At 47.5% G+C, this 52054-nt stretch overlaps 1 protein-coding gene across 4 annotated transcripts; it reads right to left on the bottom strand.

Annotated features, from left to right (window-relative positions):
* Positions 1–23705: 23705 nt before the first annotated feature.
* LOC132387624 (killer cell lectin-like receptor subfamily B member 1B allele C) lies at positions 23706–46818 on the bottom strand. Of its 4 annotated transcripts, XM_059959995.1 has the most exons (9): positions 46693–46818; positions 46452–46523; positions 45081–45200; positions 41174–41290; positions 31322–31531; positions 28735–28779; positions 26845–26987; positions 25665–25729; positions 23706–24602 (listed from the first exon to the last, which is right to left on the bottom strand). In XM_059959995.1, the coding sequence occupies exons 1-9, from the start codon at positions 46757–46759 to the stop codon at positions 24422–24424; spliced, it is 1020 nt and encodes a 339-aa protein (XP_059815978.1). In that variant the 5' UTR covers positions 46760–46818; the 3' UTR covers positions 23706–24421. The 4 variants fall into 4 exon arrangements, with proteins under 4 accessions (XP_059815978.1, XP_059815980.1, XP_059815981.1 ...); XM_059959997.1 differs by lacking the exon at positions 28735–28779; XM_059959998.1 differs by lacking the exon at positions 31322–31531.
* Between the last annotated feature and the right edge of the window lie 5236 nt (positions 46819–52054).

The raw sequence follows: 52054 nt of genomic DNA, 5'->3' as shown, positions 1-52054 counted from the left end.
GCGGGATCCCAGCTCACTCCTCTTGTGTCTTCACTTTCAATATCTCGTCCGAAAGGCAGCTAAGTTTCTCAATGAATGGCGCACATTGCAAAGCCCCTGTTATTTGTTAGTAATAACACAGACACTGCTGCAACAGAGAAATCAGTACATAATCATTGACACCTCACAGACCGTTACATATCTGTGTGTGTGTGTGTGTTTGTGTGTGTGTGTGTGTGTGTGTGTGTGTGTGTGTGTGTGTGTGTGTGTGTGTGTGTGTGTGTGAAGACATATTGTGTGAATGTTTCGATTGATGTTCTACAATGCTTGCATCCTTTATATCTTTTGCATATATGTGTGCTTTGTGCCGTATATGATACTTGGTAATGTCTTTTTCAGCTTGGTCCTGGCTGCATGCATGAGTATTCATGTGTGATGGAATTACAATTAAGCCTGATTTGAATTGAATTGAATTGAAATGAAACCGTCTCGTCTGTATAGGTGGTACCTTCCTTGGAAGAGATTTCCATGATCCACTCATAGTAAAGCTCCATCCACACCGTCATATCACACATTCCCGGGTCATAAAAGTACTGAGCCTCCCTCCACACCGTTCCATCACTCACCCCAGAGCTAGGCACAGAGTGCAGCTTCCTCTGGATCATCCCATCACACACTCTCGATGTCAGGCAAGCACTGATGCTCTCGCGAAACCATCCCATCACACACTACTGAAGTTAGACACTTTCTTTACCATCCCCTCACACACTCCCAGGTTCAGACACAAACTGAAGCTCCCTCCCCCCGATCCCTTCACACACTCCCAGTTTCAGACGCTCCTTCTCTCTCACCAATCCCTGGCACTTTGTCGTTCTAGCGGTCCGGAATTGTGAGTCAGTGTCGCAGATCGTGCGTGTGTTGGCGTCCAGATGGTTTCAAGGGAAGAAAAGGGAAGTGGCGGAGAAGGAGAGCCAGTACGTGGCGTGGAGAGGTCACTCAGTGGGAGGAAGTGGTGCCGACCCACTAAACCGGCCTGTCCACACAGTATAGTGAAAGACTCAGAACCGAGAAATCGATATCCGGTGGAGGGTGCGGGGGGTTGTAACACTAGTCGTCACCTCTCCCCCTTCCTCCCCAGAATTCAATGTGAACCGAGAGAGGGAGGGATATAGAGGAGTGAGAGTGTTGATGGAACCATGGAGGGCTGTAGGGAAGGGAGACGGAGTAAGGAGTCGTGAAAGGAGGAGGTAACTCAAACGACGAGGGGTGTAAGGGACGGAGCGCTGATGTAGACGCGTTGTATAGAAGAGGAAGTTGGTGACTGAAAGGAGGTGCAGGGTGTAGGGCTGTCCTGTCTGACGGTGACGAGGTTGGTCGCCGACGAAGGATGGCTGACGAGATTGAAAGGTGTTGTAGGGGAGGAAGGGGCTGATGGAGACAGGGAAGGGTGCAGAGACTGCTGGTGGTGACAGAGACTGGCGGTGTTTAGAAGAGCGAGGGGGTCGTGCAGCCGACCCAGGGTGAAGTGAAGGGATAGATTGACTAGACCGGGTGGTGGTGCAGAAGAGGGAGGGATTTATGGAGAGGGAGGGGATTTTCTTGGAGGGATGTGCAGACGTAAAACAGTTTGTGTGTAAGGGAGGGAATACATGACGGAGACTTGCAGGGGTGCAGGTGAGTAAGTACCCGAGTTAGGAAGTCACGTTGCATTTTACCAAAACTTTGGAGACGGGCATATTGTTCGGCTCTGCTCGCCCCCTTCTCTTCCGTGACCTTTGTCTCGACGGCCGATGTAAGAATCATCCTTCAGGCGGGAGAACTCTCGCAAGGTATCGGGTTCCGAATGTGTACCTGGTAGGGCACGGAAAACCTTTGCCATCAACAGGCTGGATTGTTCAAGGACTCGGTGGTGAGGAAAGCAAATAACAGGTTCGCATTCATTTCCCGGACAAGGATTTAATTTTAAGGGTCTGGTGTGGCCTCATTTGAGTGTGCGGAGCTGTCACTTTCACTTTCAGACTCGGACTGCCAATTTCTGCCTGTCCCAATCCTTCCAGGAAAGTTTGTAAGTAAAGGGTTTGCGCTGAGCTCTCAGTGTTCAACCGGAGGTGATCCATTCTAGCACTGTGGGTTGTGACTGTCACCTTGGATATCGTTACTGCCGTCTTGTTCATTTTGACTCTGAGTCGGAAGTAATTCCAGACCTTACTCTGCACTTGGGTTGAACATCATCCATAACTCCCTGGCCACAGAAGGTATTGTGACGTCAGGAGTTTGTGAAGATTTGGTGTCTCATTGAACACGAGCAAATTTCTATGGATGTCCGCTGGAGGGCGCTCTGTCCAGTCGCATCACCGGCTGGTGTGGAGTCGTCAACGCCCAGGGTGGCCAGAGACTGCAGAGAGAAGCAGACTCAGACAACCCCGTCACGGGCATCACCACTCCCTCTCTTCCCCCCCTCCTTTTCTGGAGCAGACCCTCGGCATTTTGAGGTATTTATAATCTTTTTGTAATTAACATTAATTTTACATTCCTCGCCGGACTGATGTTGAAATGAACAAATCTCAGGTGATTTAAGTCACAAATAAGAACGCTGGCCTTCATCAGTCAGGACACTGAGTACAGGCGCCCGGAACTGACGTTGCAGTTGTACAAGACGTCCGTAAACCCGCATTTGAGTAGTGTGTTCGGTTCTGCGTGCTCTGCTGCAGCGAAGTTGCCGTTCAGCTGGCAAGAGTGCAGTTACTGAGAGAGGTTGGGGATGCCAGGACTTTATTCCTTGGAATGAACGGGGAGAGGGTAAATACGCCTAGTCTTTTCTCCCTATGCTCGGGGAATCGAGAATCAGAGAGCACAGGATTCAGATGAGAGTGGGGAAGATAGTGGAGGAAGAGCGAGATGGGTTAAATAAAATGGGAGAGGGACGACAGAGGGACGGAGAAATAGAGGGCGCGAGTGGGAGAAAAGGTGTATTAGACGTGGAGGGAAGTGAAGGAGGGACGAAGAGCAGATAAGACAGGGGAGTGAGAGACCGCGGTGAAAGAGGGGTTGTCAGTTGATTCAAGTCGCCCACGCTGGTGGTTGACAGAGATCCGGGATCTCTTCAGGACTATTCGGGTACAAAGATTCGGACGTCTCGCAGATGAAACGGTGTTTATCGAGATTGCAGGAGGAACACTTCCTGGATTATTTGCATTCGGTGCATTCGAACTTGCCAGCGTTCATCTTGTACACGACATGAGAGGCCATTTTACCATCAAAAAGAGATAGACAATTTCAACAGAAGCAAGATAGATCCAGTCGGCAGCCCAGAGAGTGTTCTGAAATATTCCCACTACTCCACTCTCTCCACGGCCCGTGTCAGTCTCTAAACTAATCTCACTACACCGGGATCTCCTCGCAGCCCCACGTCAGTCTCAAAACTATTCCCACTGCACCGCTCTGTCTCCACGACCTCGCGTCATTCTCCAGACTAATTTGACTGCACCTTTTAGTGATCCAGTGGGGCACCGGGACGGGTTGTGCGGTGGGCTGACAGGTGATAACGGAGAAAATAATGTGTGCAGAGAGGGAATGTGTCAGGAAGACGGGGCAGCTTGTAAGGGAGGGACAGTGACGGGGACGGGAGCGGTGTAAAGTAGGGAGTGTGTGACGGAGACAGGGAGTAGTGCAGGAGAACGAATGTAGACGGAGATGGAGAGGAGTCTTGGAGTGGGAGGGGATTTTGCATAGGGGGTGATTGTGTCCCTGCTATGGTGATGGTCATGTCGGTGTGTCGGTATCGTTGGGCGGTGTGTTCGTGTTATGCTCCAAGGCGTGTCGGTGCGCCGGTGTCACGATGAGGGGCTTGGTCATGTCCCGTTGTGAGCTGTGTCGGTGTCATGCTGCCGGTTGTGGCTGTGTAGTAGTGAGGGCTGTGTGGCTCTTACACTGACTATGTCGGGAGGTCGTTCCCTGAGTTTCTCAATGCAGCGTCATTTTCTTTCACTTACACCGTCCCCTGAGTTTCCCATCCAATGAGTTCAAAACATTCCCTGACCCTCCTGTCGAGCTGGTGAAACGCCTCCATCAATCTGTACTCCCCAATCTCTGTGGTAGCACAGTACAATCACCCACCAGTCTCTGTGTGAATGAAAAACTTACCAACCTCATCCCCTTTGGACTTATCCCTCTCACCTTAATGTATGCTCTGTGGTATGAGACATTTTCATCCTGTGGTAAGAACACCCGCTGTCTGCTCTATCGTGTCTCGTCGCGATATAAACATCTACCATTTGTCCCCTAAGCATTCGCCGCTACAGACAAAAGAAACCAAAAATTCTGGCTACTGCCTGTAGATAGTGCTTTGCATTCCGGGCAGCATCCTAATGAATCCCTTCTTGATCCTCTCCAAAGACCCCCACACATTTCCTTCATCGGAACGTCAGAAATTAATCAGGGAGCTCAGAAACGTCAAACCCAGTCCCAACTCCTATCTGTTCCGCCCCTGGGTTTCCCGGCACTCTTCCCCATTCAGTGTGTGAACCCCAAACCTCCACATTGAAGCTGTGGTCTCCTGCAACACCTCCCATTATTAAGCTACGGGCCCTTCCCTTCCACACTGAGAATAAACAGCGACTGGGCTCCAATTTAGCAGGTAAATCTTTGCCAGAAAACAACCTGGCTGAATCCACACTTGCCAGATCATTCCGGATCCAATAAAGTCGGCCTTCATTCAATTTAGAAACGGAACACGGTCAAAAATATCCTTTTCCATAATTACCTTATATCTAATGGCATTATCATCAATAAATGCAAAGTGGACGCCTGCAAAAACTTCTGTCCCCTGCCTCGTCCCATCCTATCGCACTCTCCCGTTGGGAAATTTTACCTACTGATTAGGGAATTATTTGGCAAACCATCCCACTGGCCCTTTCACGGTATGGGGCTCACAGTTAATACCGAGAAAGTAAAATCACCGAATGTGACAGCCTCGTGTTTCTCTACAGATCTGTTGCTCTGAATCCCCAGGACTGTTCGGTGATTTATAATATAATATATAATATAATATAATTTATTTATAATTTATAATATTTATAATATCGCTCCATTATTCCTCAGTTCCTCCCAAAAAACCTCACTGGGACGGGTTCCCCAGTTTGTCTTGACTGACCACCGCCGTGATATTTTCCCTGACTGCAAAGTTGCCTCTCACGTTTGCATCATTTGCGCATTAGCACGACAAGAACAGCCGAATCCCGGAGTATTAAGCTAACGGCCCTGCCTCTCCTGCAACAAGGTCTCACTATTGGCTGCAATATCATACTTCCAGACATTGGCCCCTGTCCTGAGCTCATCCGCCTTTCGTACAATATTTCCTGCATTGAGAGGCACGCAGCTCAGAACATGGGTCCCAGCTGGTTCAATCTTTATCTTCCTGACTTTGTCTGATGTCTTAACTACATCTATCCAACAATCTTTTTTTTATCTATGATGGCATTACGGATTTCATCCCCCTGTATCTCTTGTTTAATGTCCTCCCCATCCCACCTTTATGCAAAAATACCCGCTGAGATATTAATTCAAAGAAGTTGATGTGTAAACTGTGAGAGCCTTTATCTGGCAGAGGAAGTGATGCGCACGGCAGGCCAGCTTGGCGGGGCCTCCAGGCAGGAGTCTGTGCTGCCCCCCAGTGTTCGCTCGACAGAAGACAGGCTATGTTGTTGTCAACTGCAGATATCAGAGATATTCAGTAAACCCAGTGCCTCAAGATGCGTTGGTATTTTTCTATTTTATCCATAATATGTGTGCTTTGTTCCGTGTTTGAATGCTGATATCGTGTTTTGCACCTTGTTTCTGGAGTAACGCTGTCACCTTTGGATTCATGGATGTTCATGTGTCGTCCTGACCTGTGAGACATACCTCGACTTCATCATTTTAACCTGTCTCTCCCGCCCAGAGCAAACAAACTGGTGAACCTGTTATTGAGCTGCTTGGCCACAGGGGGACGCTGTACTGTGCCTGGAAGTTTAACCCTTTTGAATCTCCGGACCGTCACCCAGTTTCCTGCGAACTGAACATTCGGTCTATTTTCCTCCCAATATGACCTGACAGAGAGTCATCGTATAACGACAAGATGATGAGAGGCATTGATCGTGTGGATAGTCAGAGGATTTTTCCCAGAGCGGAAATGGTTGCCACCAGAGTACACAGGTTTACAGTGTTGGGGAATAGGTACAGAGGAGATTGCAGGGGTAAGTTTTTTACTCAGAGAGTGGTGTGTGCGTGGAATGGGCTGTCGGTAACGGTGGTGGAGGCGGATACTATAGGGTCTTTTAAGAGGCTTTTAGATAGGTACATGGAGCTTAGAAAAATAGAGGGCTATACGTGAACCCAGTAATATTTTGTAAGGTAGGGACGTATTCGGTACTACATTGTGGGCCGAAGGGTCTGCATTGTGCTGTCGGTTTTCTATGTTCCTATATTTCTATCTTTATTTTCACTTGCTGATGAAGCCGCCTTGCTGATTGGTTGAAGTGAAGCTCCCACTCACAGTCGTATAACGCATTTCCGGTGTCAACTTTCAATGAAGCTCCCTCCTCAAAGTCCCATCACACATTGTGCCATCCCAGTCGTCTGGAATTCTGTCTCGGACACTGTGAGTGCGGGTGACGGGATGTGGATTATTCAGTGCGCACGTGCTCCCAGTTTCAATCACCGATTCCGAATCCCGGGCTGGTGTCCGTCCCTCTGCAACGGGATGATAGACTCCCTCATCCGGAAACCACAGTCGGTAGCAACGTTACCGAGCGACAGGTTGTGATGAGGAAGCAGGGGGCTGCTGAAGAGCTCCGACAGATTAGGAGAATGACGATAAACGTGGCAGATAGAATAGAGTGCCGGGAATTGTTTGGACAAGCAATTAAAAAAAAATAAAAACGTAGACTATTTACTAAGTGGAGAGAAAATGAAATTTACGGCGCATCAGGATTTGGAAGACCTCGTGTATCTTTCCCAGAAGTTTAACCTGCAGCTTGAGCCGGTGGTGATGAAGCAAATGCGATGACAGCATTCATTTCGAGAGGGCTGGGACGTAAAAGCAAGGACGTCATTCTCAGGCTCAATACGTCACTGTTGAGATCACATTTGGAGTTTTGTGAGCAGGTTTCCATCGCTTATCTCACAGCGGATGTGAGCCATGGGAGACGGTTCACGGGAATGATAACGGGATCGGACGTCGTATTATAGGAGGAGTATTTGACAGCTCCGGGAGTCAGAACACCCACACACAACGATTCAGGAGCAGCTTCTCCCCCTGCGCCATCACATCTTTCAATGCATCAGCAAAAACCCGACATTTCTGCGGTGTTTATTAATATTTGCAATTTACATTAATTGTACATCTTTGTTCGGTACTGATGCTTCAAAAGAACAAAATCCAGGGGTTATAAGCTTCAGATAATAATTGAAATAGCGATTCCGCTGGAAAACATCCGACAGAGTGGACAGGACACTTGGCCCGCTGGTCTTCACCAGTCACACTGAGTGTCGGAGTCAGGGGGTGACACTGCCGTGGCACAATATGTCGGTGGGGCAGCCTTGGTTCAGGAAATATGCCACTGAACTGGATATATTATACAGGGAGTTCTACGGGGATATTGCCGGAACTCGGAGGACTGAGGTATGGTGGGAGGGAGGGAAGGTTGGGACTTTATTCCCTGAAGCGTAGTTATAACCTTACAGGGTTCCATAACCCCGAGAGGGGCACAGACAGAGGGAATGCGCACAGACTTTCACCCAGGGTTGGGTTATCGAGAACCAGACGGCACAGGATTGATGCGTGAGTTAGTGGAAAACAGAAAGATAGAAAGAGAATGAGATCAGGGCGACGGAGGGTTTAGAGAGAACGGGGAGGGGAGGTATAGAGTTCCTGGGAAGGGAAGGGGAAATAGGTGAAAGAGGAGTGCAGAGGGAGCAGAGAAACTGCGGGCGGAGAAGCTTCGAGGGAATAAGGGGAGCTGAGGGGCAGAGAGGAACGTAGAAGGAGCTTGAAAGAGCGGTACGGGGGGAATCGCGAGAATGAAAGGGGTAGAAGGCGAGAGGGGTTTGTCGGTGTCTGGTGGGGAGAATATGATGGCGACAAGAGGAGGAGATGTAGGAGGGAGGGGCAGAGAGCGAATTTGAAAGGATTTCGGAGTGAGAGTGAAGCGGAGAGAAGGAAGTGAAAATGGGGGTGGTCACTGGATTCATGTCGACTCCACTGGCCGTTGGCAGCGGCCCTGGATCTCTTCACGAATATCCGGGAACAAAGGTGCCGACTTCTCGCAGATGAATCTCCGATCACCATCACAAGGGTTCCTCATTACGCACTGTCTGCAGAAGGTCGTTCCAGAGGGCCACTTGTACAGGAGACTCCGGCCCTCAATCCTATCAGGGAGGGTTAAACAATTTCAACAGAGACAAAACAGCTTCAGTAGAGGACCCGAGCGGAGTCCGTCCTCAAGCTAATCCCATGAATTCGCTCTCTCCTAATTGCCCGTGTGAGTCCCCAAACTCATCCCAGTCAATCACTCTCCCCCACGGCCCCGTGTCAGTCCCCAGAAAAATATCACGTTCCCAATGTCTCCCCACAACCCGGTGTCAGTTCCCTAACTAATCGTACTGACCCAATGTCTCCGCACAGCCCCGTATCCTCCAAAATAATCCCAACGAACCGCTTTCTCACCACAGTCCCCTTTCAGCCCCCAAACTCATCCGACTCAACCACTCTCCCCCACGGCAGTGCCAGTATCCAGGCAGACACCACGGTCCCAATGCCTCCCAACAATCCTGTGTCATTTCCCAAACTAATCGTACTGACCCAATTTTACCCCACAGCCCCGTTTCCCGCAAACTAATCCCACCGAACCGCTTTCTCACCACAGTCCCCTTTCAGTCCCCAAACTCATCCCACTCAACCACTCTCTCCTCACAGCCCCGTGCTGGTACCCAGAAAAATACCACGGTCCCAATGTCTCCCCACAATCCTGTGTCAGTCCCCAAATTAATCGTACTGTCCCAATGTCTCCCCACTGCATCTCCCCCAAATTAATCCCACCGAACTGCTTCCCCGCCACAGTCCCCTTTCAGCCCCCATACGAATAGAACAGGCCCACCCTCCCTGTTCTGATCTGTTTCAGTCTCCGAATAAACCCCACTATCCCACCGGCGCCCCACAGAGTTATGTCTGTCCTGAATTGAATCCAACTGTTCCACACCCTTCCCTCAGCCCTGTGTGGTTCCAGGTTAATCTCGTTGTCTCTTCCTCTACCCGGAGCTTCGTTTCTGTCTCCTGACATACCCCAGTTCACCGCGCTCTCTCCATAGCCTCTCGTCCGCCTCCAGAATTATACCACCGTCACCCTTTCTCCCACGTTCTTGCCTCAGTTAGCAAAATAATCCCGCTAACCAATGTCAATAACCAATCTTCACCCCACCGACAGAGATCAGTCCAAATCTCACCCGTCTTCGCATTTTTCAATCCAGTAAGCAAGGCTGTTACCCAGAACATTGAGGGATACAAAGTTCTGTGAAGATAAATTTACTTGATTAATGCCTAAAATCGAAAAGTATGTACAGAGCTTCTCTCAGTTGATTACAACATTAATCTGGGATGGGTCTGTCTGGAGGTAGATTCACTCTGTGTCTGACCTCGGTAGTGTGTGATGGGTCGGTGTGGAGGGAGATTCACTCCGTGTCTGACCCCGTAAGTGTGTGATGGGACGGTTTGGAGGGAGATTCACTCTGTGTCTGAACCCGGGGTGTGTGATAGGACGGTGCGGAGGAAGATTCACTCTGTGTCTGACAACGGGAGTTTGTGACGGGACGGTGTGGAGGGAGATTCACTCCGTGTCTGACCCCGGGAGTGTGTGATACGACGGTGAGGAGGGAGATTCACTCTGTGTCTGACCCCGGGGGTGTGTGATGATTCCTGTGTTACTGTGGGATCTTCTCGTGCTTTGACACATACCGCTTCTTCCCTTGAATTGATTTCCTGCAGCCTTGAATGTCGGTTTTAACATTCTTGCATCGCTTTTTGGAAAGATATTTCAAACCTGGATACGTAATAACTCCGATCTTTATTTGTGGCCCAGTCCTTGGAACAACTTTGATCTGAAAATCAGGGACATGGAACAGTGACACAAAGAGTGAATCTCCCTTCACAATTCCCCATCACACACACCCATGGAGATACACAGAGTGAAATTCCCTCCACGCGGTCCCATCACGCGCACCTGAGTTCAGGCAGAGTGAATATCCCTCCGCAACGTCCCATCGTAAATTAACAAGGATCAGATACAGTGAAGATCCCTCCACACCATCCATCACACACTCCTGGGTGAATATAACATAGAATAATACAGGACAGTACAGGCCGTGTGGTCCACAATGTTGTGCCGACACTTAAACCCTTCCTCCCAAATATCCCCCTACCTTAATTTCCTCCATATACCTGTCCAGTATTCTCTTATACTTCACTGGTGTTTCTGCCTCCACCACTAACTCAGCAGTGCATTCCACGCAGCAACCACCCTCTGAGTAAAAAACCTTCCTCTTATATCTCTCTTAATCTTCCTGCCCCTTACCTTAAAGCCATGTCCTCTTGTACTGATCAGTGGCGCCCTGGAAAAGAGGCGCCAGCTATCCACTCTACACATTCCTCTTAATATCTTGTACACCTCTAACATGTCTCCTCTCATCCTCCTTCTCTCTTTGTAAAGCCCGAGCTCCCTTAATCTCTGATCATAATCCACACTCTCTAAACCAGGCAGCATCCTGGTAAATCTCCTCTGTACCCTTTTCAGTGCGTCCACATCCTTCCTGTAGTGAGCCAACCAGAACAGGACACGGTACTCCAAGTGTGGCCTAAACAAACTTTTCTAGATCTACATCATTACCTCGCGACTGTTAAACATAGAGCATAGAATAGCACAGTACATTACAGGCCCTTCGGCCCACAATGATATGCCGACCCTCAAACCTTACATCCCATATATCCCCTACCGTAAATTCCTCCATATACTTGTCTGGTAGTCTCTTAAGCTTATCTAGTGTATCTACCTCCATCACTGAGTCAAGCAGTGCACTCCCGCACCAAACACTCTCTGAGTGAAATACCTTCCTCTGATATCGCTGGTGAACTTTCTTCCCCTTATCTTAAAGCCATGTCCTTCCGTGTTGAGCAGTGGTGCCCTGGGGAATACGTGCTGGCAGTCCACACTATCTATTCCACTTCATATCTTGTATACCTCTATCACGTCTCCTCTCCAGGCGTGTGTCACCGTTCCCTCTGTCAGACACACACATGACCCCACTCCCAAAATCTCCCACCCACCACCACTTCCTGCCATAGCTTCTCATCACATGCGCACTGTGTCACCAGTCGTGGAGTGAAGCTTCCGCCGACATTGTCCCAACAAACACTCTCGGAGTCAGACACAGGCCCGCATTCCAGCGGGCAGACGTGATTTGAAGTTTCTTGCACACAGTCCGGTCACACTCTTCCGGAGTCAGATTCTGAGTGTTACTCCTTGCACAATGCCCCTCACACACTCCCTGGATCAGAGAATAGAATTTAGATTCCTCCACAAAGTCCAATCACACACAGCTTGATCAGACACATGTTGAATCTCTCTCCCCACGGCCCCATCACACACTCCAGCGGTGAGACACAGAAAGAAACTCCATCAGTTCACACGACGAATATTGGAGTGAGAGTGATTCTTCATCGTCAGCTTCCCAACGCACCACATAGCAAATTTCAGACACAGAGTGAAGCTGCCTCCACACGACCCCATCTCACACTGCCGAGTAAAGCACCGTGTGAATCTCCATTTTTAAGTCCCATCAAGCATCCCCTGGCGGGTCACAGAGTGAGTCTATCTCTGAACCGTTCCATCACACCCACCTGTGTTTTCAGACAAAGCGAAGCTCCGCCCGTACCCTCCCATGGCACACTCACAGGGTCAGACTCCCTCCACAATATCCAATCACACAATCCGCTGTCACACAGAATAAATGTCCCTCTGCACTATCCCATCACACACTCCTGGAATCAAACACAAACGCTCTCTGTCTCTATGATCCCATTACACACTCCGGGAGTGAGACACAGAGTGAAGCTCCCTCTGCTACGTCCCATCACTCACCTCTCGAATCAGACACATAGTGAAGCTGTCTCTCCACGATACCAGCACACACTCCTGGATTCCGACACAGAGTGAATCCCCCGCTACACCGTCCCATCACATACTCCACGTTCAGAGTGAAACGCTCTCTCCACGGTGCCATAACACGCTTCAGGGGTCAGACATGGGTTCAATCTCTCGGGTCACTGTCCCATCACACCATCCCATTGTCAGACACAGATCCATACTGTCCCATCACACCCTCCTGGATTCAGTGATAGAGTGAAATTTCCTCCAACCAGCTCCATCAAACACACCAGGTCAAACACAGAGTGAATCACCCTCCATACCATCTCTTCACACACTCCCGATGTCAAGCACAGAGTGACGCTTCCTCTCTCCATGCCTGCTCAGTGATGAGGAGCGGGTGAAAGAGGGGTTTCATGCCTCACCTCTGCTGCTGGTCAACAATTCACAGATTTGAGTTTCGTTGACAGATCTGTACTTCGTTTCCATCTCAGTGAACTGGTGTCGGAGATCGCTCTGCATTCCTTGAAGAACGGACAGATTAGAGTTGAGCGCAGAAAGCTTGGATTGAAGGGTTGAGTTTAACTCATGGTAGTTTCGGTGACAGGTTTCCTTAGACTGACGAATCTGTGATACTGAGAGAGATGGTGAAGGATGTTTCGCGTTTACAGTGACACGTGAGTCAGCTGACATCCTGACATGCAGTTTATAATCCTTTCAAGAATTCATAAAATGGATGCTTCGACATTAAAATCTGCATGTGCAACTTCAGATCCGCCAACACGCCCAAATCTTTATTTCACCCCAAATCCGTGTTTACATGTACACAATCCCAAATCCATGTATACCTCAAATGTGGGCACCTCATCTACAACTAGGAGCGCACCCTAAAATTCATGCGAATATCATACCCGCGGAGAAACCCACTTGCACATTAGATTATCCCAGAGGAATTATCATTTAAATTAACTTCATTATTCACGTGATCGAAATGAAGCAACTTTGAGATTCGGCACACCTCCAAACCGCAGACACCCCAAATACGTGAGAAATCCGTGCGCATGTCCAAATGCAAATGCATCCCCACAACTTCAAAACTGTGAACACACACCCGCAAATTAGATTATCTCAAAAGAAAAAAAAATAGACATTCAAAAGTTGACAAAATCTGTATACAACGAGCCCCACAAATGACTGTCGGGATTTCTGCGTGTTTGGGCTGCGCATGGATTTGTTGGAGCGCACCAATTTGACGATGCACATGAATTTGGTGATGCGCACCAATTTGACGGTGCACATGGATCTGGTGATGCGCACCAATTTGACGATGCACATGGATTTGGTGATGCGCACCAATTTGACGATGCACATGGATCTGGTGATGAGCACCAATTTGACGATGCACATGGATCTGGTGATGCGCACCAATTTGACGGTGCACATGGATCTGGTGATGCGCACCAATTTGACGATGCACATGGATTTGGTGATGCGCACCAATTTGACGATGCACATGGATCTGGTGATGCGCACCAATTTGACGATGCACATGGATCTGGTGATGCGCACCAATTTGACGATGCACTTGGATCTGGTGATGCGCACCAATTTGACGATGCACATGGTGATGTGCGCTGATTTCGGTTGCCTTTTCGATCATGGGAAACACATAGATTTGGTGAGTTGACGGATCAAAATTTAAGTGCGGATTGTTGATGTCGAGGCTGCCATTTTCTCAAATGTTTCTATTTGTTTGTTGCTCCGGAAAAATCTGATGTTCAAGTGGAGAAGTCCGCGGGTTTAGGGTGCGCACTGAACTTGCGATTGCGCAGTTTTATTTTTTATTTTATTTTATTTTTATTTTTATTTTGTTTTTTGTCGGCGAGTATGGGTTGCTCACTGTCTTGTGGTTCACGTGGATATGGGGTTGTGCCTGGAGTTAGGAGCGTTCTCTAATAAAGGTTTCTAAACTGATTTAGGGGAGTGCTCCGATATCGGGATGCGAACCTTTTAAGGGAGAGCAAATTTAGGGTAGAGTCTCCACGTTTTTGTGAGTGCATATCGATTTGGTGACATATGTAGGGAATTTGGGATGCATGGTGGTTTTTACCAGACAGCCATTTTGTGTTTGCAATGATTATCTAATATGCCTGTGGGGTGCGCTCGTATTTGAGGATGCGCGCAGATGTGGGGGTGCGGACGGATTTTAGTGATCCAGTTCGGGGTGTAGTCTTGAATACGGGGCAGCACACGGATCTGGTTCGACACGCAGATTTGGGTGTGTCGTCGATCTGCAAAATGAATTTGGCGCACATATGGCTTGCTAACCACTTTCTGAATTTTCTGAATTGATTGAAATGTTGCTTGTCTGGGATAATCCATTATGCATCTCGGGTGTCAGAGAGTTTGGGGTGCGCACCGATTTTGTGTTTGCGCAGATTTAGGGCTGCTTCGGCATATATGAGCGGCAACCGGTTTGCGATACGAATGGATTTAGTGAAATTAGCGGATTTGGGGGTACACACAGATTTGGTCTCTTTAGGAGAGTTTCGGCGAGTACATGTGCACAGTGATGTGTGGATTTTAAAGTGATCAAAAATCACTTTCTGATTGGGAGGTGGCACACGATTAGGAACCAATATGGGTGCACAGAAAGTCAGTATGGATTTGGGGTACACACGGTTGCCTGACGATTGGGGACGAGGACAGGTTTAGGTGCGTGTCGGCGCGTATGGGTGTACATGAATTTGTTAGTGTCGGTCGAAGTGGGGTTGTGGTGAATCTCAAAGTTATTTCATTTATAGTATCTTTAATAATAGCTGCACTATGCCCTCTCTTTAAGGTGACTCCTCCTTTGGGAAAATCAGATGTGTACACGTGAGTATCAGCAGGTTTGGTGATGTACACGATCTCAGATGCTCTCAGATTTGTGGTCCTGACAAATCTCACGGTTGTTTCATTGATAGGTACATTATTAATAAATACACTTCCGGTTTTCTACTCTGCTCTTGCTGTGATTTTTAAGTTGGAAGTTGTTACTTTCTGAAGTATGTGAAATTATTTCTCATCTCGGATAATCTGTAAGTGGGAGGTGTTGACAGGTTCGGTGCGCGCACCCATTTGGGTGTGCATACCGGTTTGGGAGTGCACGTGGCTTTTGGTTATCGGAGGAATTGGATATAATGCCAAAATACAAATTGTTAATTTACAGATACTCGGATAAATAATGCACTTTAACGTTGAGCCTTGTTCTTGCTATTTCTTAAAGTGGATTAAGCAATCTTGTGAAATAATTGAAATGTTTCTCCCTGTAGGAAAAACAATTGTACATATAGTGGCTGACTCGGATTTGGGGGTTCTCAGAGATTTTGACAAGTGCGCGGCGAGTTTGGGTACACACGGATTTGGGTGTGTCGGTGGATTGGGTGGGGCGTGACGAATTGCAAGGTTGTTTCACTTATGGATACTTTAATAATAGAACTTGGAAGTTTGTTTTAGATTATTGAACGCGAAGCTATTTTGTGAACTGTTTGACCTGACTCGTGATTTCGGATAATCCAACGTGCATGTGGGATTGTCGTCAGGATTGGGGTGCATGTGGATTCAGGGCGAGCTCTTACTCGGTCATGCCCACAGATTTATGGTTGAATACGGACTTGGGAATGTGCGCAGATTTAGGCGTCTGTTTTCTAATATGGAGGTGCACAGGTTACACCCAGATCTGTGTGTGTTAAACGATCTGGAATTGCAGATGCATTTTGAGAGTCGTGCTGATTTTAATGTCGAAGCAGTCATTTTCTGGTCGATTTGAAATAATTCCCTCTGAGATAATCTATCATGCATGTTGGAGAATCAGCGTGTATGGAGAGAGCACTGTTTTTTGGGATTACGCAGATTTAGGGCGGTGTCGGCAAATATGCCCTCACACACCAGTCTCTGGATGTGAACAGATTTGGTGATGTGTCCGGCAATATAGAGGTGCACACATATTTGTAACGCTCATTGATGAGCGATGAGCGTGCAGGCCAGTATATGAATGTGTACTGGTTTTGGCAAATATGTCCTCACACACTACTCTGAGGATGCGAACCGATTCAGTGATTTGGAGTTGTTAGATATCTGAAGGTTGTTTCATTCAGAGATAATTTCAGAACCAGTGCTCCCTGAACTTTTCACCAGTGTTCTTGTAACTTTATGCTGGAGGCAGCCATTTTGTGAACTGTTCGAAATTATTCTTGCCCTGGGACACTGTATGTGGCGTGTAGGGGTGTCAACGGGTTTGCAATGCCCATTGAATTGAACATTACACAGAGTTAAAGCAAAATAGTCAAACATGTAATGCCTTTGATGGCTGGATCTCAGAAGAATGAGGGGGACGGATGTTGTTTTTGGAAATGATCGAATGTTTAAAGGCATCGATAAAGTAGGTGTGGAGAGAAGGTTCCCCGTGGCGGGACAGTCAATACCAGCGGACCCACATCCGAATGGAGGTCCGTCCTTTCAGAACGGAGATTGGGAGTGTTAGGTACACGTAAATGTGTGTGATAAAACCATTAGCAGCAATAGAACAGACCTGGAGTCTGGTTTTTCTGTTAGCAAACATTATTCAATTAACAACCACTTAAGATAGCATCTTAAACCAGGTAAATCGAAAGTTAAAAGAGTTATGCTGATATAGCCGAATAAAATAAAGTTCGCAAACTCATTCAATTTCGGGTGTCATGAGTTACAGTTTGACGATGGTCTGCAAGAAAGTTCAGTTCAATCCACAGAACTGAGGTGAGAGAGAGGTATTTGTAATCTGAATAAACAGGGGTCGTCGGTCTTGCCGTTCTCCTCTGAATTCTTCAAGTTAGTCAAAGGTGACTCCCCTAAGGGTACCGCCTTCAGTGGAAAATCTACTCACCCAGGCCAGGGTTAAACACACCGGTAGTTTGCACAGCGTCACCCTTGCACTCACTGTGACGGCCTCTGATCAATCTCACTTGATCGATCCACAACCCACCCTCGTGTGCACTCAAAGAGTTCATCCAATGACTCCTTCCTCACCGGCCTCTGTGAGTCTCTTCTGTTTGTCTGCCAGAAAGACAGTCGACCTCACACACGCTGAACATCAGCTGTCCATCATGTAACTCCTCTCTCTCCATAGCAACTCGGGCAGCAGTCGAAGACAGCTGCTTTTCATAACACTGTATTACGTCTCTCTCTCTCTCTCTCTCTCTCTCTCTCTCTCTCTCTCTCTCTCTCTCTCTCTCCCTCTCTCTCTCTCTCTCTCTCTCTCTCTCTTTCTCCCCTTAAAGGCACAGTCCATAGCGAATGAAACATAAGATCCTATCACAGGAGGAATGTATTTCCACACAGTGTGGTAAATCTGTGGAATGGGTTACACGGGCGTCTGTGGAGTCTGACTTTAGGTATATTGAAGTCAGAGATAGACAGATTGTTGATTACTCAGGCCATGAAGGAATACGTTGGAAAGGCAGGAGACTGGGGCCGAGGGGGACCTGGATCAGTCATGATGAAATGCCGCAGCAAGCTCGATGGCCTAATTCTGCTCCTATATCTCATGGTCTGATTTTAGGCTCCTGTGTTGCCGGGTGTCAGCGTTTCAGTGGATCTGTCCTGGTGGGACCAACACATTCATGCAAACACGAAGAGGGTGTCATGTTCCCGACTGAACACCGCCAGGCTTCCAAAAGCCGGCACGCCCATTCCCCGGAGTGTGATGAGCAGTCACTTTCCCTTTAAGGGTCAGACTGACAATTATTACCCGTCAACATTGCTTAATGGTAAGTCTGTCGTTGACGTCACCGAGCTGAGCACTCAGTGCTCAACCGTAGGAAATCCATTTCGAGAACTATCCTTTGTGATATAAACTTTAGATGTCTTTACTATCGTCCTGTTTATTTCAAGTCTACGTTTCAGTGTGCTCCAGACCATACTCTACACTTCCCAGCACCACCATAGATCTCTCGTTCCAGAAGGAATTACAGCGTTTGAAGTTGGAGAGGATTTGCTCTTCCATTGAAGACGAGAAAGTGATCGCTGGGAGCATTCCGACTTGTTGCATCGCCGCCTAGTGTGGAGGCTGCAACGCACAAGGTCACCAGAGGCGTGCGAGTGGTGTAGAATCAAACAGCTCCATCACGGGCACAACCCTCCCCAGCATCGAGGACATCGTCAAGATGCGATGCCTCGACAAGGCCGCATTCATCAGTGAGGCCCCTCACCCCGGGGACAAGCTCCCTGCTCAGTACTACCATCGGGAAAGAGACACAGAAGAGTGAAAGCTCAACGATCCTGGAACACAGTCTTCACCTACGCATCACACTTTTGAATGTAGGAGTGAGATGAGATGTCACTTTCCCTTTAAGGGTCAGACTGACAATTATCGCTCGTCAACATTGCTTCATGGAAAGCACTGGTGAGTCCTCACTTGGAAATACTGTGACCGGTTCTGGGTGCTTTATCTCTACCGGCCAGATGAGCTTGGCATTGAGAAGGGTTGAAAGGAGGTTCGCGGGAATAATTCCGCGATTGAAACATTTATCAGATCAGGAGCGTTTGGTGACTGGACCTCAGAAGAATGAGGGGGCGGCGGGGAGAGGGTTGTTGTTGAAATCGATCGAATGTTCAAAGGCTTCGACAAAGTTGATGTGGAGAGAAGGTTCCGCGTGGCGAGACCGGTGGACCCACATCGGAATGGAGATCCGTCTTTAAGAACGGAGATTGGGAGGAATATATTCAGCCAGAGTATGGTAAATATCTAGAACAGATTACACTGAGGGCTGTGGAATCCGACAGTGGGTGTATTGAAGTCAGAGGTTGACAGATTCTTGGTTACTCAGGGTATGAAGGAATACGGTGAAAAGGCAGGAGACTGGGGCTGAGGGGGACCTGGATCAGACATGATGAAATGGCGCAGCAGACTCGATGGCCTAATTCTGCTCCTATATCTCATGGTCTGATTTTAGGTTCTTGTATTACCGGGTGTCAGCATCTCAGTGGATCTGTCCTGGTGGGGCCAACAGAGACTGGGGGAGAGGGAGAAACTGACAGAGACGGAGGAGAGGAATAGTAGGATAAGTAGGAACAACTGAAATGGGTAGTGGTGCACAGAAGGGGGAGTCACGGACCCGGGGTAGGTTTTAGCGGATGGATGGGGTAACATAAAACTGCTCGGATGTCGGAGAGGGAGGAGATGACGGAGACGAAGGTTGTAGTTGAGTAAGTATTCGAGTTGAGAAGTCACGTTGCTGTTGAAAAAGACGTTCGAGAGGGGCACCAGGTTCGGCTCTGCTCGCCCCCTTCTCTTCTGTGAACTCTGGCCCGAAGGCCGATGTGAGAATCATCACTCAGATGACTGAACACTGGCCGGTCCCCGGGTTCCGAATGTCTACCTGGTGGAAACCTTTGCCACCACCAGGCTGGACTGTTCAAGGACTTGGTGGTGAGGAAGCTCATAAAAGGTTCGCATTCATCTCCCGGGCACGGATTTAATTTTAAGGCTCTGGTGTGGCCTCATTTGGAGTGTGTTTCCCTGTCACTTTCCCTTTAAGACTCGGACTGACAATTTCTCCCTCTCACAATCCTTCCTGGAAAGTTTGTAATCAAACCGCTCGTGCTGAGCACTCAGTGCTCAACCGTAGGAAATCCATTTCCAGCACTGTTGGTTGTGATCCAACACCTCCCAGTATTCTCATGAAACAGCGCCTGGGCTCCAACTTAGCAGCTGCATCTTTGCCAGAAAACAGACTGGCCGAATCCACACTTGTCAGATCACTCCCGCCGCCAAGAAAGTCAGCCTTCATTCAATTTAGATCTAAACCCGAGGTCATAAATACCCCTTTCCATAATCGCCTTGAATCTAATGGCAATATCATCCCTTTAAGTCTCGGACTGCCACGAGATGCAAAATGGTCACCTGCACAAACTTTTGTCACCTGCCTTGTTCCATTCCGCAGGAGGAGATCCAGTATTTCACACTGTGGTTGGAAATATCTACCTACTGATGAAGGAAACTTTCTTGAAACCATTTGAGAAACTGGCCCACTGGAACTTTCACGGAATGGGGCTCACAGTTAATATCTGATAAAATATCACAAACTTATGTTTCTCTACACATTTGTTCCTCTGAATCCCCGGCACTATTAGGTGATTGATAATATGGCCCCATGATCGAGTTCATACCATTCGTATTCCTCAGTTCCGTCCAAAGATCCTCACCTAGACGTGTTCCCCGGTCTGTCCTGACTGAACACCGCCGTGACATTTTCCCTGACGCAAAGCCGCCCCTCATGTTTGCATTGTTTGCTCATTAGCACGACTAAACCAGCCGAATCCCAGAATATTAAGCTAACTTTCCTCCCCCTCCTGCAACTAAGTCTCACTACTGGCTACAATGACATGCTTCCAGACTTTGACTCCCGCCCTGAGCTCATCTGCCTTTCGTACAATACCTTCTGCATAAACGTACGCAGCTCAGAACGTGAGTCCGAACAGGCTCAACATTTTGCTTCCTGTTTTCGTCGGAGGCCTTAACGACAGCTGTTCCAACAAGCTTTCTTCTATCTGTGATGGCATTACGGTTTTCATCCCCCTGTATCTCCAGTTGAATGTCCACTCCACCTATGTTTTATGGCAAAAATTCCCGCTGAGATATTAGTTGAACTCAAGTTGATGTGTAAACTGAGAGAGATTCTCGCTGGCAGAGGAAGTGAAGGAGCTGAGCACGGTGAGGCAGAGAGGCGTGACCTCCGGGCAGGAGTCTGTGCTGCCCCCCAGTGTCCACTTGGCAGAAGACAGGCTCTGTTGTGGTCGACGGCAGATATCAGTGTTATTCAGTTGACCGAAGCCCTCAAACTGCGTTGGTATTTTTCTGCTTTATACATATTTTTGTGCCTTCTGCCGTGTTTAAATGCTGATATCGGGTTTTGCACCATGTTTCTGGAGTAAGGTTGTCACGTTTGGCTGTATTCATGGATGTTCATGTGTCGTCCTGACTTGTGAGGCATACCTCGACTTGGTCATTTTAACCCGTCTATCCCGCCCAGAGGCATACAATCTGATGTGACTGTTATTGCTCCATTTGGCCACAGGAGGACGCTGTACTGGGACTGGATGTTTAACCCCTTTGAATCTCCGGACTGTCACCCAGTTTCCTGCGAACTGAACATTCGGTCTAGTTTCCTCCCAATATGACCCGATAGAGAGTCATCGTATAACGACAAGATAATGAGAGGCATTGAATGTGTGGTTCGTCAGAGGCTTTTATCCCGGGGCTGAAATGGTTGCCAATAGAGGACGCAGGTTTAAAGTGCTGGGGAGTATGTACAGAGTAAATGTCAAGAGTAAGTTTTTCACTCAGAGAGTGGTGAGTGCGTGGAATAGGCTGCCGGCAACTGTTGTGGCGGCGGATAAGATAGGGTCTTTTAAGGGACTTTTGGATAGGTACATGGAGCTCAGAAAAATAGAGGGCTATTGGTAAGCCTAGTAATATTTTTAAAGGTAGGGACGTGTTCGGCACAACATTGTGGGCCGAAGGGCCTGCATTGTGCTGTAGGTTTTCTATGTTCCTATTTTTCTATCTTTATTTTATCTTGCTAATGAACCCGACTTGCTGATTGCTTGCTGTTCAAACAAACGCGAGGCGCTGATTTATAATGCACACATTTCCCGCTCTCGAACTCTGATTGGAGGCTGTCTCAAGGGGAAAATATATATGAGTCTCTGACACCGTCAGTCAGACCCTGAGCGAGACCATCCCATACCATACCATGGTATCCATTCCATCCCATCATACACACCCGGGGTCAGACGCTGAGTCAAGTTCCCTCACCAACAGTACAACACACAAGTTCAGAGTCAGACAAGGAGTGAAGCTCCCTCCGCGCTGTCCCAAATTTTCGGAAAAGGAGTGAAGCTCCCAGTCACAGTCGTATAACGTATTTCCGGAGTCAGAGAGAGACTGAATTTCCTTCAAAACTGTCCCATCACACACTGCTGAGGTCAGACACAGAGTGCGTCTGCCTCCACGCCGAGCTAAAACACACTCTCGGGATCAGACACAGTGTGAAGATCTCTCCACACCGTCCCATTACACACTTTCTGGAGCAGACACAGAGTGCTGCTCCCTCCACACCGCCCCATGGCAGATCCCCGACATCAAACACGTGACGCTCCCTGGACACTGTCCATCGCAGACACAGAGTGAATTCCCTTTTCCCCATCCCTTCACACAAGCACGATTCAGATATTGTTTAGTTCAACTACAACTCTCCAGCTCAAAACCAGCACAATCACTTCACACACTACCCAGGTCAATAGGAGAGCTAAATCCCCTCCGTCCTCCACTCTCCCCTCTCAGCAATCCCCAGCGCACCGCCATCCCAGTCGTCTGGAATTCTGTCTCGGGCACTGTGAGTGCGCGTGACAGGATGTGGAATATTCAGCGCGCACGTGCTCCCAGTTTTAATCAGCGACTCCAAATCCCGGGCTGGTGTCCGTCCCTCTGCAACGGGATGATAGACTCCCTCATCCGGAAACCACAGTCGGTAGGAACGGTACCGAGCGACAGGATGTGTTGAGAAAACAAGGGGCTGGTGAAGGACTCAGACAGAATCGGAGAATGAGAACCGATGGGGCAGATAGAATACAGTGCCGGGAATCGTATGGTCCTGCAATTTGAAAATAAGATAAATAAAAACATCGACTATTTTCTAGATGGAGATGATTTATTTTTTAACGCAGGCAAACTGTTATATTTTCTATTCCTTAACAGAATAGTCCGGGACAATTTCAACGCGGCCCAATAATCCCCTCATAACAGGTGTCTACACAAAATTCTGAACCACAGATCTGCTTAGAATGTATAAATTGCCTGTCTGACATTAATAAATGGAATGATATACCCTTAATTATTGTTTCAGAGATCAAAAATCCATTTCAATAGATATGGATCTAATCTGACCCGGAGCAGCTTCAATGTACAAATATTTGTTGCACCTGTACAAAAGTTAGAAATTTTTAGGTATTTCCATGTTTGAGCATTTTGGGTCACTTTAGGAAAAGTCATCAAATTTCGGCTGAGAATGGCATTTGGGTGTTTTTACTGCTGTCACATGTCAAAACGGGTCAAACATGACCGGTACGGTATGTAAGGGTTAAAAACAATCTGCGGTGCAGAGGGATTTGGGAGACTTCGTGCAGCTTTCCCAGAAGTTTAACCTGCAGCTTGAGCCGGTGGTGATGAAGGCAAATGCGAGGACTGCATTCATTTCGAGAGGACTGGGACGTAAACGCAAGGACGTCAGTCTCAGGCTCAATACGTCATTGGTGAGGCCACATTTCGAGTTTTGTGAGCAGGTCTCGATCTCTTATCTCACAGGGGATGTGAGACATTGGAGACGGTTCCCGGGAATGATAACGGGATTGAACGTGGTGTTGTCGGAGGTGTATTTGACAGCTCCGCGAGACAGAACACCCACACACAGAGATTCAGGAACAGCTTCTTCCCCTGCGCCATCACATCTTTCAATGCATCAGCAAAAACTCGACATATTTGCGGTGTTTATTAATATTTGCAGTTTACATTAATTGTACATCTTTGTGCAGTACTGATCCTTCAAAAGAACAAATTCCAGGCGTTATAAGTTTCAGATAATAAATGAAATAGCGATTCTTGAGGAAAACATCCGATAAGAGTGGACAGGACACTTGGCCCGCTGGTCTTCACCAGTCACACTGAGTACAGGAGTCGGGAGGTCACGTTGCCGTGATACAAGAGGGGCACAGACAGAGGGAATGCGGACAGACTTTCACCCAGGGTTGGGTTATCGAGCACCAGACGGGACAGGATTGAGGTTAGAGTGAATTGAAAGCAGAAAGAGAGAGGGAGAGAGATATCAGGGAGACGGAGGGTTCAGAGAGAACGGGGAGGGTAGACAGAGAGTGTCTGGGGGAGCGAAGGAGAGAGAGATGTAAGAGGTGTGCAGAGGGAGAAGAGAAAGAGTGGGCGGAGAAAGTTTGAGGAAATAAGGGGAGGCGAGGGGGTAGAGAGAAAGGTAGAGGGAGCGCGGAAGAGCGGGACGGGGGAATGGCGAGAGAGAAGGGGATAGACGGCGAGAGGGATTTGTCGGGGTCTGGTGGTGAGAATATGATTGCAACAAGAGGAGATGGAGTAGGAGGGAGGGACAGAGAGTGTGGGGAGGGAATTTGAAAGGATTTAGGAGTGAGAGAGAAGGTGGAGAAAATGGGGGCATTCACTTGATTCATGTCGACTCCACTGGCTGTTGGCAGAGACCCTGGACCTTTTCAGGAACATCCGGGAACAAAGGTGCCGACTTCTCGCAGATGAACCGCCGATCGGGAACATCACAAGTGTCACCACTTCCGCACCGACTGCAGACGGTCGTTCCAGAGGGCTTGTACAGGAGACTCTGGCCCACAGTCCTATACAGGAGGGTTAAACAATTTCAACAGAGACAAAACAGCTTCAGTAGAGGACCCGAGCGGAGTCCGTCCCCAACCCAATCCCATGAATTCGATCTCTAATTGCCTGTATGAGTTCTCAAACGTCCCACACAACCACTCTCCCCCACGTCCCCGTGCCGGTACTCAGAAAAATACCACGGTCCGAATGTCTCCCCACAACCCTGTGTTAGTTCCCTAACTAATCTTACTGACCCAATGATTCCCCACAGCCCCGTATCCCCCAAACTAATCCCACCGAACCGCTTCCTCACCACAGACCACTTTCAGTCCCCATACGAATCGAACAGGCCCACCCTCCCCCCTCTGATCTGTTTCAGTCCCCGAACAAACCCCACTGTCCCACCGTCTCCCCACAGACCTATGTCTGTCCGAAATGAATCCCACTGTTCCACACTCAGCCCTGTGTGGTTCCAGGTTCATCTCGTTGTCTCTTCCTTTACCCAGAGCTTCGTGTCTGTCTCCTGACATATCCCACTACACCGCGCTATCCCCATACCCTCTGGTCCGCCTCCAGACTTATACCACTGGCACCCTCTCTCCCACCTCCTTGCCTCAGTTCGCAAACTAATTCCGTTATCCCATTGTGTACCACCGCCCTGTATCTGTCTCCAAACTAATCCAAACTACTCTCTCCACTCAGATACATGTCATTCACCAAACTCATCCCACTGTTGCTCCCTTTGCTCACAGCCAGGCGAAAATCTCCAAAATAATCCCACTGCACGTCGCTTACCAATCCCACATGCGTCAGCACGAAAATAATCTCTGTCACTGATCTCTCCCCACTGCCCTCTGTCAGTTTCCAAAATATTCCCACTGCAGTGTCCTCCCCGACAGACACTTTCAGCCCGAAAATGTTCCCATTGTACAGCACGCTCCCGACAAACTCGGACTGTCTACAAACAAATCACAATGCCCCTCCCTTTCCCCACGAAACTAATTCAGACCGTAATCCCAATTGCTCCCGTCAGGACTATGTCAATAACCAATCTTCACCCCACAGATTAGTGATAATCTCACCCGTTTTCGCATTTTTCAATCCAGTAAGCAGGTTTGTTGTCCAGAAGATTGTGGGATACAAAGCGCTGGGAAGTTAAATTAACTTGATTAATGCGTAGAATCGAAAAATATGTACTTCTCTCAGCTGATTACAACAGAAATCTGGGATGGGTCTGTCTGGAAGGAGCTTCATTCCGTGTCTGACCCCGGGAGTGTGTGATGGGACGGTGCGGACGGAGATTCACTCTGTGTCTGACCCCGGGAGTGTGTGATGAGACGGTATGTAGGGTGAATCACTCTGTGTCTGATCCCGGGAGAGTGTGATGGGACGGTGAGGAGGGAGCTAAACTCATTGTCTGACCCGGAGATTTTGTGATGAGACGGTGTGGAGGGAGATTCACTCTGTGTCTGACGCCAGGAGTGTGTGATGGGACGGTGTGGAGGGAGATTCACTCTGTGTCTGACCCGGGGAGTGTGTGATGGGACGGTGTGGAGGAAGATTCACTCTGTGTCTGATCCCGGGAGTGTGAGATGGGACAGCGTGGAGGGAGATTCACTTTGTATCTGACCCCGGGAGTGTGTGATGGGACGGTGAGGAGGGAGCTTAACTCATTGTCTGACCCGGAGATTTTGTGATGAGACGGTGTGGAGGGAGATTCACTCTGTGTCTGACGCCAGGAGTGTGTGATGGGACGGTGTGGAGGGAGATTCACTCTGTGTCTGACCCGGGGAGTGTGTGATGGGACGGTGTGGAGGAAGATTCACTCTGTGTCTGATCCCGGGAGTGTAAGATGGGACAGCGAGGAGGGAGATTCACTTTGTATCTGACCCCGGGAGTGTGTGATGGGACGGTGAGGAGGGAGCTTAACTCATTGTCTGTCCCTGGGATTTTGTGATGGGACGGTGTGGAGGGAGATTCACTCTGTGTCTGACGCCAGGAGTGTGTGATGGGACGGTGTGGAGGGAGATTCACTCTGTGTCTGAACCCGGGAGTGTGTGATCGGACGGTTTGGAGAGAGATTCACTCTGTTTCTGACCCCGGGAGTGTGTGATGAGACGGTGTGGATGGAGATTCACTCTGTGTCTGACCCCGGGAAAGTGTGATAAGACGGTGTGGAGGGAGATTCACTCTGTTTCTGACCCCGGAGGTTTGCGATGATTCCTGTGTTACTGTGTGATCTTTTCGAGCTGTGACACATACCGCTTCATCACTTGAATTGATTTCCAGCAGCCTTGAGTCACGGTTTGAACATTCTTGCTCCGCTTTTTGGAAAATGGTATCAAACGTGGATACGTAATAACACCGATCTTTATTTGTGACCCAGTCCTTGGAACACGTTTGCTCTGGAAATCAGGAATAAGAAACAGTGAGACACAGAGTGAATCTCCCTTCAGACTTTCCTGTCACACGCACCCGGGGTGACACACAGAGTGAAATTCTCTCCACGGGGTACAATCACGCACACCTGAGGTCAAGCACAGAGTGAATATCCCATACACAACGTCTCATTGTAAATTAACAAAGATCAGACAGAGTGAATTTCTCTCCACACCATCCATCACACACTCCCGGGATCAAGACACAGGGTGAATAGAACATGGAACATAGAATAATACAGCACAGTACAGGCCATGTGGCCCAAAATGTTGTGCCTATACTTAAACCCTTCCTCCCATATATCCCCCTACATTAATTTCCTCTATATGCCTGTCTAGTAGTCTCTTAAATTTCACCAGTACATCTGTCTCCACCACTGACTCAGGCAGTGCATTCCACAAACCAACCACTCTCTGAGTAAAAAGCCTTCCTCTAATATCCCCCTTGAAATTTCCACCCCTTACATTAAAGCCATGTCTTCTTGTATTCAGCAGTGGCGCCCTGGAGAAGACGCGCTGGCTGTGCACTCTATCTATTCGTCTTAATATTTTGTATACCTTTATCATGTCTCCTCTCATCCTCATTCTTTCCAAAGAGTAAAGCCTTAACTCTTTCAATCTCTCTTCATAATGTATACTCACTAAACCAGGCAGCATCATGGTAAATCTCCTCTGTACCCTTCCCAATGCTTCCACATCCTTCCTCTAGTGAGGGGACCTGAACTGGACACAATACTCCGAGTGTGGCCTAACCGGAGTTTTGTGGAGCTGCATCATTACCTCGTGAATCTTAAACTCTATCCCTTGACGAATGAAAAGTAACAGTCCTTAAGCTTTCGTAACTACCCTCTCTACCTGTGAGGCAACGTTTAAGGATCTGCAGACATACACCCGCAGATCCCTCGGCTCCTCCACACTACCAAGTATCCTGCCATTTACATTGTACTCTGCCTTAGAGTTTGTCTTTCCAAAGAGTAGCACCTCACACTTCTCCGAGAGGAACTGCATCTGCCGCTTCTCAGCCCATTTCTGCATCTTGTCAATGTCTCCCTGCAGTCTTTGACAATCCTCCACACGATCCACAACACCACAAACCTTCGGGTCGTTTGAAAACCTGCCAACCCAGATGTCTACCCCCACATCCAGGTCGTTAATAATATTCACGAAAAGTAGGAGTCCCAGAACCGACATTGTGGGAAACCACTAGACACAGCCCTCCAATCCGAATGTACTCCCTCCACCACGACCCCCAGTTTTCTGCAGGCAAGCCAACTCTTAATCCACCTGGCCAAAATTCCCTGGAGCCCGTGTCTTCTGCCTTTCAGAATAAGCCTACCGTGTGGAACCTTATCAAATGTAGGTTCCGGTGAGTTTTGTTTCGTTAGTTTAGAGTTATAGAACATGTCAGGCAGGATGTTGGAATGTACTCCTTGAAGGGTGAGGGTAGTCAGGGAGACCTTCTCTGTCGCTAACAACGACACCTGCAGGAAGTGCATCCAGCTGCAGCTCCTAACCTCCGGATCAATCCCGAGAATGATGAGTTTATAGATAGTGGTTTCAGGGAGGTAGTTACGGCAAAGAAGCAGCGCACCGGTAATTGGGTTATCGTCACGCGAGGGAAGGGGGGAAGGGCAGACAGAGCAGGGATCCCCCGTGGCCTTTCCCCTCAACAACATGTATACCGATTTGGATGATGTTGGGAGGGATGACTTACCTGCGACAAGCTGCGGCTGCCGGATCTCTGGCACTGAGTCTGGTTCTGCGGTGCAGAAGGGAGGGGTTAGAGGAGGAGAGCGGTAGTGATAGAAGACTCGATAGTTAGAGGTATAGAGTTAAAAAAAAAGCTTCCTTTAATATCCCCCTTGAACATCCCACCCCTTAACTTAAAATCATGTCCTCTTGTACTGATCAGTGGTGCCCTGCAGAAGAAGTGCTGGCTATCCACTCTATACATTCTTCTTAATATCTTATACACCTCCGACATGTCTCCTCACATCCACTTTCTCTCTTTGTAAACCCTCGCTCCCTTAATATCTGATCATCATCCATACTCTCCAAACCAGGTAAATCTCCTCTGTACCCTTTCCAATGCTTCCACATCCTTTCTATAGTGAGACGTCCAGAACTGGACGCAGTACTCCAAGTGTGGCCGAACCAGACTTTTCTATATCTACACCATTACCTCGTGACTCTTAAACATAGAACATCGAATAGTACAGAACGTTACAGGTCCTTCGGCCCACAATTCCTCCATTTACTTATCTCGTAGTTTATTAAACGTCACTGATGTATCTGTTTCCCCCACTGACTCACGCAGTGCATTCCACGCACCAACCACTCTCCTAGTGAAATACCTTTCTCTAATATCCCCGGTGAAATTTCTTCCCCTTATCTTAAAGCCATATCCTCTTGTATTGAGCAGTGGTGCCCTGGGAAAGAGGCGCTGGCTGTCCACTATATCTATTCCACTTAATATCGTGTATACCTCTATCATGCCTCCTCTCCAGGCATGCGTTAACGTTCCGTGTGTCAGACACACGCATGAACGCAAACCCAAAACCTCTCACCCAACCCCCATTCCCGCCATAGCTACTCATCACACGCGCACAGTGTCAAACACAGAGTCCCATCGTACATACACGGGGTGAGACATAGTTTTAAGTTCCCTGCGCCGTCCGATCACACACTAACACGGTCAGACGCAGATTGAATCTCCCTCCCCGCGGACCCATCACATACTCCAGGCGTCAGACGTGGAGTGAAGCTCCGTGTTCACTGCCTTTTATAAACGCCCGGGCTCAGACGTGGAGTGAAGCTTCCATCAATATTGTTCCATCAAACATTCTCGGAGACAGACACAGACACTCATTCCAGCGGTCAGACGTGATGTGAAGTTTATTGCACACCATCCTGTCACACTTTTCCCAAGTCAGATTCTGAGTGTTCCTCCTAGTTCACCGCCCCTCACACACTCCCGGGGTTAGGCACAGAGTCCGGCTCCCTCAACACCGCCCCTCACACACTCCCTGGATCAGAGAACAGAATTTAGATCCTCTACAAAGTCTAATCACACACAACTTGATCAGACACAGTGTAAATCTCTCTCTCCACGGCCCCATCACCCTCTCCAGCGGTTAGAGACAGAAGGAAACTCCCTCAGCGCACACGAAGAATATCGGAGTGAGAGTGATTATCCATCGTCTGCTTCTCAACGCAGCACACCGCAAATTTCAGACACAGAGTGAAGCTGCCTCCACACGTCCCCATCTCACAATCCCGAGTATACAACAGTGTGAATCTCCGTCTTTACGTCCCATCACGCAATTCCTGGAGGGTCACAGAGTGAGGCTCTCTCTGAACCATTCCATCACAACTACCTGTGTTTTCACACAAAGCGAAGCTTCGCCCAGACCCTCCCATGGCACACTCATGGGGTCAGACTCCCTCCAATCACACAATCCGGTGTCACATAGAATAAACATCCATCTGTACTGTCCCATCACCACTCCTGGAATCAAACACAAACGCTCACTCTCGGCGATCCCTTCACACACTCCCGGATTCAGACACAGCTTGAATCTCCCTCCACACAATCCCGTCAAACACTCCCGGAGTCAGACACAGAGTGAATCTCCCTCCACACCGTCCCATCACACACTCCCAGGTCAGACACAGAGTGATTATTCCTCTACACGGTCCCATCAAACACTCCCGGGGTCAGACACAGAGTGAATCTCCCTCCACACCGTCCCATCACACACTCCCAGGTCAGACACAGAGTGATTATTCCTCTACACGGTCCCATCAAACACTCCCGGGGTCAGACACAGAGTGAATCTCCCTCCACACCGTCCAATCACACACTCCCGGGATCAGACACAGAGTGAATCTCCCTCCACACCGTCCCATCACACACTCCCGGGGTCAGAGTGAAAAGCTCTCTCCACGGTGCCATAACACACTTCACGGATCAGACACGGGGTGTATCTCTCTGGGCAGTGTTCCGTCAGACAATCCCGCTGTCACACACAGAATAAATTTGGATCCATTAGACACTCCCAGAGTGAGACATGGAGTGAAGCAGCAATGTTACGTCTCACAATCCCGTGTTCAAAAACAGAGTGAATCCACCTCCACAACCTCCCATCACACTGTCCTAGATTCAGTGACAGAGGGAAACACCCTTCATGTAGTCCCATCATGCTCGCCGGATCAAAGACAGTGTGAATCACCCTCCATCTCAACTCTTCACACACTCCTGATGCTAAGCACAGAGTACCGCTTCCTCTCTCCATGCCTACCGTGTGATGAGGAGCGGGTGAAAGAGGGGGATGATGCATCACCTCTTCTGCTGATCAGCAATTCACAGATTTGAGCTTTGGCTTCTCTGACAGATCTGTATTTCGTTTTCATCTCAGTGAACTGGAGACGGAGATCGTTGTTCATTCGTTTAAGATCGGACAGATTAGATTTTCGGTGACATGTTTCGTAAGACTGACGAATCTGTGACACTGAGAGAGATGGTGAGGGATGTTTAGCGTTTACAGTGATACATGAGTCAGCGTCACGCTACCGAACGGGTCACAGAGAGTGTTTTGTCAGTGTCACGGTGAAGAGTGTCATAGTGAAAGATGTGATGTTGGCACAGTGAGAAGCGTCGGCGCCACATTGTCGGGCGTGTATGTTTCACACTGAGGGGTATATCAATGTCCCGGTGAAGGTGCTGTTATTTCCATGGGCGAGGAAAATGTGTGGTTGAGGGGACTTGTGGTGTCACGGTGGGTGGAGTATCTGTGTCATGGTGTGAGGTTCGCTGGTTCCACAGAGAGGGGTATGTCTGTGTCACGGAGAGAGACATGACATGGCCACGGTGTGAGTGAGAGGGTCACACTGAGATGTGTGTCGGTGTCACGGAGAGCACTATGTCGGTGTTATTGTGAACTTAGGTGTCTGTATCCCGGTGATGGTTTTGCCTGTGTCAGGGTGAGGTGTGGGTTATTGTCTCAGTGATCTGTGCATCGGCGTTATGTTAAGGAGCGATACTGTCACGGTAAGGGGTGTTACATAGACGTCTGAGTCTTTTTCAAGATGCGGTGCGGAGCGGATCACATTGAGGAGCGTGAAGATGCCACGGTGTACGCAACCTCAGCGTCACGGTGAAGAACGTGTCAGTGTCACTGTGAGGTGTGTTTGTTTGGTGCCTTGAGGAGTTTATCAGTAACACCGTCAGGGACATGTCGTTGTTACTGAAGGGTAACATATGGTCAGTGTGACAGACTTGTGCGTGTCACTGCGATGGTCGTGTAGGTTTCGCGGTTAAGTGTGTATCTATGTCTCTTTGAAGGTCGTGACCGTAATACGGTAAGAGCATTGTCAATGTAATGGTGAATGGCGTGTCGGAGTCAGCATGAGTCTTGATTGTGTTACGGTAAAGACCGTGTTCTTATCACGGTCAGGGGAGTGTCCGTGTTTTAGGAGATAGAGCATAGAATTGTACAGCACAGTACACGCATTTCGGCCCACAATGTTATGCCGACCCGTAAACCTTGCCTCGCATATAACTCCCCACATACCTGTCCAGCAGCCTCTTAAATTTCTCTGATGAATCTGCCTCTGCTATTGACTCAGGAAGTGCATTCCACGCACGAACCACACTCTGAATATTTTTTTAAAAAAGAATTTCCTCTAATATCCCCCTTCAACTTCCTAACACTTACCTTAAAGCCACGTCCTGTTGTATTGAGCAGTGGTCCCTTGGGGAAGAGACGCTAGCTGTCCACTGTACATATTCCTCTTAATATCTTGTATACCCCTATCTTGTCTCCGCTCATCCTCCTTCTCGCCAAAGAGTAAAGCCTTAGCTCCCTTAATCTCTGATCGTAATGCACCCTCTCCAAACCAGGCAGCATCCTGGTAAATCTCCTCTGTTCCCTTTCCAATGCTTCCACATCCTTCCTATGGTGTGGCGATCAGAACCGTAGACAGTACTCCAAGTGTGGCCTAACTTGAGTTTTATAGAGCTACACCATTACCTCACTTAATTATGCTGTTGGCGAGGAAAACCGACCAGGTGTGAGCCACAGTGACAGGGCCTCTGGCACTGAGTCTGAGCCTGTGGTGCAGAAGGATGGGACGGGGACGAGGAGAGCTGTTGTCATTGGAGACTGTATAGTCAGGGGAACAGACAGGACATTTTGTGGATGTGAGAAGGAAACCCGCATGGTTTGTTGCCTCCCAGGTTCCAGAGTCCGGGATGTCTCTGACCGAGTGTTGACATCCTGGCACGAGACGGAAAGCAACCAGAAGTCGTGATACATGTTGGTACCAACAACATAGGCTGTAAGAGTGATGAGGGTCAGAAGAGTGAGTTACGGGAACTAGGCAGAAGGCTGAAGAACAGGACCTCAAGGGTTGTGTTCTCAGGATTACTGCCAGGGCTATGTGGTAGTGATGGTAAGAATTGGAGGAGGTGGCAGTTGAATGCGTGGCTGAGGAGTTGGTGCAGGGGGCTGGGTTTTAGATTTTTGGATCATTGGGATCTATTCTGGGGATGTTAGGACGTGTGCAGATTGTACGGGTTGAACCTAAACTCAAGGGGGAGCACTATCCTTGCATGTATGTTTTCTACTATGGTTCTGGAGGGTTTATACTAATTTGCAAGGGTTATGGGACCCGGTGCGATAGGAAAGTGCAAGAAGTGCATGGAGTAAAGCCAGATCTAAAATATAGGGAGGCATTGAGGAAAGAGAAGCCGAATAAAGGGTTTAAAGATAGTAAAGTAGAAGGGCTAAATTGTGTGTACTTCAATGCAAGAAGAATCAGGAACAAAGGTGATGAATTGAGAGCTTGGGGACATACATGGAATTATGATGTAGTGGCCATGACAGAGACATGGTTGGTACCAGGGTAGGAATAGATTCTCAATATTCCTGGTTTTCAGTGCTTTAAAAGGAACAAAGAGGTGGGAGAGGGGCGGAGGGGTGGCATTACTGGTCAGGCATACTATTACATCTACAGAAAGGGTTTGTAATGTTGCAGGATCCTCTTTTGAGTCAGTATGGGTGGACGCCATGAAAAGAAAGGGAGCTGTTACTGTACTGGGGTGATTCTACTGGTAGCAGCAGAGGTACAGCGGAACAGATTGGAAGGCAGTTATGAAAGGTGCAAAAATAACAGGGTTGTTATCATGGGTGACATTAACTTCCCTAATATTGATCGGCACGTGTTTAGTTCCAAGGGCTTAGATGGGGCAGAGTTTGTTTACTGTGTCCAGGACGAATTACTATCACAGTATGCTAACATGCCGACTAGGGGGAATGCCATACTAGATCTAGTATTAGGTAACGAACCCGAGAGGGTCACGGATCTCTCAGTGGGTGAGCATCTGGGGGACTGTGATCACCGCTCCCTGGCATTTAGCATTATAATGGAAAAGGATAGAATCAGAGAGGACAGGAAAATTTTTAATTGGGGAAGGGGAAATTATGAGGCTATAAGGCTAGAACATAGGGGTGTGAATAGGGATGATGTATTTGCAGTGAAATGTACTATGAATATTTTGCAGGACTTTAGGGATATATTTGTCCCGGTGCAGAAGAGAAAGAATTGTAGGGTGAAGGAACCATGGGTTTCAAGTGAAGTGGAAAATCTAGTCAGGTGAAAGAAGGCAGCATATATGAGGATTAGGAAGCAAGGATCAGATGGGTCTATTGAGGAATACAGTGTAGAATGAAAGAAGCTTAAGAAGGGGTTGAGTAGCGCAAGAAGGCGTCATGAGAAAGCCTTGGCGTGTAGGGTAAAGGAAAGCCCCAGGGTTTCTTCAATAATGTGAAGAACAAAAGGATGACAACAGTAATGGTAGGACCAATCAGAGATAGAAGTGGGAAGATGTGCCTAAAGGCTTTGGAGGTGAGCGTGGTCCACAATGAATACTTCTCTTCGGTATTTATTAATGAGCGTGAATTTGATGACGGTAAGGACAATATGAGTGAGGTTGATGTTCTAGAACATATTTATATTAAGGGAGAGGAGGTGTTGGGATTGTTAAAATGCATTGGGACGGAAAGGTCCCCGGGGCCTGACGGAATATTCCCCCAGGCCGCTCCACGAGGCGAAGGAAGAGATTATCGAGCATCTGGCTAGGATCTTTCTGTCCTCGTTGTCCATGGGAATGGTAGCAGAGGACTGGAGGGAGGCGAATGTTGTCCCCTTGTTCAAAAATGTTAGTAGGGATAGGGATAGGGTAGTAGGGATATAAAACTCTGCTTAGGCCAAACTTGGAGAACTCTGTCCAGTTCTGGTCACCTCACTATAGGAAGGATGTGGATTACTGGAAAGGATACAGAGATTTACCAGGACGCTGCTTGGTATATAGAGTATGGATTACGATCAGAGATTAAGGGCGCTAGGGCTTTACTCTTTCGAGAGAAGGAGGATGAGAGGAGACATGATAGAGGTGTACAAGATATTAACAGGAATAGATACTGTGGACAGCTATAATTATATTAATTATAGAAAGTGAGCCTTACGTCTGTGGCGGGAAAGCTTTTGGAAACGATTCTTAGAGATAGGATCTGTGGGAATTTAGAGAATCATGGTCTGATCAGGGACAGTCAGCATGGTTTTGTGAAGGGCAGATCGTGTCTAACAAGCCTGATAGAACATTTGAGGTGGTGACCAGGCATAAAGATGAGTATAGTGCTGTGGATGTGATCTACATGGATTTTAGTAAGGGATTTGATAAGGATCCACACGGTAGGCGTATTCAGATAGTCAGAAGGCTTGGGATCCAGGGAGGTTTGGCCAAGTGGATTCAGAATAGACTTGCTTGCAGAAGTCAGAGGGTCGTGGTGGAGGCAGTACATTCAGAATGGAGAGCTTTAACTAGTGGTGTCCCACAAGTATTTTTTCTGGGACCATTAATTTCCGTGATTTTTATTAACGACCTGGATATGGTGGCAGAAGTGTGGGTTAGCAAGTTTACGGACGACACAATGGTTGGTCGTGTCGTAGATAGTGTAGGGGATTGTCGAAGTTAAGGAGACGGAAGTTCAAGGGGATATTAGAGGAAGGATTTTCACTCAGAAAGTGTTTGGTGCGTGGAATGCACTGCCTGAGTCAGTGGTGGAGGCAGATCTAAGAGAGAAGTTTAAGAGGCTACGAGACAGGTATATGGAGAAATTTAAGTAGGGGGGTATAGCGGATGCAGTATTAGATTTTTGGCACAGCATTGTGGGTTGAAGGGCCTGTAATGTGCTGTACTATTCTATGTTCTATGTTCTCACAAATCATAAACTCTACCTCTCGAAATTTGATTGCTAATACCCCATACGCTGTCTTAAGTACCCTATCTACCTGTGAGGCACACTTTAGGGATCGGTGGACATGTACACCCAGATCCCTCTGCTCCTCCACACTGCCATGTGTCCTGCCATTTACGTTTTACACTGCCTTGGAGGTTGTTCTTACAAGGTGTACCACCTAACACTTCTCGGGGTTGAACACCAACTGCTTCTTCTCAGCCAACTGCTGCATCCAAACAATGCCTCTCTGCAATCTTCGACAATCTTCTACACTATCTAAAACACCACCAAACTTTTTGTCGTCTGCAAACTTGCCAGCCCACCCATCTACCCTCACATCCAGGTCGATAATGAAAATCGCAAAAGGTAGAGGTCCCAGAAAGGATCCTTGATGGACAGCATTGGTCACAACCTTCCAATCCGAATGTACTTCTCCCCTCCCCCCACAACCCTCTGTTTCCTGCAGAAAAAATAAATACCGCATTCACCTGGCCAAATGTCCCGGTATCCCATGCCTTCTGATTTTATGAATTAGCCTACAGTGTGGAACCTTGTCAAACGCCTTACTAACCGCCATCTATACCATATCTACTGCAATACTCTCATCTGTAAGTTTGGTTAACTCCTCAAAGAAATCTATCAGGCTTGTTAGACACGATCTGTCTTTCATAAAGCCATGCTGACGGTCCCTGACCAGACCATTATTCTCTAAATTCCCATAGATCATCTGTCTAAGAATCTTTTCCAACCGGTTTCCCACGCCCGACGAGAGGCTCACTGGTCTATAATTACCCGGACTATCCCTACTACCTTTGTCGAGCAAGAGGACAACTTTCGCCTCCCCCCAATTCGGCGGTACCATTCCGGTGGAGAACGAGGACATAACGATCCTAAACAGAGGCTCAGCAATCATTATCCTCACATCGTGGAGCAGCCTGGGGAACATTCCGTCAGGCCCCTTTACTTACCCGTTCTCATAAATTTGAACAACAACACGTCATCTCCACTACAATCAACATGCTCCAGAACATCAACGTCCATCATATTGTCCTCACCGTCATCAGGTTCTCTCTCATTGGTGAATACCGAAGATAACTATTCATTGAAGACCTCGCTCTCTTCCGCAGTCTCCAGGCCCAACTTTATCCCACCTTTCTCTCTAATTGGTCCTTCCTTCACTCCTGTCTTCCTTTTATTCTTCTGATAACAGAGGAATGCCTCACCCTACTCGCAAAGGCCTTCTCATGTCCGCTTCTGGCTCTTCTGAGACCCTCTTAAGCTCCTTTCTTGCTATCCTTTATTCTTCAATAGACACATCTGTCCTTTGCTTCCTAAACAGCAGGTATGCTGCCTTCTTCCAACTGACGAGATTTTCCACCTCATTAGTTACACATGGTTGCTTCAACCTACCGTTCTTTATCTTAGTCTCAAGACAATTTTATCCCTAACATCCTGCCAGAGATCCCTAAACTTCGACCATATATCCTGCCACAATTTGTGTGGTTGGGACTAGTGGGATCAGTGCTGGGTCCATTTTTATTTGTCATCTATATCAATGATCTGGAATGTAAAGTAATAAATTTGATCAGCAAATGTGCTGATGATACCAAGATTGGAGGCGCAGTGGACAGTGAGGAAGATTTTTAAACTTGCAGAGGTATTTGTACCAGCTGGTAAAATAGGCTGAATAATGGCAGATGGAGTTTAATACAGACAAGAGTGTAGTATTGCAATTTGGAAGGACAAACCAAGGAGAAAATACAAGGTAAATGGTAGGGCACTGAGGAATGCAGTAGAACAGATGGATCTGGGAATACAGATACAAAATTTCCTAAAAGTGCCGTCACGGTTAGATAGGGTAGTAACGAGAGCTCTTGGTACATTGGTCTTTATATACCAAAGTATTGTATATAAGAATTGGAACGTTATGATGAGGTTGTATAAGGCATTGGTGAGGAAGAATTTGGAGAATTGCGTGACGCTTTGGTCAACGAATTACAGGAAAGTTATTAATAAGGTAAGAATGCTGAGAAGGTTTACATGGATGTTGCCGGGATTTAAGAAACTGAGTTACAAAGAAAGGTTGAATAGATTTGACAAGGTTCGACATGGAAGGTTAGTTAGGAAGTTTCAATCGTTAGGTATTAACATTGAAGTAGTAAAATGTATTCAACAGTGGCTGGTTGGGCGATGCCAGAGAGTAGTAATCGATACATCGTTGTCAGGTTGTAGGCCGATGACCAGTGGTGTGCCTCAATTGTATTTATCATATACATAAATAATCTGTATGATGGAGTAGTAAATTTGATTAGTAAGTATGCAGATGATAATAAGATAGGTGACGTTGCGGACAATGAAGTAGGTTTTCAAAGCCTGCAGAGTGATTTCAGAGAGGTTTAGTCTAGTTAGAGGAGTGGGCTGAGCGATGGCAGATGAAGTTTAATGCTGATGTGTGAGGTGTTACATTTTGGTAGGACTAATCAAAATAGGACATACGTGGTAAGTGGTAGGCCATTGAAGAATGAAGTAGAACAGAGTGTTCTAGGAATAATGGAGCCTAGTTCCTTGAAGATGGAAACTGAAGTGGATAGAGTCGTAAAGAAAACTGTTGGTATGCAGTTCTTTATAAATCAACGCATTGAGTATCGGAGTTGGTATGTATGGTTAAGAATGTACAAGGCATAGAAAGGCAATATTTGGAGTATTGTGTACAGTTCTGGTCAACGAATTATAGGAAAAATGTCAACAAAATAGAGAGAGTACAGAGGAAATTTACTAGAATGTTCCCTGGGTTTCAGCACCTAACTTACAGAGAATGGTTGACCAAGTCAGGCCTTTATTATTTGGAGCGTAGAAGGTTGAGGGGGTCTTTGATAGAGGTATTTAAAATTAAGAGGGGGATAGATAGAGTTGACGTGGATAGGCTGTTTCCATTGAGAGTAGGGGAGGTTCAAACAAGAGTACATTAGTTGAGATTTAAGGGGTAAAAGTTTAGGGGAAACACCAGGGGAGACTTCTTTACTCAGAGAGTAGTAGCTGTGTGTAACAAGCTTCCAGTCTTAGTGGTAGAGGCGGGTTTGATATTGTCATTGAAAGTAAAATTACAGAGGTATATGGACAGCAAAGAAATGGAGGGTTATGGGCTGAATGCAGGTCGGTGGGTCCAGGTGAGAGTAAGCGTTCGGCACGGATTAGAATGACCGAGCTGGCCTGTTTCCTTGCTGTAATTGCTTAATGGTTATTGAGTTTAGATTAAGACTTTATTCCCTGGAGCGTAGAAGAATGAGGGGATATTTGATAGAGTTATATTCAATTTTAATGGGTATAGATAGAGTGAATGCAAGTGGGCTTTTTTCCACTGAGGCCAGGGAAGGAAAAAAGAGAGGACATGGGTTAAGGGTGAAGGGGGAAAAGTTCACTTTTAACATTTAAGAAAATGCTGGAAATGTACATGGATGAGAGGTGTATGGCCAGTGTGACTGGCCAGAAAAATGTTTAGGCACACCCAATAAGGGACAAAAGACCAGTTTCTCTGCCGCAATGTTCTGCGGTTCTATGTCCATAGTTTATTTCCCTGCAAATTATCATCGCAATTAACACCCGCAAATTCTAGTCTGATAGCTTCACATTTTCCCTTCCCCAACTAAATTATTTACTGTCCTCTCTGAATCTAGCCTTTTCGATGATAAATCTAAAGGCCAGGTAGCGGTCGTTACTGCCCCCCAGATGCTCCCCCACTGAGAGATCTGTGACCTGACCCAATTCGATTTCTAATACAAGATCTATTTGAGCATTACCCCAGTCGGCCTGTCAACACTCTGTGACAGGAATCCGTTCTGGACACACATATCTGACTCTGCCCCGTCTAAGCTGTTGGAACTAATCAATTCTCAATCAAAATTAGTGAGGTTAAAGTCATCCATGATAACAACCCTCTTAAATATGCACCTTTCCAAAATATGCTCCTTGCTATCTCTACTGCTACCAGAGGGCATATAGAATACTCCCAATAGAGTAGCTTCTCCCTTGTTGTTCCGGAATTCCGCCCATACTGACTCAAAAGAGAACAGTACTACATTACCCACCCTTTCTGCAGCTGACCAGTCATGCCACCCCTCCTCCCCTTCCAGAAATATTGAGAATCCATTCCTGCCCTGGTGGCAGCCAAGTCTCCGTAATAACCTCTGCATTATAATTCCGTGCATGGATCCAAGCTCTCAATTCATCATATTTGTTCTTGATGCTTCTTGCATTAAAGCAGACGCACTTTCGCCCTTCTTTCTTATTACTTTTAGACCCTTTATTCTTCTACTCTTTCCTCAATGCCTCTCTGTATGTTAGATCTGGCTTTACTCCATGCACTTCTTTCACTGCTCTATCGCTCCGGGTTCCATCCCCCTTGCAAATTAGCTTAAATCCTCACGAATCATGCTATCACCCCTACCAGCATGGATATTGCTTCCCCTCGGGTTCAGGTGCCACCCATCAAATCTATACAGTTCCCACCTTCCCCAAAATGGATCCCTATGTTCCAAAAATCTATAAGCTTGCCCCCTGCACCAACCCCACAGCCGCACATTCAACGGCCATCTCCTCCAGTTCTTTCCTTCACTATCACGTAACAGAGGCAGCAATCCAGAGAACACCACCCTTAAGGTACTGTGCTTCAGCCTTCTGCCTATTTCCCCAAACTCACAATTCAGGACCTCATCCCACTTCCCTATGGTGAGCTGTTTTTAATCGGTGTTACGGTAAGGGGGGATGTTGGTTTCACTGTTGTGTTTTGCCATAACAATTTATTCCACTCTCTTTATTAATGGTCTGACTCCACTCGGAGCCCGTTCCACTCACCATGGATTGAGAGACCCACCACCACCACGATGAGGGCGGACGTAACTAGGCAGAGTAGGCAGATCAGACGGTACGGTCTATTTCCGATCTTCACTTTCGACTCCTGTTCCTGCGCCGCTGCGGAGAGACCATACAACCATAAGACGATAATATATACTTTATAAATCCACAGGAGCAACTTAGTGATTACTTCACTTCAGTAACTTAGTGACTGTAGTGATATTTGCTGCAGACTGAAAAGCTTGAGGATGTGGATATTTAGAAAGAGAATATGCTGGAGTTTTAGGAGAACTTCAAGTTGGATAAGTCACGGAACGGACGAAATGTAAAGGAGGCTACTGTGGGAGACGAGGGAGGAGATTGCTGAGCCTCTGGCGATGATCTCTGCATCATCAATAGGGGCGGGAGAGGTTCCGTAGTATTTGAGAGTTGCGAATTATTACACCAAGTGAGTAGAGATAGCGCAGGAAATTATAGACCAGTGAGTCTTACCTCAGTGGTTGGTAAGTTGCTGGAGAAGACCCTGAGAGGCAAGACTTATGAACGTTTGGAGAGGTATATAATATTTAGGAGTAGTCTGCATGGCTTTGCCAAGGGCAGGTCGGGCTATACGTCCGTGATTAAATTTCCGTGAGGATGCGGCTGAACACTTTGATGAAGGAAGAACAGTATATCTAGTATATATAAATTTCAGCAAGGCTTTTGATAAGGTACCCCATGCAAGGCTAATTGAGAAAATAAGGAGGCACGGGATGAAATGGGATATTGCTTAGTGGATCCAGAACAGGCTTGCATGCTGAAGACAAATAGTGGTTGTATACGGATCACATTGTACATGGAGGTCTTCAGTGGAGTACCCCAGGGATCTGCTCTGTGATCCTTATTCTTCGTGATTTTTATAAATGACATGGATGAAGAAGTGGAGGGATGGGTTAGTATGTTTGCTGATGACACATAGTTTCGAGACGTTCTGGGTAGTGTGGAGGGTTGCAAGAAGTTGCAGCGGGATATTGATAGGATACAAAACGTGGCTGAGATGTGGCAGATGAAGTTCAACCCGATAGGTGTGAAGAGGTTCATGTTGGTAGTTCAAATATCATGGCAAAGTATAGCATTAATGATAAGACTGTTGGCAGTGTGGAGGATCAGAGGGATCTTGGGGTACGAGACCATATGAAGCTCAAAGCAGCTCCACAGATTGACTCTATGGGTAAGAAGGCATATGGTGTATTGGCCTTCATCAATCGTGAAATTGAATTTAGGAGCAAAGAGGTAATGTTGCAACTTTATAGGACCTTGGACAGACCCTGCTTGGGTACTGTGCTCAGTTCTGGTCGCTCACTGCAGGAATGACGTGGCAGCCATCTAACTGGTGCAGAGGAGATTTACGAGGATGTCTCCTAGAATGGGGAGCATGCCTTTTAAGAATAGGCTTAGTGAACTCGGCCTTTTCTCCTTGGAACGACGGAGGATGAAAGGTGACTTGATAGAGGTGTATAAGGTGATGAGAGGCATTGATCGTGTGGATATTCAGAGGCGTTTAGCCCAGGGCTGAAATGATTGCCACAAGAGGACACAGGTTGAAGGTGCTGGGGATTAGGTACAGTGGAGACGTCAGGGGTATTTCCTTTTACTCAGAGAGTGGTCAGTTCGTGGAATTGGCGGCCAGCAACTGTGATGAAGCCGGATAAGATAGGGTATTTTAAGAGATTAGTATTGCGCTGTAGGTTTTCTATGTTTCATAAGATATAGTAGCCGAAGTAGTACTTTCGGACCATCGAGACTGTTCCACTATTCAATCGTGGGCTGATCTAATTTTTTCAGTCATCCCCACTCCATTGTTTTTGCCCAGACCCTCTGAAACGCTGGCTAATCAAGAACCTATCTCTCTCTGCCTTAAATGCACTTGATGACTTGGCTCCCACAGCTGCTCGTGGCAAAAAATTCCATACATTTACCTCCCCCTGACTGATGTAATTTCTCCTCAGTTCTAACAGGACGTCCTTCAATCCTGAAGATTTGCTCTCTTGTCCTAGAATTCCTTACCAACGGAAGGAATTTTTCCATATCTAGACTGTTCGTAAATGTTCAGCATTCGGAAAATTTCTGTGAGATCTTCGCGTATTCTGCTGAACGCCAAGGAATACAGACCAAGAGCTGCCGGATGTCCCTAACACAGCAAACCTCTCATTCCTGGAATCATTCTAGTCAATCTTCTCTGAACCCTCTCTGATGTCAGTATATATGATGAACCCAAACTGAACACAATACTCTAAGTTTCTTCTCACCAGTGCCTTTTGGTACCTCAACAAATTCCAAATTCCTTGACTTGGTAATGGCTGACAGGTGTCTGACCGAGTCCAGAGATCTGTCAGATCTCCCCTGTACCTCCTCCGCTCCAGAGAAAGCAGCCCAGGTGTCCGACCTCTCATTGTAAGACATGCCATCTTATCCCGGCAGAGTCCTGTTAAACCTCTCCGGAGACTCCCCAAAGCCCTGACATCCTCCCGATAATGGGGAGACCAGAACTGTATTCAATGCGCCTGATTCAGCATAACTAGTGATTTTTATGAAGTTGCAACATAACTCCCTGACATTTGTACTCAATGCATCGACTAATAAAGGCAAGAAAGCCATCGGACTTCTTAACCATCCCATCAAACTGTGCAGCCACGTTCAGGGAGCTATGAACATGGAGCCCAAGATCCTCTGCCCATCTAAAGTAAGGAAACGTTCGGCACAGCATTGTATCCGAAGGGCCTGTTCTCTATGTTTCTATGTTACAATACTGTTTATGGTTTTGGCTTTGATAGTGTGTCATTTCGTTCATTAGAGTTACCGAGGTGCAACAGTTTAGGCTTGTCACTGTTAAACTCCATGCAACTCCCGGTTTCCAAACCATATCTGTAACTGATCTGCATCCCACTGAGAATACTTTGCCGCTCTTCTCCGCTCTCCACAGCGCCACTTCTCGACGTATCATCAGCAAAGCTACTAACCCACCCATCTGTAATTTCATGCAGATCATTTATATAGATTTAAGAGCCGAGTGGTAATTTTGCAGTTCCTGTTCAGACCCCACTTAGAGTACTATGCTCAGTTCTGCTCGCCTTGGAAACACTTCGAAACCATAGAAAGTGTTCAGAGGACATTTGGAAGAATGTTTCCTGGATTGAACAGAATGCTTGATGAGAATAGGTTGAGTGAATAAAAACACAAAATGCTGGCAGAACTCAGCAGGCCAGACAGCATGTATGGGAGGAGGTAGAGACGACGTTTCGGACCGAAACCCTTCATCAGGAGGGTTGAGTGAACTCAGTCTTTACTCTTTTCAGCGACCTCGGATGAGAGGTGACCTGATAGAGATATATAATGTTATGAGAGGCATTGATTGTGTGGATAGTCAGAGGCTTTTCCACAGAGCTGAAATGGCTCGCAAGGGAGGACATGGTTTTAAGGTGCTTGGAAGTAAATGCAGAGGAGATGTCAGGGGTAGGTTTTTTAGCAGCGAGTGGTGAGTGCGTGGAATGGGCTGACGGAGGCGGTGGTGGAGGTGGAAACGAGAGGATCTTTTAAGGGACTTCTTAATGGCTGCATGGAATTTAGAATAATAGAGGGCTATGGGTAAAGCCCTGGTTGTTCTAAGGTAGGGATGTGTGCGGTCAGTTTTTTGGGCCGAAGGGCCTGTATTGTGACGTATGTGTTCTATGTTTCAATGTTTCTAACACACCCATCTAAAATTTATATACATCACAGACAGAAATTTAACTGTGGAGTCGAGTGACAAAGTTTTATTACCCAGATGTTGCAAGTCTATGGGACACAGAGACAGCTGCATTAGAAACTTGGACAATTGCGAGTATGACACGTGATCCCTCCAGACGACGTCATCACTGTGAACACTAACCTGTTTGTGCAGTGGTTGACAACCCGCCAGGTGCCGAGGCAATGGGAGGATCTTCACGCTGATCGATGCGGATTTCCTTTTTCCGAAAGTTCAAATCAGAGTAGGTGGAGTTCGGATCCTCTGGGAGAGAGAGAGAGAGCAGATAAGCAAGAGAGTGAGAGCGGTAGAGAATGGGGGAGGGTGTCAGGAAGAGAGAGGAGGGGTGAGAGAAGAGAGAGAGGCAAATGAGGGAGACAGAATGAGTGAGAATTCGAGTGAGAGGGTCAGGGAGAGTGGTAGAGACTCAAGAGGCTCTCGGGGGCAGCAGAGGAGAGCGATGGACAGAGAGAGGGTTGTAGCGACAGTGGTGCTGGGAGGGAAGATGAAAGAGAAAGTATCAGAAGGGAGAACGGGGTGAGAGAGGTGGAAACAGAGTGAGAGGGGCGGGGAGAGAGTCGGGAACAGTGAGAGGGCAGGGAGAGGTGTGAAAAAGGGCGAAAAAGACGGGGATTGAGAAGAGGGAGTGAGGGGAGAAGAAATGTGAGAGGGTGATGGAGAAGAGTGAAGAAGAAAATTTGAGAGAGAGGGCGAAGAGCGAGGGGACACAGTGTAGGGGAAAGGGCATGACCCATGGATCGTCAGGAGGAGAGGGCGTGAGGGGAGTTCAGGGGCAAAATTAGGGACAGAGCCAGGTTGTAAGACAGGAGGGGCGGACAGGGAAGGATAAGAGGGAGCGGAGAGAGATGGACAGAACGCGAGGGGGAGACCGAGAATGGTAGAGACGCTGACTGTGATAGAGGAGTGACTGGAGGAAGGGGGGCAATGAGAGAGGGCGAAGAGAAGGGGACAGTGGGGGAGAGTAGGGAAAACGGGGAGAGAGGGGGAGAAACGGAGAGCGGAGAGGGTGTGAGGAGGTGAGGGAGCGGAGAGGAGGGGAAAGAGTGTGGGGTTAAGAACATTGAGAGAGCAGTTATGGATTTATACAGCGCCTCATCCTCACCGTTTCTCCCACTGCGTCCCTCCTCACCCTCCTCCCTCCTCACGGTGCTCACTCATCACCACAAACCCACCCTACAGCGCTCACTCCTCAGCGCCCCTTCCTCCACAAGGCACATACCATGCTAGCTCTCCTCACCGACCCTCAGCACACACTCATCAAACCACCCTACGGCGCTCCCTGTATACTGTCCCTACCAGGGCGCTCACACCTAACGGCACCCTCCCCACCGTTCCTCCCACAAAGTCCACCCACCCATCGTCTTTCCCATGCGTTCCCTCCGTCTTATGCTCAAACAAGCAATCCTTAGGGTGACTGTACGTTTGCCCTGAGATCTCTGGACAGGATTGAACACGTCAGCTAAACAGTGTCAAACCAACAAAGATAAAACTAACCTCGATCTTTCCGCACCCGGGGCGCAGAGCGGGTCTTGAAATTCAGTTCAGCATACGATACATCAGGTTCAGCTGGGGACAGGAAAGCGAGGGTCAGAGACAGACTGAAGTTCCCTCCACACAGTCGAATCACACACTCCCGGGGTCAGACACAGAGTGTAGCACCCTCCACCGCGTCCCATCACACACACCAGGATAAGCTACAGAATAGATCAGTCCCCTGTCTTTCTGCCCCACTCACCTCGGGAAGGGGACCGTGCGTCCGTATTTCCCAACTTCACATTCATGTGACTCTCGTTCCGGTCCATCCTGCCGAGTATTCTCTGCGTCTCTGAGCTCAGGTAGCTGAAACAACCGTTGTCAGAGGAAGCCTGTGTAAACAAGTGGGTTAGACCGGTAACAACCAACGCCGGATAAAGAGCTGATGAGAGTGGGGAGAAAGAAGAGAAGACTGGGGTCGGGGATAGAGAGGTTGTGACAATGGAAAGACTAGGGAGAAGGAAGCGAGTGAATGGGTGTGTCCAGAGAACAGGGAGGAAGAAGTGATGGAGATGGGGGATAATGAGCGGAGAGGGTGAGACTTGGAGAAATTAAGGCAGGAGAGTTGGGGAGTGATTGGAGAGACAGGGTCGGTGAACGGAGGTAAGGGTGAGAGATCAGGATGGAACAAGACAGCGGGGAGGAGGAGAGGAGGAATGGAGATCGCCGTTCAGATGGAGGAGGAATTCCGGGAGGTCTGAAGAAATGTGGAAACGAAGAAGGGACAGAGAAAGGAAAGGATTTGGAGGAGATGAGTTGAGAGAGGAATGAGCTGAGAGTGCAGGAATGAGAAAGGAGGGAACGACCGAGGGATTTTGTCACTCGTACAGAGTCTCAATTATCAAGGACAGATGCACCTCCAGCTGGTTTCTGCTTTGAGCATTGGACTTTCCCTCCCTCCGAGTGAGGTGAACAATTCACCTCGAAACACGGTCCATTCAGAGCGTTTCCTCGCTTTCCTCGTCCAGTGGCGCACTCTCTCATTCTCCCTCCTTATTCCGTGGCATTCCCTGTCTCTTCCTCTCGTTCTCCTTCGACAAGCTTCCCCCACTCTCCACTTTTCATTCTACTTTTCCCTCCCACAATTCTTTCTCACTTTCTATCCCATCTTCCTCCCCTCCTCAAACCTTGCTCTTTTCTCTACCTCCTCTCTCCCATATTTGCCCCACTGTCTCCCCTTCCCCATTGTCTTAATCCACACTGTCACCCGTCTGCCACTCCCTTTTGCTTCTCTCCAAGACCAACACTTCTGTCACCTTGACAGGCAGATGTGCTTACACGCTCACAGATCCTTTCAGTATTCCCCGTCCCTTCCGACTGTCTACCTTCATTTCCTTCGTCCCATCTCCACCCCTACTCCCATCCGAGATCCCCGTTCTCTCCCAGCACACCTTCCTCCTTCCCGCCCCCACTCTTTCTCTGCCTTTCGTTTTCCTCAGTCCCTCGCATCCTTCTCCCACCCTCGCCTGGCACTGGCTCCTTCTGTCCCACACAACTCAGCCCCTTCCACGGCTTCCCTATTACGCACCTTCCCTCTCCCCTTCCTCTACACTATCCTCTTTTAACGATTTTAACGGCTTTCTTTCCTCCTCTCCTCTTCCCTCATATTTCCACTCCCACTTCAGTTATGCCTTCACTCGCCCTCTTGGATGCCGTGTTTCCCTACTTTCTCAATAATCCTCCTATTGGATACCTTATCAAATGCCTTGCTGAAATCCATATACACTACATGTAATGCCCTTCCTTCATCAATGTGTTTAGTCACATTCTCAAGGAATTCAAGCAGGCTTGTAAGGCACGACCTGCCTTTGGTAAAGCGATGCTGACTATCCCTAATCATATTATACCTCTCCAAATGTTCATAAACCCTGCTTCTCAGGATCTTGTGCATCCACTGGTCAATAATTCCCTGGGCTATGCCCAACCCTTTCTTGAATAAAGGGTCAACATCCGCAACCCTCCAATACTCCGGAACATTTCCCCTCCCCGTTGATGATGTAAAGATCTTCGCCAGAGCCTCAGCAATCTCCTTCCTCGCCTTCCATTGTAGCCTAGGGCACATCTCATCCGTTCCAGGCGACGTACCGACCTGATGCTCTCCAAAAGTTCAAGCTCATCCCCTTTCTTAAAATCCACACGCTGAAGCTTTTCAGTCAGCTGCAAGTGATCGCTACAATCACCAAGATCCTTTTCCATAGTGAATACTGGAGCATAAAACTTCATTAAGGATCTCTGCTATATCCTCCGGTTCCATACACACTTCTGCTCTGTCACACTTGATAGGTCCTATTCTTTCGCGTCTTATCCTCTGAATCTCCACACACTTGAGGAAAGCCTTGGGGTTTTCCTTAATCCTGCCCGCCAAGAATTTCTCATGGCCCCTTCTGCCCCACCTATTTTCCTTCCTAACCTCATTCCAGTTAGCCTTATAATCTTCTAGATCTCTAACGTTAGCCATTTCTCTCAATCTTTTTGCAAGATGTTCATTTTCGTCTTGACTAGATTTAGTACAGCCTTTGTACACATGGTTCCTGTGCCCGACCATAACTTCCTTGGAACGTACCTTTGCCGAACTCCACACAAATATCCCCTGAACATTTGCCTCATTTATGCCGTGTTTTTCACTGAGAACATCTGCATCCAGTTTAAGCTTGCAGTTTCCTGACTGATAGCCTGATGATTCCCCTTACTCCTACTAAATGCGTTTCTAACTTTTCTGTTCCTATCTCTCTCCAACGCTATTGTAAGGAAGATAAAATAATGTTCGCTATCTCTAAAAAGGTCTCGCACTGAGTGTTGTGCTACCTGACGAAGTTCATTTTCCAATGCCATAAGAAGTGCATCGTCTCCTCTTATAGGCTTATCTACATATTATGTCAAAAAAATTTCATGAACAAACCTAAGAAACTCGATTTATCTAAATTCCTTGCTCCAGGGAGATACCAAATGATATTTTGGAAATACAAATCTCTCATCACGACCTCTTTATTATTATTACACCTTTCTACGACTTTCTTCCCAATCTAGTCCTCGATATCCCTGTTGCTATTGGGCGGCCTAAAAAAAAAACACCTGGTAAAGTTATTGACTGCTTCCTGTACGTAACCTCCACCCACAGAGATTCCGTAGATAATTCCTCTATGCTATCCAACTTTCCTGGAGCTTGGTCACTATCTCTGATAAACAGTACCCGCCTCTATCTCTTTTGCCTCCCTCCCAGTACTTTTTGACTGTCTCTAAATATCCAAGTATTTGTAATGGCCAACATATCATATCTCCAAAGGAGATAGTGATCACACACTACATCCCTAACCATAGCATTGGAGAGGGATAGGAGGAGATAAGTTAGCAAAGCGTTTAGTTGGAATCGGGGTAAAATATGAGGCTATTACTTGTTTACTCTCATATTGTGTACTGTTTGCAAACATCGCCGAATGTCCATCCAAACGAGATTCGTAAGTTTCTCCGTCCGGGGGCTACCATCACCCAGATGAATCCGGGAGCCGAACCGATGATCGCATTCCAGCTATCTTTTTTTTATTTTCTTGTAAACCCTTTCTTTAGCTTTCACAAGAGCTTTGAGTTCCCTTTTCGGTTTGAATTGGATACTTCTTGAGAAATGAGAACTTATTTATTTTTGGAATACATTTTTCACAGAAACGAAAGCAATTGCTGTTGTGCTGACAACCCTTGCAGATGTGGTTGGAGAAATGGCAGAAGAGTTCAACCCGGACAAATAGAAAGATAAAGCACAGTGTTAAGGACAAGACCGTGTCGATGAGCAGAGGGATCTTCCGGTCCGTGTCTGTAGCTCCATGAACGTGGCTCCGCAGTTTGCAGACGATATGAGGATAAGTGGAGGGGAAGACAGTTTTGAGGAAGTAGAGAGGCTACAGAGGGGCTTAGACAGCGCAAAGTAATGGCAAATTTACTGTTGTGTTGAAATATGTATGGTCAGGCACTTTGGCAGAAAATAAAGGTTTGACTATTTTCTAAATGGAAAGGAAACACAAAAATCACAGAGAATCAAGGGGACTTTAAAGTCCCTGTGCGAGATTCCCTAACGTTTTTTAGGGAAGTCTAGAAATCTACAACACATTCCCGGCCCCTCAGCCCATAATGTTGTGTCGATGATGTAAACTTCTCAGGTAGAGTCTGTGATGAAGAGGGCAAATGCAAGTCAGCATTTCGACGCTGAAACTTTATAAAGCACTGCCGAGGCCTCACGTAGAGTATTGTGAACAGTTTTGGGCCTCTTATCTTAGAAAGATGGTGCTCAGAGTGGAGAGATTTCAAACGAGGTTCACAAAACTGATTCCTAGATTGAAGGGCGGCATATGGGAAGTGCTGGATATCTCTAGGCCTGTACTCACTGGAATTTAGAAGGAAGAAAGGTGATCCCATCGAAATCTATTGAATATTTAAATTCCTTGATCGACTGGGTATGGAGAGGATAGTTTCTATAGTGGAGGGGTCGAAGACCAGAGGACAGAGACTTAGAAGAGAGGCGCGTCACAAGGAGAACTTACTACAGCCAGTGAGTGGTGAATCAGTGTATTTCTTTGCCACAGGTGGCCGTGGAGGGCAAGGCACATTTTTATGGCAGTAGTTCTTGATTGGTCAGGGCGTGAAGGAATACAGGGAGAAGGCAGGGGATTGAGGCTGAGAAGTAAAATGGATCAACCACAATGAAATTGTGGAGCAGTCTCCATGTGTCGATTAGTCCAATTCTGCTCCTAAATCTTACGTTCTTATGATGTTACTTCTGTTTTATTGTGGAAAGGCTAAATGCTATTGCTCGGTTTGACTGTCAGAAGACTGAGGTCACGAAAGTCACAGGATAAGATGCAGAAGCTGCCTTGCTTGTGCGAGCTAACAAAAGCTAGCAGCATGTCATACTAAGAATGAGATAGTGTTAACTTTTACCCAACACTGCCTTGGTAATGGAGGAACTGACTGCAGACGTGCAGTTCTAATTTTGTGCACTGCCCGGTCGCATCCGTAGACTGGCTGAAACTGAACAAGTGCTTCTTGAAATCGCTCACTGACTATATTTGGCTGTTGGCTCGTGCCCAAAATACACTGTACAATTGTAAGAGATAACCTGATGTTGGCGGAGTGGAAAGACAACGGGATCACCTATTCGAGGGTTAACCATACACCAATGTCTGTGTATTTACTTCTGTTTGATCCCAGGATAAATGCTTTTGCAGTCCAATTTGGTAAAACAGGGTAAAGTATATCGAGAGGAATGATGTGAGACCCAGGGAGAGATGACCGACTGATTTGATTGTGCAGGACCTATTTTTCCATTGTTATATGTAACATACATAGACATGTCCATTAAGAATATCCCAGATGGTAGATACCCTGGGAGATGGAAGGTTCGGAGAGACGGACATGAACTGGAGTGGTGAGAGAGGGAAAGAGAGGAGGAGATTTGGAGCGTGGAACATCGAAGGGGAGGGAGATATCAGATGGCGTGAGACCCAGGGACAGTTGTCGGTTTGATTTGACCGGGGAAGGTAGATCACGCACGGATAGTAGATGTGACTTTTATGGAA

The sequence above is a fragment of the Hypanus sabinus genome, unplaced genomic scaffold (assembly GCF_030144855.1).
Source record: "Hypanus sabinus isolate sHypSab1 unplaced genomic scaffold, sHypSab1.hap1 scaffold_2047, whole genome shotgun sequence".
NCBI lineage: Eukaryota > Metazoa > Chordata > Chondrichthyes > Myliobatiformes > Dasyatidae > Hypanus > Hypanus sabinus.
The sequence above is the reverse complement of the archived record's forward strand: the minus strand, read 5'-3'. Positions and strand labels throughout refer to the sequence as shown.

Excerpts from the sequence above, each read along its gene's own strand:
- LOC132387624 (XM_059959995.1), bottom strand. The coding sequence starts at position 46,759 with ATGGACCGGAACGAGAGTCACATGAATGTGAAGTTGGGAAATACGGAC. Across the intron at positions 31,532-41,173 it reads GGTGGGTCTCTCAATCCATG|TGTCACAGATTCGTCAGTCT; the intron begins GTGAGTGGAACG and ends CATCTCTCTCAG. Across the intron at positions 25,730-26,844 it reads TCAATTCAAGTGATGAAGCG|CGCTTTGTATCCCACAATCT; the intron begins GTATGTGTCACA and ends TTAACTTCCCAG.